General features: G+C 43.5%; 1 protein-coding gene across 1 annotated transcript; it reads right to left on the bottom strand.

Annotated features, from left to right (window-relative positions):
* Positions 1 to 14,403: 14,403 nt before the first annotated feature.
* Positions 14,404 to 53,763, bottom strand: LOC103119169 (zinc finger protein 81-like). The gene is made up of 5 exons (XM_016190953.2): positions 53,647 to 53,763; positions 47,226 to 47,419; positions 33,500 to 33,626; positions 24,513 to 24,608; positions 14,404 to 17,668 (listed from the first exon to the last, which is right to left on the bottom strand). The coding sequence occupies exons 2-5, from the start codon at positions 47,280 to 47,282 to the stop codon at positions 15,969 to 15,971; spliced, it is 1,980 nt and encodes a 659-aa protein (XP_016046439.1). The 5' UTR covers positions 47,283 to 47,419; positions 53,647 to 53,763; the 3' UTR covers positions 14,404 to 15,968.
* Positions 53,764 to 72,089: the final 18,326 nt, after the last annotated feature.

Raw genomic sequence — 72,089 nt, forward strand, 5'->3', positions numbered from 1 at the left:
GGTGGGGAGCCAGGAGCTCGAACCAGGATCCTTACGCCGGTCCTTGCGCCACGTGTACTTAACCTGCTGCGCTACCGCACGACTTCCTATATGATCAATTTTATAAACAAGCTTTTTGGGGCCAGGTGGTGGCACACATGGGTAAGTGCGCCCATTACAATGGACAATGACCCAACTTCAAGCCCCTGATCCTCATCTAAAGAGGGAAGCTTCACAAGTAGTGAAGCAGGGATGCAGGTGTCTCTATCTCCCTCCACTCTCAATTTCTCGATGTATAGATCCAACAATAAATAAATTACACACACACACACACACACACACAAACACACACATTTTGCTACTGTCAATACTGCTCTGGGTTGGCTTTTAGCTTCTCCCACCATCAATGACCTACATTCTCTCTTACCCAGTCAGTGGCCCACAGTTCCGAACTACAACTTAAGTCTCTTAGTTCTGCCAATACCAGCACTTCTCTGGGCTGCCCTTCAATTTGACCTTTGTTCATTTTTCCTCTGTCAATGCCCCAGTGATGGCTGGTGTGTGTGTGTGTGTGTGTGTGTGTGTGTGTGTGTGTGTGTGTGTGTAATTGACTGGGCCATGGTGCACACACTTATTTGAGTAAACATTATTCTGGGTGCATCTGGAGGGCTTTTCAGCACAACATTAACATTTGAATTCCTGGGTCCCATCCCATCTGTGGAAGACCTGGACAGGACTTCAGTGATGGAGGACTCACTCTCTTAAGCTGATGATTTTTAAAATATTTTTTAATATTTATTTCTTCATCTCTCCCCTTTTGTTGCCCTTGTTTTTTTATTGTTGTAGTTATTATTGTTGTTGTTATTGATGTCATCATTGTTGGATAGGTCAGAGAGAAATGGAGAGAGGAGGGGAAGACAGAGGGGGGGAGAGAAAGATAAGACACCTGCAGTCCTGCTTCACCTCTTGTGACGTGACTCCTTGCAGGTGGGGAGCCAGGGGCTTGAACCGGGATCCTTACGCCAGTCCTTGCGCTTTGTGCCACCTGTGCTTAACCGCTGTGCTACTGCCCGGCTCCCAGGCTGATGATCTTTGAGATGGGATGTTAGTCTCCTTTGTGTTTGGGCTGGAATGAATTCCAGTGACTCTCGTGGGTCTACAGCTTGTCAATTGTAGATCAAGGGGGCTACTCAGTCTCCACATTGTCATGAGACAATGACTTCATAATAAATCTCCTTATGGGGGTGGGAGAGTGGCAGCTCACCTGGTAGAGTGCACATGTTACCATGTGTGAGGACTGGGGTTCAAGCTCTCAGTTCCCACCTGCAGAGGTGAAGTTTCATAAGCTTCACACTCTGTCGCTCACCTTCTACTAAAAGAAAGATTGCCTTGGGGCCAGGTGGTGTTGCACTGGGCTGAGTGACCTACTGCCATATGTAAGGACCCGGGTTTGAGACTCCACTTCCCATTTGGGGGGGGGGAAGCTTCATGAGTAGTGAAGAAAGTCTTCAGGCATCTCTCTATCTCCCCACCCCCTCTCAATTTCTCTCTGTTCTAACAAATAAAGGGGGGGAGTGAATGGCCACAGGGAGTAGTGGATTCATTGTGCAGACACGGAGCCCCAATGATAACTCTGGTGACAATTAAAGGAAAAAAAAGACTCAGTGCAGCACACCTGGGCTTCCCAAGCCCTGTACATTCCAGATGTCTTCAGGGCTGGCCCTTCACTAATCCATGGGAGATAACCTCTGAGTCTTTGCAGTCTCTAGCCTGATAAGACCATCTCTATATACCTGAACACTTGACTCATACAGGGTAGGTAACACTAGTAATCTGATGGCTTGGGGTCTAGGCTTGGGAGTGCTGGAGCCTAATTAGGAAAGGTGAGTCACACAGGTGCTCCATGTCAATGTGACAGACGCCGTCCATCATTTGTTTGTCAGTGGGTTTTCAGCAGAGCACTGGTCTTATAGAGGCTGGGTGGAGAACAGGAAGCAGTGGATTTTTCCAGGTGGCTTACATTCATGTGTGTGTGTGTGTGTGTGTGTGTGTGTGTGTGTGTGTGTGTGTGTGTGTAGACTTACAGTGGACAAAGTGAAACAGCACAGTGGTTCTACAAAACACTTTCCTGCCTGAAGCTCTGAGGTCCCAGGTTCAATGCCCAGCATCACTAGGATCCAGAGCTGAATAGTGCTCTGGTAAAATTAAATAAATTCTTTAAGAGAAAACCATCTCTGACTGAAGAGAGTGAGACCAAACCACCTGCTGTATTTCTGATAGTGATAGCAGGTTTGAACACACATGAGATCCCCTGCCTCCTCGTCGTCATGTTTGAGTTTTCACTAATGTCAAATGGGAAGTGGCTAGTACTGGTTAACAACATAAAAAGTGGATTGGTGGAGATGGGGGCTTGAACCCAGGTCCTTGTGCATTGAAACCTGTACACGCAACCAGGTATGCCACAACCCAACCCCTATCGCACCAAAGTAAAAGACTCTGGGGTGGGTGGGTGGGTGGGGAAAATACAGGTCCAAGAAGGATTCAGAGGACCTAGTGGGGGTTGTATTGTTATATGGGAAACTGGGGAATGTTATGCATCTACAAACCATTGTACTTACTGTTGAATGTAAAACATTAATTCCCCAATAAAAAAAAAAGAAGTTGAAAAACAAGATCAGAATGAAAACACAAGTAGAGCCTGAACTGGAATTGGTGTATTGCACCAACAGATCCAGAAGGATGACAGAGGTCCTAGTGGGGGTTGTATTGTTATATGGAAAACTGGTAAATGTTATGCATGTACAACTATTGTATTTACTGTAGAATGTAAAACATTAATTCCCCAATAAATAAATAAAAAACAAAGTAAATAAAAAGTGGATTGTTTTTGTTTGTTTGTTTTAATTTTGTAACATATTCATTTATTCCCCCTTTTTTGCCCTTGTTGTTTTATTGTTGTAGTTATTATTGTTGTCGTTCTTGATGTTGTTGTTGTTGGATAGGACAGAGAGAAATGGAGAGAGATGGGGAAGATAGAGAAGGGGAGAGAAAGATAAGACACCTGCAGACCTGCTTCACTGCCTGTGAAGCGACTGATTCCCCTGCAAGTGGGGAGCCCGGGGGCTCAAACCAGGATCCTTACACCGGTCCTTGAGCTTCACGCCACCTCCCCATAACCTGCTGCACTACCCAAAAGTGGATTGTTAAAGGGAGTCCCTTGTGGAGCACAGCCCAAGCAATAGAAATCACTAGGTGGGTGGGGGTACGGGGAGGGGTGGTGTGGTAAACTAAGGCATGTTCAAACCCACTGGAAAACCTCCTTTCCAAGAGCCAAGGAACTAACAGATGCTGTCTTGGTGTGCTCACTTAAAGAATTCATCCATGCGGGAGCCAGGCGGTGGCACACCTGTCAGAATGCACACCTAATAATGCACAAGGACCTGGGTCCAAGCCCCTGGTCTCCACCTGCAGGGGGGGAGCTTCATGAGTGGTGGAGCAGTGCTTCCGGTGTCTCTCTGTCTTCCTCCCTCCCTATCTCCCCCTTACCTTTCAATTTCCCCGTTTCTATGAACAAAAGGAACAAAGAAATAATAATAATAATAAAATAATTCATCCATGATGCCCAGGAGGGAGTAAAACATTGCATTCTCAAGCCTGAGATCTCAAGTTTGATTCTCAGCATCAAATGTTCCACACAAATCTGTGACAAAAAACGGACATGGGGAAGCCAAAGTGATTCTGAAAGGAGCTGGTCACTGGCGTGTCTCTCTAGCACCCCCTGAGACGTGGAATGTCTCCGAATGGTCCTGTCTGACAGCAAGAGCAGCAGAGACTGAAGGTCACTATTGGGCAGACTATCCTGTCCCCACCTGTCACTGCCAGGTAACCTATGATGGACCACTTCTGATAGTTCCTGAAGGTTCTGAGTGGACCTGTGGCTTTTTTTTTATTGCCTCCAGGGTTATTACAGGGGCTCAGTACTGGCTCTAGGAGTCCACCGCTTCCAACAGCCTGCCTGCCTGCCTGCCTTTCTTTCTTCCATCCATCCATCCATCCATCCATCCATCCATCCATCCATCCATCCTTCCTTCCTTCCTTCCTTTCTTTTTTAAAAAATATTTATTTATTCCCTTTTGTTGCCCTTGTTGTTTTTTATTGTTGTAGTTATTGTTGTTGTTGTTGTTGTTGTTGGATAGGACAGAGAGAAATGGAGAGAGAAGGGGAAGACAGAGAGGGAGAGAGAAAGATAGACACCTGCAGACCTGCTTCACTGCTTGTGAAGCGACTCCCCTGCAGGTGGGGAGCCGGGGGCTTGAACCGGGATCCTTCTACCGGTCACTGTGCTTTGCGCCACCTGCGCTTAACCGGGCTGTGCTACCGCCCGGCTCCCTCTTTCTTTCTTTCCTTCCTTCTTTCTTTCTTTCTTTCTTTCTTTCTTTCTTTCTTTCTTTCTTTCTTTCTTTCTTTCTTTGCTTATTTTCTTCTTCATTGGGGCATTAATGGTTTATAGTTGATGGTAAAATACAGTAGTTTGTACATGTGTAACATTTCTCAATTTTCCAAATAACAATTCAACCCCCTCTAGGTCCTCCTCTGCCATCATGTTCCAGGACCTGAGCACTCCCCCCACCTCAGTCTTGCACTTTGGTGCAATATACCAACTCCATTCTAAGGTCTCCTTAGTGTTTTCTCTTCCGTTTTCCTTTTGTCTCCCTTTCTACTTTCTTTGATAGGACAGAGAGAAATTGAGAGAGGAAGGGAAGATAGAGAGGGAGAGAGAAAGACAGACACCTGTAGACCTGTTTCACATCTCATGAAATGTCCCTACTGCAGGTAGGGAGTGGGGGCTCAAACCTGGGTCCTTGTACACTCATTGTACTAGGTGTGCCACTGCCTGGCCAGTGGTCTGTGTTTGCCTTTTTCCTTTGTATTTATGTATGTGTGTGTGAGAGGTAGAGAGAGGCAACTAGTGGTCCACACAGTGGATAAAGCATTGGACTTTCAAACATGAGGCCCTGAGTTTGATCCCCAGCAGTACATGTACCAGAGTGATGTCTAGCTCTTTCTCTCTCTCCTCCTACCTTTCTAATAAATAAACAAAATGAGAGAGAGAGAGAGAGAGAGAGAGAGAGAGAGGGAGAGGGAGAGAAATTACTAGCTCATACCGTGGAACATGTGATGCCAGGGATTGAACTTGGGATTTCATACTTTCAAGTCCAACTTTTTTTTTTTTTTTTTTTTTTACATTTCATCACTTCCCAGACCATGGGTCTTTTTATATTTATTTATTTACTTATTTTCTTTCTTTCTTTTTTTGCCTCCAGGGTAATCACTGGGGCTCGGTGCCTGCACTATGAATACACTGCTCCTGGCAGTCACCTCCCCCCCCCCATTTTTTTGGCTAGGACAGAGAGAATTTGAGAGAGGAGGGGGAGATAAAGAGGAGAAAGACAGACACCTGCTTCACCGCTTGTGAAGTGTTCCCCCTGCAGGTGGGGAGCCAGGGGCTCAAAACGGGATCCTTGTGCAGGTCCTTGCACTTTATACTATGTGTACTTAACCTGGTGCACCACCGCCTGGCCCCTATTTACTTATTTTCAATAGCCTCCGGGACTATCACTGGGGCCCAGTGCCTGCATAACAAATCCACCACTCCTGATGGCCACTTTTTCCTTTAAAAAAATTTAGCAGGTAAACAACAAAGGCAACAAAAGGGAAAAAAATAGCCTCCAGGAGCAGTGGATTCGTAGTGCAGGCTCGGTAGCCCCAGCGATAATCCTGTAGGGAAAAAAAAATTAGCAGGACAGAGAGAATTTAAGAAAGGAATGGAATCCATCGACGACGACTTCAACAACAAGGACGACCATAAAGCAACAAGGGAAACAAAAGGGAAAATAAATAAATAAATATTTTAAAAAGGAAGAAAGAAAGAAAGAAAGAAAGAAAGGAAAAGGAATGGAAGAGGGAGAAAGACAGAGACACCTATAGCACTTGCTTCACAACTTATGATGCTTCCCCCTTGCACCTGAGGAGTGGGGACTCGAACCTGGGTCCTTATACATAGTAAAGTGTGCCACTGTCCACCCCCTCTGTCTTTTTCCCCCTGTCTTTTTAAGTGATGTATAATTGGCTGGCAAGGGGTAGGGAGGCAGAATAGCAGTTCTGCTAAGAGGCTTTCCTGCCTGAGGCTCTGAGGTCCCAGTTTCAATCACCAGCACCATCAGAAGGCAGAACTGAACAGTGGTCTGGGGGGAAAAATAATTGAACGACATTAGGTAAGTCAGGGGACCAAGGTGTCAACTCAAAGCAGCTGCCTGTTGCAGTGTGGCTCATCCTTTCAAACAGATGACAACTTTTTCATCTCAGCAGTGTTCTTTCCTCTTTGATTCTCTAGTCCTGGGCTTAGGGCTGTAACTGCAGGTACCAGGAGCAGGGATGGGGCTGTCTCTACATGAAAAACTGCCTTTTTTCTCTTGCTTCCTTTCTCCTCCTCCTCCTCCTCCCTCTTCTTCTTCTCCTTCTCCTTCTTCTTCTTCTTCTTCCTCTCCTCCTCCTCCTCCTCCCCCTCCCCCTCCTCCTCCTCTTCTTCCCCCAGGGTTATGGCTGGGGCTCGGTGCTGGCATTATGAATTCACTGCTCTCAACAGTGACCTTTTTAAATTTTTTCTCTCTTCCTCCTGCTCCTTTTTCTTCATCATCATCATCTTTTTTTTTATTTGCTAGGAGAGACAGAAATTTAGAGGGGAGGTGGGAGACAGAGTGGGAGAGAAACAGACACCTGCAGACCTGATTCACCACTTGTGAAGCATCCCTGTTGCAGATGGGGAGTGGGGGCTCAAACCTGAGTCCTTCCTCTGCCCCTTCACATGGTAATAGGTGCACTTAACTGGGTGTATCACCACCCGCCCCCCTGAAACTGAGCCTTTCAGTCCTTGTGCTAGAATTCCCAAAGATCTAATAGGGTAGACTGTGCCATCATCTGGTATATAAAAGGATCAAAGATGACCTCTGGGGGAGTTGGGCGGTAGCACAGCGGGTTGAGCGCATGTGGCGCAAAGCGCAAGGACCGTTGGAAGGCTCCCGGTTCGAGCTCCTGGCTCCCCACCTGCAGGGGAGTCGCTTCACAGGCGGTGAAGTAGGTCTGCAGGTGTCTATCTTTATCTCCCCTTCTTTGTCTTCTCTTCATCTCTCCATTTCTCTCTGTCCTATCCAACAACAACAACATCAGTAACAACAACAATAATAACTACAACAATAAAACAACAAGGGCAACAAAAGGGAATAAATAAATAAATACAAAACAATTAAAGATGACCTCTGGTGTGCACTGACCCCTAAGGGTTTTTTCCTTACTACAGATTAAGATTCAGCAACTCAAAAGCTCATAGTACCTAATTTTAAAAGATAAATATTATTTTTTAAAATATTTATTTTATTTATTTATTCCCTTTTGTTGCCCTTGTTGTTTTATTGTTGTAGTTATTATTGTTGTTGTTGTTGTTGGATAGGACAGAGAGAAATGGAGAGAGGAGGGGAAGACAGAGAGGAGGAGAGAAAGATAGACACCTGCAGACCTGCTTCACCGCCTGTGAAGCGACTCCCCTGCAGGTGGGGAGCCGGGCTTCGAACCGGGATCCCTGGTCCTTGTGCTTTGCGCCACCTGCGCTTAACCCGCTGCGCTACAGCCTGACTCCCCAAAAGATAATTATTTTTTTTAAAAACTTTTTATTCTATTTTAATTAATTAATTATTTATTTGTTTATTTGTTACTGGATATAGACAGAGAGAAATTGAGAGAGAAGGGGGATTTAGAGAGGAAGAGAGACAGACACCCGCAGACCTGCTTCACTGCCTGTGAAGCGACTCCCATATAGGTGGGGAACTGGAGGCTTGAACTGGGATCCTTCTGCCGGTCCTTGTGCTTGGTCCCCACCTGCAGGGGGAAAGCATCATTCTTCTGTCTCCGTCTTTGTCTTCCTCGTCCCTCTTGATTTCTGTCTGTCTCTGTCGAAGAAATAAACACATAAAATATTTTTGGAAAAAAATTACATAAGAGAGATAAGAGTTTCACATGAGAAGCACAGAGAGAAGGAATCTAAGGTGTCATCTTGCCACAAGTGTGGCTGGGGACTGAACTTGGAGCTTCAAGCATATAAATCCAATGCTGATACTGTGTGCAGGGGAGAGGCTGTGTGCAGAGGGAAGGCTGCAAAGCAGGGGAGCTATGTGCAGGGGAGAGGCTGCATGCAGAGAGAAGGCTGCGTGCAGGGGAGCTTTGTGCAGGGGGAGGCTGTGTGCAGGGGGGAGACAGTGTATAGAGTGGAGTCCGTTCGGGGCAAGGCTAAGGTGTGTGGAGAGCCGGGCTATATGCAGGAGAGGCCATGTGCAGGGGAGGCTGTTTGCAGAGGAAAGGCTGTGTGTAAGGGGGAGGTTGTATGCTGGGGTGCCTGTGTACAGAGGAGCTGTTTGCAGGGGGTGGATGTTGTGTGTGCAGGGTAGGCTCTGTGTGTGTGTGTGTGTGTGTGTGTGTGTGTGTGTGTGTGTGTGTGTGAAGAGGGGAAGCTAATTGCAGGGGGTAAGGTTGTGTGGGAGTTACAAGTTGGGGAAGTTTGTGTAGGGGAAGGCTGTTTTCTGGTGGGGCCTAGATGATCTCTATATGCACAGCACCCTCAGAATCGGGGCATTGGTGTCCGGAGCTGGGGGTGGGTGGCACTAAACTTCTATTGGGGTGTGTGGCCACTAAGTCCTAGAAGGGCCACTAACCCCCCCCCCTTAATTATGCAGTAGCAGGAAGGCGGCAAGTAGGGCCTGAATCCTGCCACTGGGAACAAATGTCCACTGGGGTGAGGCACAGATCCACCCAAAGGACTCATAGAAACAGTCTCCCCCCCCGCCCCCCGCTGAGGGAGTTCTAGATGAAATACAGGATCAAATCTCAGTGACTTGGCGGGGGTGGGGGGCAAAGTTGTTCACTGGACAATGCGCTGCTTTGTCACGCTCTCAACTGAGTTCCAGTCTGGCCCCCACTGCATTAGAGGAAGCTGCAGCGCTGTGGTATCTCCCCCCCCCCCAGCACACCTCTTTCTCTCTGGACTAGAAAACATAAATGACTTATTAAGAGTTAAATCAGCATCAAATTTCTGCAAAAGACTTGCATGTCTGAAGCTCTGATGTCTCAGGTTCGATCCCCAGCACTATCATAAGCTATAACTGAGCAGTGCTATGGTCTCAGCCTTAATCTCTCTCTCTCAAATAAATATATATTTTAAGTTTAATACTTTTTTCTCTTTTGTTATTTATTTTTTAAAAAATATTGTAATGAAACACAGAGAGAAAAATACAGAGGGAGAGACCAAAGCACTGCTCACCTCGGGCTTACAGTGGTGCTGGGGATTGAACCTGGGACCTCTGAGCCTCAGGCATGGAAGTCTTTTGCAGAACCATTGTTCTGCAGAACCATTGCTATCCCCTCAGGCCTCTTCTTTTATTTAAATGAAAATGTAAACCTGGAAGAAAACCATATATATATATATATATATATATATATATATATATATATATACATATACATATACATATACATATACACACACACAGACACACACACATATCCAACTAAGGACATATATCAAGGATATATTGACAATAGAAAATCTCTTATAACTCAGTGAGACAAAGAACCCTGTTTTCATGTGGGTAAAATGTTTTCAAAGGGGAGTTGGGATGTAGCACAGCAGGTTAAGCGCACATGGCACAAAGCATAAGGCCCAGCGTAAGGATCCCAGTTCGAGCCCCTGGTTCCCCACTTGCAGGGGAGTCGGTTCACAGGCGGTGAAGCAGGTCTGCAGGTGTCTGTCTTTCTCTCCCCCTCTGTCTTCCCCTCCTCTCTCCATTTCTCTCTTTCCTATTCAACAACAATGAAATTAACAACAGCAATAGTAACTACAACAATAAAAAAACAAGGGCAACGAAAGGGAAAATAAATAAATAAATATAAAAGTAAAATAAAAATGTTCTCAAAGATCTATTAACCAAGATGGCAAATAAGCACAAGATGTTAACAGCACTGGTTATTAGGAATGTATAAATTAAAGCCCCAGTAATCTAAGGGGTCAGAGAGATAGCTCAGTTTGTTAGAGCACCAAGTGTACGTCTGAGAACGCAGAGGTCCCAGGTTCAATCCCTGGCAGGCATCAACTTAAGCCAGGGCTGAGAATCGAAATGTTTCTATGCTGTAAGTGGGAATGTAAAAACAGCAGCCCACTTGGAAAACAGTTTGGCATTTTCTTAAATAGCTTAACATATACCCATACTCACCATATGATCACACCCAAGAAAAAGAAAAGCTTCATCCATACAAGGACTGGTATACAAAGGTTCACATCAGTTTTATTTGTAACAGTCCTAAACTGGTAAATAACACTGATTTTTCCACCAACACCTACATGGATCAACAAATGTCATGTTTCCGTAAGTGAAACGCCATTTAGCAATAAAAATGAACACAGGAACATTTAACAATGCAAATGAATCACGAAACAAGTATATCCAAGAAAGGAAAAAAAAACAAACAAACAAGATCTTTAACTTCCAACATCAATAAGAAATATACATCAAGAAATGACAAAGAAGAAGAGAACCAAGTAGGCAAAGATTTCTCAGTGGATTTTAGAAGATATTTCAGCCAAAGAATGTGTAACTCTAACAGAGTTCAATCAGGAAAGAATAAGTTCTGTGTGTGTGTGTGTGTGTGTGTGTGTGTGTGTGTGTGTGTGTGTGTGTGTGTGTGTGATACCTGCAGATCTGCTTCACCGCCTGTGAAGCGACTTCCATGCAGGTGGGGAGCTGGGGACTCGAACCGGCATCCTTACGCCAGTCCTTGTGCTTAGCGCCACGTGCACTAAACCACTGTGCTACCGCCTGACTCCCAGGAAAGAATATGTTTTATACTACAGAATGAGGGATTTAAAAATATCAGTTAGGTCATACACAACTGTGAAGGTAGCTGGGGGAGAGGCAAGGTATGTCATAGGAGTTGGAAGATTGGTGGAATCACTAAACTATTGCTACACTGGCATTGGGCAGACCTAAGTGAGAGTCTGCCAGGAAGTCTGGGAGGCCAGGCACAGTCAGTTGCTGAGGTAAGACTGTGACTGAGAAGCAGACAGACAAGTGGCTGAAAACAGGTTGCCTGTGTAGATCTACAATCAAGTATCTGTGGGGAGGCCTGGGACCACTGTTACTCAACACTGTTGGAGATGCAACTAAATGCTGAATATAACACGGCAGTACTAGGAAGAGGCAACATTTTTCAGGTAAGTATCTCTCATTTTTGCCAGCAGGATTATCACTGGGGCTCTGTGCCTGTATGACACCACTGATCATAGTGGCCATATTTTCTTTTCATTTTTTTTTAAGATGTGAAAAATGGAGAGAGGGAGATACAGAAAGAGAAAAAAGGAGATACTTCTGTAACACTGCTTCATCATTTGTGAAGTGCCCCCCCCCCAACACTGCCAGCCAGGGGCTGGGGATTTGAACTCAGGTTTGCACGCATGGAAACACGTACGTTTTACCATGCGAGCCAACAATAGGCTCCTGTGTCTCTCTTTTGCTGGACTTTGAGAGTAATGGAGGCCCCTTCACTTTGGTCTCTCAAATTTCATACAAGTTCTACTTCTTGGCCAACTCTGTCCCAGAGTCAATTAGGATTCTTGAAAATGCATCTCAGTATAATCCAAACAATAACAATAAAACCAGACATTGAATTACACACACACACACACACACACACACACACACACACACACACACGTTTCCTATTAGAAAAAAGTCTATTTCCTATTAGAAAAAAGTCTGCCCCACTTCAGAAATTCCTTCAGTATTGTCAAGTTGACTTCAGGTTGAATTCACTTCCAAAACAATACTCATCAAAGGTAATGGTTACAAAATTCGAGTCTGGTTTCCAGCCATGTATGGCATGACTTCCAGTCTGAATTATATTTCTCTTGTGCGCCTTCCCACTACCTTCTAGAGATAGAAGTCAAGTCTTCTTGACCTCATCCTCAAATGGTGGTGGCACAAGTCTTGGTCCTAGATCTGCGTTCCCTACTATTCCACTCATTTCCTTCAGGTAGTTGAATGAAGTGAAGATACCACGAACAAACTCCCAGGTTTCATCGAAGCACAAAGGGGTTCTATGTAGACACATTAAGTGAGGGCTATCTAACCTTCATTAAGATTCCCCCCCGTGCATCATTCTAAGTGTTCTCCATAATTACACAGATTAACATCTTCTTATGTGTTGAATGAAAGTCACACCGAGTTATATAGGAAGTCCTAACAACTCCTGGTGCCTCAGAATGTGAATATACTTGGAAATAGTCTGAACAAAACTAAACAAATAGAAACGGGGTCATTTGGTTGGGCCTAACTCAACATGTCTACTATCATTACCAGAAGGGGATTTTAGGCAGACAAACATACAGATAGACAGATATACAATATGAAGACACAGAAGAAAAGATGACTATGTCTGCAGTGATACATCTACAAACCAAGGGAAAGCAAGCTACTGTCAAGAGACAAAGCAATCAACAGGCCCAGACTCAGTTGACCCAGTTTCTTGAACCATCAGACAGGGAATTGAAAATAACACTGATACATACAAGGGCATAATGGAAAATGGCAACAATGGACATGAGCAAATGGGGAGTTTCTGTAGAAACATGAAAAACATGAAAACAAGTGGAAATATTAGACATAAGTAAAATGAAACAATTGAGATGAAGAATGCCTACAATAGGCTTAGTGGTAGACCTGACAGAGGCAGGAGAATCTACCAAGTTGATGCTGAGTTAGAGAAACTATTGAAAAAGGACAAGAAAAAATTGTAGCACCTTTCTATCTAGCACAGTTTGTCTTCTGGTCATAAATTATTTACACTGACATGCCATGCAAAATATATTGTCCCCCAATTCCGAGACTTCCAAATGTCTCATTCCAAATTATGCCTTCAAGTTCACATTCAGGAAGTCTTCTGTATCAAGTACACATATGCCTGAAGCTCCCTCGGTGCGGTTTCTCAGTTTCCTAGTCCTAAGACCTGTGAGCTGAATGAACACACACACTGTCATAGTTCTATTTGGGAATGGCTCCCTTGTCCATTTTACTCTTTAGGCCTTCTGAGATGTTTTTCTTCTCTCTAAGAAATGGTCCATGGTGGTCGACCCATACTGGGAGTATGGATCGACCAGTCAACACCCATGTTCAGTGGAGAAGCAATTAAAGAAACCAGACCTTCCACCTTCTGCATCCCACAATGACCTTGGGTCCATACTCCCAGAGGGATAAAGAATAGGAAAGCTATCAGGGGAGGGGATGGGATACAGAGTTCTGGTGGTGGGAATTGTGTGGAAATGTACCCCTCTTATCCTATGGTTTTGTTAATGTTTCCTTTATTAAATAAATTAAAAAAAGAAAAAAAAAAGAAAAGAAATGGTCCATGTTGGCAGCTAAGCAATTTCCTCAGCTGGGTTCATCGAAGTTCAAGAGGGGAGTCCAACGGCCATTTTCATCTTGAAGTATTTCAGTCCCATCATGTGAGTAGTTTCACTCATGAAACTCTTATAAAAGAAACTTTACACATTTCCTATGACTCTGGTTTAGAGCTACCCATAGACCCCTTCTACTTTGAGCAATATTGTTAGACTGCAGGAACAATGTTATAAAGTCTTTTAGAAGCCAAACAGCTTAACTGAGAGGTTCTGTCAAGCACCATCTTAAACAAAAGATCTGAAAGCCATACCCCTCATTTGTTCTTTACCCTGACCATACTTTTTCACCTTGAAACTATTTTGACAGCTAGAGAGACTGGAATTGTGATACAGTTATTTACCATCTTTGCAAGTCCTGGTATCCTACTAACAAATGGACCAGTTATTATTTTACCTCTTGCCTCTGTTTCCTATGCTTTAAAATATTTTTTTTTTATTTATTGAGAAAGATAGGAGAAAGAACCAGACATCACTCTGGTACATGTACTGCTGAGGATTGGACTCAGGACCTCATGCCTTAGCCACTGCACTACCTCCCAGAGCACTGTTTCCTATGCTTTATCATATACAGCTAGAAGGATCAAACATTCTTCTGGCATTCTCCTTAGTGACAGCCATATGTGCATTTTCTATAGTCTCTATCTTCCTCGGGGCATGGTAGTAGTTTTGGCTGTTTTCCTCCTTACTAAGTAATAGTATCTGCTATCATTCCCAGCCTTTCTTTAGAGTTTTCTAGGTGGAGACCTGTCACCCAGGTCAAATGTCACATGTCTTTTATTATTTTCGTACAGTACCCTCACCCATTCACTTTTAGATATCACTTTGACCTTGTATAACAAACGAATACCCCCACACACACACTTAGCAGCTTAAAACGATAAGCATTTTATTTATCTCACAATTCTACCCTGGCTGGGGTAACGGATATGGCTCTTCTTGTCTGGCCAGTTTGACTAGTGCCAGAAGTTAAGGAGGGCCCCAACCCTATGTGTGGAGTTGGTCTAAGGGCCTCAGCTGGGATGGCTCACCTCTGCTCCATGATAGTGTCTCATCTCTCAGCTGGGTAATCTGATCCTTTTCATCTGAAGACCTTAGCATCCCAAAGAACAGTACGAAAAGGGTCAGCTTCATAGAAAGATTTTCATACTTCCCATAGCCTCTTCCAGAGCCTTTGTGCTAATGTACATTGGCTAAAGGAAGTTACAAAGCCAAACTTAGAGTCAGAACAGAGACTTGACTCTACATCTTAACAAGAGAAACAACAGAGTAACATGACTGCAAAGGAGTATACACAAAACAGTGTGGAGAACCTGTGGCTATTTTGCAATGTGCCACAAAGAAAAAATAGAAAAAAAAAAAAAAGAAAAAGAAAAAGGAACATGACATTATTGAAACCAGGAATATAACATCATTGAAATCAAAAGGAATGATAGAATTATACCCACGTGTTTGTGTAAAACTAGTGCAGAAGTACATACATAAAAAACAACAATGACTTCAAAATGATGGGTTCAGGGAGCCGGGTGGTAGTGCAGCGGGTTAAGTGCATATGGCGTGAAGCTCAAGGACCGGCGGAAGGATCCCGGTTTGAGCCCCCGGCTCCCCACCTGCTGCGGAGTCACTTCACAGGTGGTGAAGCAGGTCTGCAGGTGTCTGTCTTTCTCTCTCCCCTTCTCTGTCTTCCCCTCCTCTCTCCATTTCTCTCTGTCCCATCCAACAACGACGACATCAAGAACAACAACAATAATAACCACAACAATAAACCAACAGGGGCAACAAAAGGGAATGAATAAAACAATTAAAAAGAAAGTGATGGGTTCAGGGCCAAGGAGATAGCTTACCTTGCTAGAGCATAGGTTTGTATGCCTGAGGCCCCAAAGGTTCCAGATTCAATTCCTGGCCCCAACATAAAGCAAAACCAAGCCATGCTCTGGCCTGCCCCTGCCCCCCCCAAAAAAAAAAATAAATAAATCTTAAAAATTAAACTATAGATTCAGCTGAGGAAAGGAGAAATAGTTAACATGAAAAACTGATAGACACAGTTACATCGCATCCATAAAACAACAACGACCACAAACCCATTTCAATTATACTCTTCCTACGGTTGTGCATTTAGCTCTGCCACAAACACTCTATGGAGCCAAGAACAGGTCTACACATCAAGGACATCATTTTGCCGGCAATTTAAATTACTTAGTGTAGTTGCAAACATGTCTACCAATGACACAATTTTGCACACTCCATTCTATAAGGAAATTGGTCACATTATGCCTTCTAATAAGTGTGATGCCAGTCAGGTGATATAGCCTGATAAATGTTTCTTCTATGACACTGTGTTCATCTAGAATCTAACTTGGATGGGTTTTAGAATCTATACTGAGCCCTAAGTCCTATGACAGGACCTTCTTGTTGTCAAGAAACAACCAGCTTATTTTCATGTGTGAATGTTGCGATGCATACTGAGAACTGATTTCTGAGTGAAACCCTTTCCACAGTCACTGCATTTATAGGGCTTATCTCCGGTATGAATTGTCTGGTGCTTATTGAAATTTGACCTATCAGTGAAGGCTTTTCCACATTCTGCACAGATATAGGGTTTTTCTCCTGTGTGGATTCGCTGATGTACTTTGAGATGTGGTTTCTTGGAGAAGGATTTTTCACAGTCAGAACACTTGTAAGGCTTCTCTGTGGTATGAATTCTTTGATGCGTAATTAACTCTGACTTGTGGATGAAGGCCCTCCCACAATCAGCACAAACGTATGGTTTCTCTCCAGTGTGAATTGTCTGGTGTTTATTGAAATTTGACCTGTCAGTGAAGGCCTTCCCACATTCAGCACATATGTAAGACTTCTCTCCAGTATGAGATTTCTGATGAGTATTGAGATTTGACCTATTGGTGAAGGCCTTCCCACATTCAGTGCACATATAGGGTTTCTCTCCTGTGTGAATTCGCTTATGCATCTGGAGTTGTGACTTAGAAGGGAAAGACTTCCCACAGTCACTGCATTCATAAGGCTTCTCACCAGTATGAATTCTTTGATGTGCGATCAAGTGTGCTTTCTGGATGAAGGCCTGTCCACATGCAGTGCAAATATAGGATCTCTCTCCACTGTGAATTCTCTGATGCATCCTGAGTGTTGATTTTTGGGTAAAAGCTTTCCCACACTCACTGCATTTGTGCTGTCGCTCACCAGTGTGAATTTTCTGATGGATGTTGAGGGCTGAATTCAGAGAGAACCCTTTTCCACATTCACTGCATTCGTAGAGTTTTTCTCCAGTATGAATTGTCTGATGCCTAAGTAGTGAGGACACCTGGAAAAATGATTTCTCACACTCACTGCATTTGTAGGGCTTCTCTCGAGTATGAATTTTCTCATGTGTCGTTAAGTCTGAATTCTGGAGGAATGCTTTCCCACATTCAGTGCAAACATAGAGCTTTTCATTCTGATGAACTCTCACATATATACTGAGTAGTGGCTTCTGTGTAAAAACACATTTGCTAAGTTCGTGAGGTTTTCCTGTTGTGTGCATTCGCTGAGGTGCGAAGAGGCGTGGCTTCTGGGTGAACAGCTTCCCGAATTTGTCACATGTATTTGTTGTCTTCCCAACAGGAAATGTTAGATTAGGACTCAGTGTGTTTGGGAGGTTGAGGATTTTTTCATATTGATTACTTCCATGGAATTTCACTCGTGTGTGTGGATTTTCATGGTTCATATGAGATGATTTCTGGGTGAAAACATGGTCACAGCCAAGAATGTCATCGAAGGTTTCTGGTGCATTATTTTTATTGGGGATATGAAAGTGAAAACTGACATTCTTTCCAAATGAGTCTTGTTGCTGGGGTCTTTTCTGTGAAGGAACTGGACTTGAGCTTGGGTAAGCACATTTCCCTCTGTTTCTATTTTCACCAACCCATCCTGGAGTCAGAGTTTTCTTATTGACAGAAACACCAGGGCTCAGAGGCTTGTTCGGTTCTTTCTGATATCTGATCTGTTCAGCATCTTGCCACAGTTCTTTTAAGATGGAATGCAATGAGTCATCATTCCTTCTTGTATCTTTACCCTCCATTTCACTATGCAGTGTAGCTGTTCCAGAAATTATTTTCTGGGTTGTCTTAAACTCAAATTTCTCATCTGAATGGAAAGAAGAAAGGAAAATTGACACAAAGAATTGATCACAGAAGATTAAAAAGTATACATGTATGCTGATGCCCTCTAAATTCAATACTAATAACACATTTTGTTTACATGAAATTAAATCATTATAAAAAGGAGAAAAAAGTGTGTGTGTTTGTGTGCACACACGAGTGTCCACGTAGCTCTTTTAGTCACTATCAAAGATCTCATGCCATCCCACCAACCGAAATCTTCCTATTCCTTTCTCTATCCTCTCCTCACAATTCTCTTTAATAACCACCAAAGTTTTCATAGAGTCATATGCTAGTTTTTTTTTCTTAAATATTTATTTTATTTATTTATTCCCTTTTGTTGCCCTTGTTGTTTTTTTAATTGTTGTAGTTATTGTTGTTGTCGTTGTTGGATAAGACAGAGAGAAATGGAGAGAGGAGGGGAAGACAGAGAGGGGGAGAGAAAGATAGACACCTGCAGACCTGCTTCACCACCTGTGAAGCGACTCCCCTGCAGGTGGGGAGCCGGGGTTCGAACCGGGATCCTTATGCCGGTCCTTGTGCTTTGCGCCACCTGCGCTTAACCCGCTGCGCTTCAGCCTGACTCCCCATATGCTAGTTTTTAAAAAATCTTTATTTATTTATTTATTGGATAGAGACAGCCAGAAATCAAGAGGGAAGGGAGTGATAGAGAGGGAGACTGAGAGACACCTGCAGCCCTACTTCAATACTTGCAAAGCTTTCCTCATGCAGATGGGGCCTGGGGGCTTGAACCCGGGTCCTTGCTCATTGCAACATGTGCGCTCAATCAGGTGCACCACCACCTGGTCCATAAGCTACTTTTTTAATAGGGGCAGATCTGGATTGGTTGCCCTCACCATAATTGAATAATAACTGAATAATCATAAAACCTATGTGTTTTTTGATAGAGACACCGAGGCAGAGAGAGCAACACCAAATTTTCCTTCACTGCAGTGGAGGCCAGGCTTGAACCTGGGTCACACGCATGGCAAAGAAGCATACTATCCAAGTGAGCTACTTTAATGGCCCATAAAACCTACATTTTAAGACAAATATATACAGAACAGAGTCCAAACAGAGGTTCACAGGCATAGGGTCAGTTGATTTTAATAAATATACTTAGAAAATTCAATTGGGGGGCTGGGTGGTGGCGCACTTGGTTGAGCACACATGTTACAATGTGCAAGGACCCAGGTTCAAGCCCCCAGTCCCCACCTGCAGGGGGAAAGCTTCACAAGTGGTGAAGCAGTGCTGCAGGTGTCTCTCTGTCTCTCCCCCTCTCAATTTCTCCCTTCCCTCTCGATTTCTGTCTGTATCCAATAAATAAATAAAGATAAGGAAAAAAAAGTTTAAAAAATAATAAAATTCAGTTTGCAAGAGGGTCCCATCAATAAATGATTCTAAAACAACTAGGTATCATATTAGAAAAAAATAAATATCAATTCTTATATATAAAAAAACACACAAAGTGAATTTTAGCCCTAACCTTATAAAACTTATAGAAGAAAGTATGAGCAATTTTTTTATGATCATGAGGTAGGCAAACGTTTCTTAAACAGATCAAAAAAGGTGTGAAATGTTTTAAAAGATGATAAATTAAAATACATCACAAGTAGATTTTCTGATAGGGTATCAGGAAGAAAATAAGTTTATATGAGACCCAGATTCAAGAACAGCCTAGAGACACTGAAGGAAGCTTCAGAGCTATTGTTTCCCACCTCACCCCTCTGTCTATTATTATTATTATTATTTTGGTCTTCAGGGTTATCGCTGGGGCTTGAGGCTGGCACTACAAATCCACTGATCCCGGTGCCCATTTTTCATTTTTTACTGGATAGGACAGAGAGAAATTGAGAGGCGAGGGGATGTCGAGAGGAAGAGAGACACCTGCAGACCTGCTTCACTGCTTATGAAGCCCTCGGCTCCCCACTTGCTGAGCGGGTAGCTTGACAAGCGGTGAAGCAGGTCTGCAGGGTATATACTTTCTTGCCCCTTCTCTATCTTCCTCTCCTCTCTCTATTTCTCTCTGCCCTATCCATCAACAACAACGGGGATGGCAACAACAAGAACAGCAACAACAATGGAAAAAAAGATGGCCTCTAGGAGCAGTGGATTCATATTGTAGGCACTGAGCCCCAGAGATAACACTGGAGGCAAAAAAAAAAAGTCAGAAGAGGAAACAGTGGGACCCTGGGTTAAGCACAGACAGTACAAAGTGCAAGGAGCCACGCAAGGATCCGAGTTGAAGCCCCCACTCCCCACCTGCAGGGTGGATGCTTCACAAGTGGTGAAGCCGGTCTGCAGGTGTCTCTCTGTCTCTCCCTCGCTATCTCCTCTCCTCTTTCAATTTCTCTCTGACAGATCCAATAAAAGCAAAAAAAAAAAAAAAGTCAGAGATGATGGGAGGTGAGAAAGGAATGAGGGCCCTGCCGACAATATGTAGAGAGACAGCCGGCAGTGAAAAGATCTATAACTCCAGCACTGTAACTCCACCACTCCTGGAGGCGACCTTCCCCCCCTCCCTTCTATTTTATTTGATAGGACAGAGGTTAACGTGGGTGGGGCCATGCAATAGACTTTTTTTAAATAAAGTTTTTAATATTTATTTATCTATTCCCTTTTGTTTCCCTTGTTGTTTTATTGTTGTAGTTATTACTGTTGTTGTTATTGAAGTCATTGTTGTTGTATAGGACAGAGAGAAATGGAGAGAGGAGGGGACAACAGAGAGGGGCAGAGAAAGATAGACACCTGCAGACCTGCTTCACCGCTTGTGAAGTGACTCCCCTGCAGGTGGGGAGCCAGGGGCCCAAACCAGGATCCTTATGCCAGTCCTTGTGCTTTACGCCACCTACACTTAACCCGCTGCGCTACTGCCTGGCTCCCGCAATAGACTTTTATGCCTGAGACCACAGAGCTCCCTGGTTTAACCCCTGGCACCATCGTATACCAGAGATGAGCAGTGCTTTGGTAAGCCTTGATTGGATTTTTGAGTTTGTCCTAAACCACTGCGCTATTGAGTAAATTTTAAAATCCTATTTCTTTTATTTTTGTAAATATTTATTTATTTATTTATTCACTCATTTGCCAGAGCACTGCTCAGATCTGGTGTATGGTGGTGTAAAGGACTGAACCTGGGACTTTGGACACTCAGTTAAAATTGTAGTTCACTGGGGCCGGGGGCAGTAGCATAGTAGGTTAAGTGCACATGGCACAAAGTGTAAGGACTGGCTCAAGGATCCTGGTTCGAGCCCCCGGCTCCCCATCTGCAGAGGGCTCACTTCACAGGCAGTGAAGCAGGTTTGCAGGTGTCTATCTTTCTCTCCCCCTCTCTGTCTTCCCTTTCTCTCTCAATTTATCTCTGTTCTATCCAACAACAACAACAAAAACAAAGATAACAATAACAACAACTAGGGCAACAAAAATGAGAAAAAGGGCCTCCAAGAGCAGTGGATTCGTAGTGCAGGCACCAAGTCCCAACGAGTACTTTGGAGGCAAAAATAATAATTCCAGTTCACATACTTGTATATATATAAGAAAAACCGTAATGGAGGGAGAAAGTACATAGAGTATAGGAAGAACAGCTATTCTGAAGGAAAGCTAGCAAAGGAGATAGTTGATAACAGGAAGGGAAATAAAATCTCACTTGTCATTAATGATGTGGGAATGAAAACCATAATGTGATACCAACTCACACTTGTGAGAACGACCCATAGCAACAAAACAGGTGACAACAGGTGTTGACGAGGATGTGTGGAAAAAAATAATAATAAAGAAGAATTCTAGTCTACTGCTGGTGGGAATGCAAACTGGTGCAGCACCTTTGGAAGACTGTCTGGAGAGTCCTTAAAAATAAAAATGAGGTGGGGGGGGTATGGTGGTAGCGCAGTGGGTTAAACGCACATGGCGTGAAGCTCAACGACTGGCATTGAGATCCTGGTTCAAGGCCATGGCTCCCCACCTGCAGGGGTGTTGCTTTGCAAGTGGTGAAGCAGGTCTACAGGTGTCTTTCTTTCCCCTCTCTGTCTCCCCCTCCTCTTCTCTCGATTTCTCTGTCCTATCCAGCAATGACAGCAATAACAACAACCATAATAATAACTACAACAATAAAACAACAAGGGCAACAAAAGGGAAGAAATAGCCTCCAGGAGCAGTGAATTCATAGTGCAGGCACTGAGCCCCAGTGATAACCCTGGAGGCAAAAAATAAAATAAAATAAAATAGGGAGCCAGGCAGTGATGCGCTTGGTTCAGTGCATATATTACAGTGTGCAAGGACCCAGGTTCAAGTCCTCACATGCCAGGGGGAAAAGCTTCACAAGTGGTGAAGCTGTCTCTTTCCTTCTCTATCTCCCTCTCTGCTCTCAGTTTCTCTGTTTCTATCCATAGATAATAAATAAAATATTAATATATATAAATAAAAATAAAAATAGAAATATCTATGTTCCAGCAATACTACTCTTAGGCATTTCTCCATAGAACATAAAAACACTAATTCAAAGGGTCATGTGCACCCCTGTGTTCATAGCTGCCTCATTCAAAATAGGCAAAGGGTTGAAGCAGCCTAAATGCCCACGGAGAGATGACTGACTCAAGAAGTTATTGGATATATACTCCATGGAATACAGTTTTGCAGTAAAAATGATATTATGGGGATGCAGAGGCCACATAGGCTCCTAAGCTGAATAATGTGCCCCAGATGAGATCAAATCAATGGGGTTTACAGTCAACAGTATTTATACACCTTTCCCATATTTGGGAGCTACTCTCTTCCCTGAGCCAGATTTCTGGTCCTTTTTCCAGCCATGACATCATCTCCCCAGACAATAAATTGGATCCACCTGCATATCAAATGTCAGGCTCAAAAAAAGAAAAAAAAAACCCAAAAAACTAGTATAGTCATGGGCCCTTTGGAATATAACTAAAAATAGACCTACTAACTATCTACAAAACAGAGACCCTTAAATCTCTTTTTTAAAATATTTATTTATTTATTCCCTTTTTTGTTGCCCTTGGTTTTTGTTTTTTTTTTTTTACTGTTGTAGTCATTGATATCATTGTTGTTGGATAGGACAGAAAGAAATGGAGAGAGGAAGGGAAGACAGAGAGGGGGAGAGAAAGACACCTGCAGACCTGTTTCACCATCTGTGAAGCGACTCCCCTGCAGGTGGGGAGCCGGGGGCTCCAACCAGGATCCTTCTGCTGGTCCTTGCGCTTTGCCCCTTGTGCCACTGTGCGCTTAACCTGCTGCGCTACTGCCTGACTCCCTGACCCCCAAATCTTCATCTGCAATATTCTAGCCTTTAGGTTCATGATTAGTCAATGATTTGTTTTGGCTTTATATGTTAACTCTTCTTTCAGCCACCAGGTTCCAGATACTACTATGATACCAACCGGACTTCCCTGGGCAGACGAACCCACCAATATGTCCTGGAACTCCGCTTCCCCAGAACCCTGCCCCACTAGGGAAAGAGAGAGAGAGGCTGGGAGTATGGATCGAACTGTCAATGCCCATGTATAGTGAGGAAGCAATTACAGAAGCCCAGTCCTTCCACCTTCTGCATCCCATAATGACCTTGGGTCCATACTCCCAGAGGGTCAAAGAATAGGAAAGCTATCAGGGGAGGGGATGGGATACGGAGTTCTGGTGGTGGGAATTGTGTAGACTTGTACCCCTCTTATCCTATGGTTTTTGTCAGTGTTTCCCTTTTATAAATAAAAATTTTTAAAAATGATATTATGTCCTCTGGGACAAAATGGAACTGGAGGTGATGATGTTTAGTGAAAAAAATAAGAGATGAAGGACAATTACATGATGGTTTCACTCATATGTGGAATCTAGAAAAAATAGGAACTTGAGAAAAAAAAACAGAAGCAAGGAAACTGTTTCTAAGATTTGTGAGAACTACACTAGTTATCTTTTTTATCTTTATTTATTGGATAGAGACAGCCAGAAATTGAGGGGTTATAGAGAAGGAGAGAGACAGAGAGACACCCGTAACACTGCTTCACCAGTTGAGAAGCTTTCCCACTGCAGGTGGGGACTGGGGGCTCAAATCTAGGTCCTTAAGTATTGTAACACAACTCTGGTGGTGAGTGTTTTGTGGAACTATACACTTACAACCTTGTAACCTACTCTTACTTCCAAATTCAGAAAAAATTAAGGAATGTGAAAGCCACCTACCAGATGGGTTTCACTCGTGTAGAATCTAGAGAACTGAAACACAGGAACTTGGGGGGGTGGGAACCAGAAGAAAAAAACCAGCTTTCTATAAGACTTTGGGAGAACTATGGTCATTATCAGGGCACGTCAGGTGGATGGGAAGAAAACAAGTTTGATGGTAGATGAGCGTGTGGCACTCTATCCCTTTAACCTCATAAGCCTGTAAGTCATTATTATGAAATCATGAATTCAAAATAGGCCAGAGGGGGGTCAGGCGGTAGCACAGCGGGTTAAGGTCTGCAGGTGTCTGTCTTTCTCTCCCCCTTTCTGTCTTCCCCTCCTCTCTCCATTTCTCTCTGTCCTATCTAACAACGACGACATCAATAACAATGATAAAACAACAAGGGAAACAAAAGGGGAAAAATAGCCTCCAGGAGCAGTGGATTCATGGTGCAGGCACTGAAGACCCAGCAACAACCCTGAAGGCAAAAAAAAAAAAAAAAAAAAAAAAAGCCAGAGAGAGAAAGGGGAAAGCTAATGTTATTTTCAAGCCATTTATTTCCCCCAAGTGTAGAACCTTCAAGAAGGGTACCAAGAATAGTGTTTGAAAGCTGTCTCTCTTAAGGGGAAAAAGCGACTCTACATCTTGTGCTTGAATCAGGCCCACTCACCTGAATAGCTCTGATGTGGGGCTTCCTCCTCCAACACCCACGGCTCCTCTCCTTTCTCCAACTTGCAGACGATCTCTGGTTTGGGACTGGTATAACCTATTAACGGGACAGAAAAGAGAGTTGAATCCAACTAGTTGCTTTCTTTTCTTGCTTCTTGTTTGTTTGTTTATGCCTCCAGGTTTATCGCTGGGGCTCAGCACTGGTACTACAAATCTACTGTTCCTGGTGCCATTTTTTTGTTATTGATCAGTCATTGTTGTTGGATAGGACAGACAGAAATGGAGAGAGGAGGGGAAGACAGAGGGGGGAGAGAAAGACACCTGCAGACCTGCTTCACCGCCTGTGAAGCAACTCCCCTTCAGGTGGGGGGGGGGGGACTTGAACCGGGATCCTTACGCGGGTCCTTGCACTTAGCGCCATGTGTGCTTAACCCGTTGCGCTACCGCCCCATCCCCATTTTTCTTCTTCTTCTTCTTCTTCTTCTTCTTCTTCTTCTTCTTCTTCTTTTTTTTTTTTTACTGGATAGGACAGAGAGAAATTGAGAGGGTTGGGGAATATAAAGAGGGGGGGAGAGAGAAAGACACCTGCAGACCTGCTTCACCGCTTGTGAAGAGACCCCCCCCCTCAGCGAGTGGGGAGCAGGGACTTGAACCAGGATCCTTGAGCAGGTTCTTGTGCTTCGTACAATGTGTGCTTGACTCAGCGCGCCAGCCCCCCACCCAACTAGTTGCTTTCCATTTATTCTTGGAGAAAGTAAGTGCCTTCCAGAAATGAGAAGGCACTGGTGAATCCCAGTTCTGTCAAGAATGCCACCACCACCATAAACTTCTTACATTCCTCATGTGCCAAATGCACGAACCCCATCCCAATATCCCCCAACAAACATCTTGATGATTTCAGTATCAATTCTGAAGTCCCAAATCTAATCGACTAATGAAAGTCTTAAATGTCATCATCTAAACTACCCAAATCAGTTAGAGGCAAGACTCCAGTGTAAGATCTCCTGGGGAAAATAATCTTCCCTTTGTGGATCAGTGAAAACATATAAGGGGCCAGGGAGACAGCATAGTGGTTTTGCAAAAGATGTTCATGCCTGAAGCTCTAAGGTTCCAGGTTCAATACTCTGCACCACCATATGTCAGAGGTGAGCAGTGCTCTTATCTCTCATTAAAACAAGCTTTTTTTTAAAAAAAATTGCCATCAGGATTATCAGTGGGGCTCAATACCTGCAAAACAAATCCACTGACCCTGGAGGTCATTTTTTCCTTTTTCCCCCATTTAGATAGGACAGAGAGAGAAATTGAGAGGGGAGAGAGAGAGACAGAGAGGGAAAGACAAACAGAGACACTTGCAGACCTGCTTCACTGCTTGTGAAGGTTTTCCCCCTGCAGGTGGGGAGTGGGGGGTTCAAACCTTGGTCCTTATGCACAGTAATGTGTGCACTCACCTGGGTGTGCCACCGCCCAGCCCCCCCAAATAAAATATTTGTAAAAAAAAAAAAAGAAAAAAGAAAAGAAAAAAAATAAGAAGAGAGGCATAGGCTAGATGTTCCTATTCCAAAAGGGGGGAGGCCTTGGGGGGGTGCAGAAGGGATCTGCAAGTCCCAAATAAGTGTGAAAGTTTCCTGGGAAAATTCCATTGGATTTTATAATTTGGGAATAATCCTCACTGGCTCCAGGCTCTGTCCCACAGACTCAATGGAATGGCCACTTTCTAGGCCCTATGACAGGAATGGCACTGTGCACTATGCCCCCTAGTGGTAAACCCGTAAAATTGCAGCTCCATATTCCTATGCTCTCTACAGGCCTATCTATTCATCTTGTTTCCTTGTTTCCAAAGAGGAAGTGCTCCCACTAGGAGGAACCACAAATTGGAAGTCAAGTTAGCCACTTGGACACTCTGGGCTCCTCATGTCTCTGAATCAACAGGCAGAACTAGAGCTACTGCTGCGGCAGCCGTGGTGGATTCTGACTTCTAAAGAAAAACCTGACTGCTGCATTACACTGCAGGGGAGGAAGAGTCTGTCTAGAATACTTACGGTAAGGGCAAGGCCGACTGCGGACACCAGGGTTAGGGTCCATGGGGAGCTCTAGTGATCCAATCCATACAAGACCACTGACAGCCCAGACCCTTCAGAAAGGAAGGGTTGGGTTCCCTCACCAGGTAAAGAACCACAACCAGACAGTCCAGGAGGTAGCACAATGGATAAAACACTGGACTCGGGCATGAGGTTGTGAATTTGATCCCTGCCACTGCAATGTGCCAGAGTGATGCTCTGGTTCTCTCTTTCTTATAAAGGAATAAATATATATTTAAGTGTTTTTCTTTCTTTTTACTACTTATTTATTTTGGTGAGATAGAAGAGAGGAGAGAGAAAGAGAGAGAGAGAGAGAGAGAGAGAAGCACCAGAGCACTGCTCAGGTCTGGCTTATGGTGGTGCTGGGGCTTAAACCTGGGACCTCAGCACTCTGGTAAAAGTGAGAGAGAGGGGGAGGAGAGAGAGAGAGAGAGAGAGAGAGGGATGGAAACTTGTCTAATGGGACGAGGGAAGTGTGTCACCTGGTAGATCACATATGTTACCATGTATGAGGACCTGGGTTTGAGCCCCTGGCTACCACATGGGAACACCTAGCAAGGGGTGAAACATCATCAGTGATAGAGCAGTAGTGTAATGTCTTTCTTTCTCCCTCTGTCTCCTTCTCTCTCTCTCTGTTCCTCACCCTTTATCTAGCAGAAAGAGCTACTGGGAACAGTGCAGTGGTACAGGTTCCTAGCCCCAGCGATGACCCTGGTGGTGGGAGACAAAAAACAAAACAAGGGGGTTGGGCGGTAGCGCAGTGGGTTAAGCGCAGGTGGCTCAAAGCACAAAGACCAGAGTAAGGATCCCGGTTCGAGCCCTTGGCTTCCCACCTGCAGGGGAGTCGCTTCACAGGTGGTGAAGCAGGTCTGCAGGTGTCTATCTTTCTCTGCCCTGTTCTTTCTTCCCCATCTCTCTCCATTTCTCTCTGTCCTATCCAACAATGACAACAATAATAACTACAACAATTAAACAATAAGGACAACAAAAGGGAAAATAAATAAATATAAAAACAAAACAAACAAACAAAAAACACCAGAAAACTTGTCTCAGTTCTCAGCCTGCTGGTGTGGCCTACCCTGTCCTGGAAAATCTTTTTTTTTATTTTTTTATTTTATTTATAAAAAGGAAACACTGACAAAACCATAGGATAAGAGGGGTACAATTCCACACAGTTCCTACCACCAGAACTCCGTATCCCATCCCCTCCCCTGATAGCCTTCCTATTCTTTAACCCTCTGGGAGTATGGACCCAATGTCATTGTGGGATGCAGAAGGTGGAAGGTCTGGCTTCTGTAATTGCTTCCCCGCTGAACATGGGCGTTGACAGGTCAATCCATACTCCCAGCCTGCCAATCTGCCCTATAATTTTTTTAAAAAGTTTGTTTGTTTATTTATTGCCACTGGAATTATCACTGGAGTTTGGTCCACTACTCACTATGGCAATTTTTTTTTCTTTCATTTGATAGGACAGAAAAAAATTGAAAGGGGAGGAGGGTTGGGGAGAAAGAGAGAGAGTGAGAGAGAGAACAACTGAGACTCCTGAAGTACTGCTGCATCACTCATGAATCATACCCCCCTGCAGCTGGGGACCAGGGACTTGAACCCAGGTCCTTGCACATGGTAACAGGTGAACTCAACCAGGTGGACCACTGCCCACACCCCCTCATCCATCATAAATTTGACTCTATGGTCCTCACAGCTGGTGTGCCAATTTTTAACAGTAACCCCCACAGTGTAACTATATAATCACATAAAATATATGTATATTGGGAGTTGGGCGGTAGTGCAGTGGGTTAAGCGCACGTGACACAAAGAGCAAGGACCAGCATAAGGACCCTGGTTCGAGCCCCTGGCTCCTCACCTGCAGGGGAGTCGCTTCACAGGCGGTGAAGCAGGTCTGCAGGTGTCTCTCTTTCTCTCCCCCTCTCTGTCTTCCCCTCCTCTCTCCATTTCTCTCTGTCCTATCTAAGAACGATGACGTTAATAACAACAACAATAATAACTACAACAATAAAACAAGGGCAACAAAAGGGAATATTTTTAAATATATATATATGTATATTCACATTTATATGTCCATATATGTGTACATACATGCACATAAGATACATACCCTACTGACCACCTTTTTTTTTGCCTCCTGGGTTACTGCTGGGGCTTGGAGCCTGCACTACTAATCTACTGCTCCTGGAAGCCATTTCCCGCCCCCATTGTTGCTGTTGTTATTGGATAGGACAGAGAGAAATGGAGAGAGAATGGGAAGACAGAGAGAGAGGGGAGAGAAAGACAGATAACTGCAGACCTGCTTCACTGCTTGTGAGACAACCCCCCTGCAGGTGGGGAGCTGGGGGCTCGAACCGGGATTCTTGTACTGGCCTTGAGCCTTGCGCTATGTATGCTTAACCTGGTATGCTACCACCTGACCTCCTTGATTCTTTTTTTTTTTTCTTTTCTGAAGAATCAGTCAGCATGTGGCACTGAGAGTAGCTCTAACTCAGGAGTGGGGTACATCCATTGGCCATAAAAATATTCGGTCTGGTCATGGCAAGGCAGCCAGAGTTTTCTTTTTTTTAATTATTATTTTATAGCAACTCCCAAGTGCTAATTTATAAGTTGATTATTTTTAAAAATATTTATTTTATTTGTTTATTCCCTTTTGTTGCTCTTGTTGTTTTATTGTTGTTGTTGTTATTGATGTCGTCGTTGTTGGATAGGACAGAGATAAATGAAGAGAGGAGGGGAAGACAGAGAGGGGGAGAGAAAGAGAGACACCTGCAGACCTGCTTCACCACCTGTGAAGCGACTCCCCTGTAGGTGGGGAGCCAGGGGCTCAAACTGGGATCCTCATGCCTTGCGCTTTGCGCCACCTGCGCTTAACCCACTGTGCTACCGCCCGACTCCCTATAAGTTGATGATTTTGTATGGCCCCTGAATTGATGTTATAAAGATCTAAGTGAACCTTGTGTGTGGTGAGGAAATTTCCCACCCCCTGACCTAGAGGAATAGACTCTTCGAGGTGAGCAGTCTGACTTGGTTATGATTGGTTATCAGGTCTCTGGAATCAGTTCCCCATTATCATTCGATTTGAAGACATTAATAACTATTACTTCCAACAGTAGAGGGGGCACTGAGGCACCAACAACCCCTGGCAAGGTGTGGCAATGGAAATATTAAAATGTCACTACTTCATTCCATTTTTTTTTAAGTTAGAGATGTGAAAGAGAGAGATGGAGAGACAGAGAGAGAGAGAGAGTCAGCTATTACTACACTGAAACTTTCTTCAATAAGGCGGTGCCAGGCTCAAATCTGGGTCGTGCACATGGCAAAGGAGCACATTACTCAAGTGAGCTCTTTTGCCAGCTCCCCACTGAAACTTCCTTTTGAAACGTTCATGGGAGGTGAAGTGGATGAGGCTCAGGGCAAGGAACATAGCATAATGGTTGTGCAAACAGACTCCCATGGCTGAGACACCAAGGTCGTCCCAAGTTCTATTCCCCGGCACCACCACAAGCCAGAGGTGACCAGTGCTTTGGTAAAAAAGTAAATGCATTCAGGGGCTTGAGTTTCCTCTCTTAATCCCTCTCTATCCATTCCTTTACTCCTTCCTTGCTTTTCTAATATTTAAATTTTTAAAAAATTATTATTATTTTCCCTTTTGGGGCCCTTGTTTTTTATTGTTGTTGTAATTATTATTGTTGTTGTTGATGAGGCGGTCATTGTTGGACAAGACAGAGAGAAGTGGAGAGAGGAGGGGAAGACAGAGGAGGGGAGAGAAAGATAGACACCTGCAGACCTGCTTCACCATCTGTGAAGGGACTCCCCTGAAAGTGGGGAGCCAGGGGCTCGAAACGGAATCCTTACTCTGGTTCTTGCACTTGGCACCATGTGCGCTTAACCCACTGCACTACTGCCCGACCCCCTTTTTAAAATTTTTTATGGAGGGGAATTAATGGTTTACAGTCAATAGTATATACAGTTGTTGGTACGTGTGCAAAATTTCTCTGTTTTCTGCAAAATACTCTCACCCCCAACCAAGGCCCTCCTCCAAAATTGTGTACCAGGACATGAAAGCATCCCCCTCCCCACCACCACAAGAGTCCTTTTACTTTGGTACAATACACCAAACCTATTCCAAGTTCTGCTTTGTGTTTCCCCTCTGTTATTTTTTTTTCTTTAATTATCTTTTATTTATTGGTTAGAGATAGCCAGAAGTCGAGAGGGAAGAGGATGATAGAGAGGAAGAGAGACACCTGCAACACTGCTTCACCACTTGTAGAGCTTTCCCCCTGCAGGTGGGCACTGGGGGCTCGAACCTGGGTTCATGTGCATTGTAACCTGTGTGCTCCACAAGGTGTGCTGCCACCACCTGCCCACCCCCCCCCCGTTCTTATGTCTCAATTTTTATCTATGAGTGGGAATGTCAATTGGTCCCACCCCTGTGAGAGCAATCTGGAAAACTCTCAAAAGGCTAGAAGTGGACCTACTCTACGACCCTGCAACTCCTCTCCTGGGGATATATCCTAAGGAACCCGACACACTCATCCCCAAAGATCTGCATATACCTATGTTCATAGCAGCACCATTTCTTTAAAGTTGTTTTTTAATTTATTTACCCTTTTGTTGCCCTTGTTGTTTTTCATTGTTGTTGTAGTTATTGTTGTTGTTAGATAGGACAGAGAGAAATGGAGAGAGGAGGGGAACATAACGGGAGAGAAAGACAGACACCTGTAGACCTGCTTCACCGCTTGGGAAGTGACTCCCCTGCAGGTGGGGAGCCAGGGGGCTCGAATCAGGATCCTCACGCCGGTCCTTGCGCTTTGAGCCACGTGCACTTAACCCGCTGCGCTACCACCCAACTCCCAGCAGCACAATTTCTAATATTGCTCTTTGTTTTGCTACCAGGGTTATTACTGGGGCTCAGTGCTTATATGCCTCCTGTATTCCTAGTGGCTATTATTTTTATAGATGCCTGGAGACAGAGAGACATTGTAGGGGTGGGGGAGAAAAGAGAGAGAGAGAGAGATACCTGCAGCATTTCACTACTCAGGAATCTTTCTCACTGGCATGTGACAACCTGGAGCTTGAACCCAGGTCACATACATGGTAATGTGTGTGGTTCTACCAGGCCCGCCACCAGCCAGCCCCAGAATTTGACTTTCTAGCTTGAGCATGGCACCCATGGCCTGAACATGTTTATATCTACCATGAAAGAAACTCTTAAGTCCTGTAGCTGCTAATCTGTATGGGAACAAAGCACCACACTATTGGCTGATCCAAACAACTGGCTGGTCCCAGCGCTGGGGCTCAGAAGTCTGCTATGAGGTGTCAACTGTGTAGGGAACTGCGAGGCTGAGGTTGAACGTGGTGTGGCCGCCAATGACAAATGGGTGCTTGAAAGTCCAGCCACCTCATCAGTCTCCCCCACCTCAGGATCGAGCAGAGGAGGGCCTTGACTTTCCGTGTTCAGTCCCCCTATCAGTCTCCCCCGCCCCACAAGGGCTCCACATTCTCTAAGCACAAAGGTTCACTTCCTTGTTCCTTGTTCTCAAACTGGTTAGTCTGCTTACTCAGCTACTAGAAGCCCCCTCACCTCTTCCCTGTCTTCCGTTCTTCTGACCATATATGGTTCAATTCCCCATACCCACACAAAAACCCTCCCCTGTCTCTCTCTCTCTCTCCCTGTGTGCCTGCTGATAATCTTACTTCCTCATCCCCTGAACCGGCTAGACCACCTGCCCAGCGGTTACTGGAAAAACCCTCACCCTTTCTTAACCTTCTGGTGCCTTAACCATATTAGGTATAAACAAACTGCTTTCCCCTACCACCCTTTAAAAACTCTGCGCTGCTGCTCAATAAACAGACAATTTGCCGCCATAGTCTCCTGAGGTGATCTTTGGTCTCGTCTCTTGCCGCCGGTCACAAACCCAGTGTACCCGCCCCTGCTGCCTCGGGCCAGATTCTCGCTGGTGCCCGTCTCTGGTGGCCAATGGAATGGTCACACTTAGAGGTCTGGACCTGAGAGAGGCCCCCCACGAGAGCCCGAAACAGCTGGTTTTTTGTTGTTTTTTTTTTGACTGAACTATGAAAAGGGTTCTTTCTTGTCTCTCTCTTAGCTTCCAGTGGCCTGGGCATTCTCTCTGTCTACATGTCTCCTATTTATAAGAACACAGGTCACATTGGATGAGAAAACCCCCCCTCCCAATGACTTCATTTTAACCTGACCACTTCTGTAAAGAAGGGGGCAGGGTGGTGGCTCAGCTGGCTAAGCACACATGTTATGATACACAAGGACCCGGGTTCAAGACCCTGTTCCCCACCTGCAGGGGGGAAAGCTTTACAAGTGGAGAAGCAGTGCTGCAGGTGTCTCTGTCTCTCTCCCTCTCTATTCCCCCCTCATCTCTTGATTTCTGGCTATCTCCAGCCAATAAATAAATAAAGTTTTTTTTTTTAAAAAAAAGGTCCTATTTCAGGGCTGGATGGTGGTGCACCTGGTTGAGCGCATATGTTACTACAATGTGCAAGGACCCGAGTTCAATCCTCCAGCCTCCACCTGCAGGGGGAAAGCTTTGCAAGTGGTGAAGCAGCATCATAGGTGTCTGTCTCTCCCTCTCTATCACCCCCATCCCTCTCAATTTCTGACTGTCTCTATCCAGTAAATAAATAATGATAAAAAAGACCCTATGGTTTTGTTAATTTTTCCTTTCTTAAATAAAAAAAAGAAAGACATAGAAAAATACAAAAGGACTTTTCCAACAACAACAACAAAAAAGACCCTATTTCCAAATAAGGCCATGTTTTGCAGTATTAGGGGTTATGACTTCGACATATTTGATTTAGGGGTTGGGACACACACACATAATTTTACCCTGAATAGGCCCCTGGTGATGTGCAATGTGGCAGTGCTCACCCAGAGAAAGGAGGTGGCCATAGTTCTCCAGTGTCACCTCCCGGTACAGACGCCTCTGGGAAGAGTCCAAGCACTGCCACTCCTCGATGCTGAAGTCCATGGTCACATCCTTGAAGGAGATGGATCCCTACAAAAAGACAGGCCCATTCAAGGGGATGCCATCAGCACTGGGGATGGGGAGTAGGGGACAGAGAGATAGGCAACAGTTTGTTTTTTTAATGATTAGCTTTATCACAAAAACACATGGGCTGCTTACTGAATACGCTATACAGATGTTGTACAGAATATAAGGGCCTAAATCACGGATTTTTGCTCTCCATTGCATATGGCATCCAGTCTGTTTTCCATTTATAGTTAAGTTTGTTTTTGTTTTTAAAGATTTCATTAAGGGCTGGGTGGTGGTGCGCCTGGTGGAGCGCACGCAGGTGTTACAATGCGCAAGGATAAGGGTTCAAGCCCTCAGTTCCCACCTACAAGGGGAAAGCTTCATGAGTGGTGAAGCAGTGCTGCAACTCTCTCTCTCATTTATTCATCTCCCCCTTCCTCTCAATTTCTGGCTGCCTCTATCTAATAATAAATAAAGATAATTTTTAAAAATTAAAAAGTTAAAGATTTCACTTATTTAGAAGAGAAAGAGAACCAGGTCGAACCCGTACTTTTTAAAAAATAATTATTTTTTAAATATTTATTTATTCCCTTTTGTTGCCCTTGTTGTTTTATTGTTGTAGTTGTTTTTGTTGTCATCGTCAGATAGGACAGAGAGAAATGGAGAGAGGAGGGGAAGACAGAGAGGAGGAGAGAAAGAGAGACACCTGCAGACCTGCTTCACCGCCTGTGAAGCGACTCCCCTGCAGGTGGGGAGCCGGTGCTGGAACCGGGATCCTTAGGCTGGCCCTTGCGCCAGCCCTTGCGCTTTGCACCATGTGCGCTTAACCCGCGCTACCACCTGACTCCCCCGAACCAGGGACTTTATGCTTGAGAGTTCAATGCTGTATCCACTGCCTTAAACTCCCAGAACACAGTTGTCTATGTGTTAAGAGAAAGCATACATTACTATAATCACTTGTGAAGTTAAAAACGGGCAGATTCTGCTGAAGGGGGTCATACAAAAAAAACAAAGAGCCATCTCATTTAAAATCCTATCATCTATAGCACCACACACTAAAATGAACTCAAAATGGATCAAGAACTTGGAGAGAGTGACCCAAAACTATAAGAGAAGGGTGTCGGGCAGTAGCGCAGCGGGATAAGTGCAGGTGGTGCAAAACGCAAGGACCGGCATAAGGATCCCGGTTTGAGCCCCCGGCTCCCCACCTGCAGGGGAGTCCTTCACAGGCGGTGAAGCAGGTCTGTGGTCTCTCTCTTTCTCTCCCCCTCTCTGTCTTCCCCTCCTCTCTCCATTTCTCTCTGTCCTATCCAACAATGACAACAACAACAACTATAACAATTAAAAATGGGCAACAAAAGGGAATAAATATATATGAATATATATATATATATTTTTTTCCTCCAGGGTTATTGCTGGGCTCGGTGCCTGCACCATGAATCCACTGCTCCTGGAATCCATTTTTTCCCCTTTTTGTTGCCCTTGTTGTTGTAGCCTCGTTGTGGTTATTACTATTACCATTGTTGATGTTGTTCGTTGTTGGATAGGACAGAGAGAAATGGAGACAGGAGGGGAAGACAGAGAGGGGGGAGAGAAAGATAGACACCTGCAGACCTGCTTCACCGCCTGTGAAGCGACTCCCCTGCAGGTGGGGAGCCGGCGGCTGGAACCCGGATCCTTACGCCGGTCCTTGCGCTTTGTGCCACGTGCGCTTAACCCATTGCGCCACCGCCCGACCCCCGGGAGTAAATATTTTTTAAAAAGTTAGAAAAAAGCTATAGAGGAGAAAACATAGATGCGATACTTCAAGACCTTAACATCAAAGTGGTATTTGGGGGCCAGGTGAGGGCGCATCCAGTTGAGTGAACTTACTACCATGGGTTAAGCCCCCAGTCCCCACCTGAAGGGGGACAGCATCACAATCGGTGAAGTCGTGCTGTAAGTGTCTCTCTCTTTCTCTCTCTCTACCCCTCCTTCTCGTTGTCCTACCAAATTAAAAAAATAATAATAATGAATGAATACATATTAAAACAAAGAGACAAACAGGTATTTGGAGCCTCGAGCACTTTTGGTAGGGGAAAGTAAAGAAAGAGTAAACAAATAGGACTATGTATGTTTGAGAGAGAGAGCTGCACACCTGCTTCACTGCTGGTGAACCCCCCCCAATCCCCTGCAGGTGGGGACTGGTTGCTTGAACCTAGGTTCCTTGCAAATGAGAATGCGTACACCACCGCCCAGCCTCTTTTTTTTTTTTGACAAGGAAGAAGAATTTATCTACTTTTTATTGTTGTTGCATTATTGTTGTTGTTGTTATTGATGTCATTGTTGTTGGATAGGACAGAGAGAAATGGAGAGAGAAGGGGAAGACAGAGAGGGAGAGGGTAAGATAGACACCTGCAGACCTGCTTCACTGCCTGTGAAGCGACTCCCCTGCAGGTGGCTCGAACCAGGATCCTTATGCCAGTCCTTGCACTTTGCGCCACGTACACTTAACCTGCTGCACTACCGCCCGACTCTCTTATCTATTTATTAATGTCTCTCTATCCTATGAACCTTTACCATCATGCCATTTTAACACCAGAAATGTCCTCTATAGACAAAATAGCAAATATATTTATTTTTAATATTTTATTTATTTTTATGAAAACTACAGAGAGAGACCAGAGCACAACTTAGTTCTGGCTTATGGTGATGCTGGGTGGGGACTGAACCTGGAACCTTGGAGCCTCTGGCAGGAAAATCTGGCAGCATAACCATTATGCTGTCTCCCCAGGCCTATATATGCTTATTTTAAGACTTGCTGTAGCTTGATATTGGGGTGTTCCTACTCATTACCACAGAATGTAAGCTCAGATCTACAGGGATGCAGAGGTCACATAGGCTCCTAAGCTGAATATGGGCCCCAGATCAGATCAGATTGATGGGGTTTACAGTCAACAATATTTATACCCCTTTCCCATATTAGGGAGCTACTCATTGTTGTGACCCCAACAGGAATTTGGGACTATTAGCATACACATGACCTCTACCTGAGGAGGTGCTTCAGAGAAGGGAATGTATAAAAGCACGGGACTTTGAGCACGCCGCTTTTGGGGGCTGCTGCTTCTTCTCCTGGTCAGAAGCATCTCGGCGGAGGTGTGTCATGGTTACTTCTCCTGGGAACTGCACGCGTGTGACTCTGCCAGCCGCTAAACTTTTAGACCCCTCTCCAGCCATGAGCAACCTTTACCAGAGGTGATAATTGTTTATCTTATGGGACTAAACTTTTGATAACTATACTCAGACTTTATGGACCTATCGTATACTTATCCCTTAATGATAAGTGTTTATTTTGCCTCTTACCTGTTTCACCCTAATAAACCTTGTATTGTTTAAACCAGTTCCCAGCCCCTGCTGTGAATCCATTCACAGACCTCAGCAGCCCCCGACCAACCCCTTTTTAAGTTAAATAACAACACTCTCTTCCCTGATCCAGCTTTCTGGACCTTTTTCCAGCCATGATGTCATCTCCCCAGACAATAACTTGGATCCACATGCATATTGGACTTCAGGCTCAGGGGGGAAATGAAAAAGAAAAAAAAACTAGTATAGCCACAGGCCCTTTAGAATATAACTAAAATACACCTACTAGTTATCTACAAAACGGAAACACCACCCCAACCCCCACCCCCCGCTCCCAACTCTTCATCTGCACTATTCCAGCCTTTAGGCTCATGACTGGTCAACAATTTGTTTGGCTTTATATGTCAACTCTCTTTTCAACCACCAGGTTCCAGATGGTAGCATGATGCCAACCAGACTTCCCTGGACAGACAGCCCCACCAATGTGTCCTGGAGCTCCACTTCCCCAGAACCCAGCCTCTTAAGTGCTGATTTTCAAGTTATTTATTTACTTATTTATTTGCCACCAGGGTTATCAATGAGATTTTGAAATGGCCATACCCTCAGCTCAGTACCAGAGGCTGTGTTAGCTTCCTTTTATGACACAGAGCAAAGTAGCCTACAATTCTGTGAGTGACAATGAACGCCAGTATGGCTGACCTGGGCCTCTCACTCAGGATCTGTCATAAAATCTCAACCAAGTTATTGTCTGGGGGGGGGTAGTATTTCTTACAAAGACTATCTGGTGGGAAGACCCACTTGTAAGCTCAGTTGAGTGACTGTGTTGTAAGGCACCACTGCCCGAGATGTGTTGTACTGAGTGACTCTGGCCGTCACTACCAGTCTGCAGCATGGCAGAGTATTTCTTCAGAGCAAGAGACAGGAGCAAGAGAGGAAGTGTCAGCAAAGCCATCCTATCGTTCTGTCCAGATTCTACTGATCAGAAGCAAGTCACCCACCAGTTTCAACTCACACACAAAGGGAATCAGATGATGACACAAGGGTATGTGTGACTAACCAAAAAGTGGGAAGTCAGTGAAAGCCATCTGATAGCAGTTAGGGAGGTGGTGTAAAGGGTAAGGTATTGGACAAAGAGGTCCCTAGTTCAATCCCTGGCATTGCATGTGAGAAAGGAATGTTCTAGTTCTCTCTCTCCCTCCCTCCCTCCCCCCATTTCTGCCTCTCTCTTTCCTTCTGTATCTTATTAAAACAAATTATATTTTATTTATTTATTAATGAGAAAGATAGGAGAGAGAGAGATTACACCAGACACCACTCTGGCACATGTGTTGCCAGGGATTGAACTCAGGATCTCATGCTTGAGAGTCCAATGCTTTATTACCTGTGCCACCTCCCGAACCTTTTTTTTTTTTTTTTAACCAGAGCACTGCTCAGTTCTGGTTTGTGGTGGTGCAGGGGATTGAACCTGGGAGTTTGGAGCCTCAGACATGAGAATCTCTTGCATAACCATTATGCTATCTGCTCCCACAAAATATTTTATTGCAGGTAAAGTCTAAAGTTAATGGCCTAGAACCAGTGAGATAACTCACCTGTATACCAAGGCTGCCTTGACATGTGTGCAACCAGTGAACATTCCTTTCAGCACTGTAATATAAGGCAAGCATACATTTGCTGACAAAAATGGATCCTTTGCAGTATTCCAGCTAAAGAATGATAATAAAAGCAAGGGCAAAGTTCTGGGCAGTGTTGCACCCAGTTGAGCACACCTGTCACCATGTATATGCCCCGCTGTTGCAACCACAAGCTGTGAAGCAGTGCTGCAGGTTATTTCTCTTTCTTTCTCACTATCTCTCCCCTCTGAATTTCTCTCTGTTATAATAAATAAAAAGAAAAAAAAAGGCCTCTGAGATAGGTGGATTTGTTGTGCAGGTACAGAGTCCCAGTGATAACCCTGCTGGCAATAAAAAAAAACATGATAAATTGTGGTCCGGGAGGTGGCACACTGGGTAGTGCATTGGACTCTCAAGCGTGAGGTCCTGAGTTCAATCCCCAGCAGCACATGTACCAGAGTGATGTCTGGTTCTCTCTCTCCCTCTCTCTCTCTCCTATCATTTCTCATGAATAAATAAATAAAATAGGAAACCAAACACATGATAAATAAATAAACACCAAAAAGTAAAAGCAGAGCCAGGCGGTGGCACGCCTGGTAAAACATATATGCTATAATCTTCAAGGACCTGGGTTCAAGCCCCAGATGAAGCTGTTCTGCAGTTCTCTCTCCCGCTCTATTTTAAATTACCTTTATTTATTTATTGGATAAAGACAGCCAGAAATCAAGAATGAGAGAGACAGAGAGGCAACTGCAACACTGCTTCACCACTTGCAAAGCTTTCCCCTGAGGGTTGGGACCTGGGACTCCACCCCAGATCCTTGTGCACTGTAACATATGTGCTCAACCAGGTGCGCCACCACCTGGCCCCCTCTCTCCCTCTCTATCACCTTCTTCCCTCTTCATTTCTGTCTCTGTCCAGTAAATAAATAAATAAGTAAAATTAAAACAAACAACAGGGGGCCGGGTGGCAGCGCACTGGGCTAAGTGCACATAGTACAAAGCCAAGGACTGGCACATAGATACTGGTTTAGACCCCTCAGCTCCCCATCTGCAGGGGGGTCACTTCACAAGTGGTGAAGCAGGTCTGCAGGTGTCTATCTTTCTCTCCTCCCTCTCTGTCTTCCCTTCCTCCCTCAATTTCTCTCTTTCCTATCCAACAACGATGACAGCAATAAGAACAACAATGATAAACAACAAGGGCAACAAAAAAGAAAAAACAGCCTCCAGGAGCAGTGAGTTGGTGGTGCAGGCACCCAGCGCCAGCGATAACCCCGGAGGCAAAAAAAAAAAATCCATAAAGGTAATAATAAATAAAAGTAAGTATAACCTGCAATCAGTGACTGACTGAAGAGGTCGTGTACTGCAATGTATCAGATTGACAAGCCCCAAACACACTGAGAGAAACCAGACATGAAACACTTTCCTGGAGTGGGGGACTTAGCATGCACTCAACACCACCTAGAAACAGTCTTGCTCAAATATTGACTCCTAGGTGATCAAGCCTCTAGGATCTATCAGTTCACATCACATCAAGATGGGGATATGGGAACTATCAGAGCACACCATGAGAAATGTTTTAGCAAATGCCAAAAATGTCAGACAGAATGTAGACCAAAGGGTCTAGTTGTCTTCGACAAGTAAACAGCAGGGGGAAAAAATGACAGGGAGGAGAATCTGTAAGATCTGTCAGAGATGAAAAGGGTCTTGAAAAACTAAAGGGGGACAGGTCACTTTATCTCGTATTTCTGTACATCTTGCAAGGAGGCTCTGCTTATTTTTTCCCAACCCCTGTTTTTGTTTGTTTGTTTGTTTGTTTGTTTTTCACTGCAGGTGGGAAGCAGGGGCTTGAACCTCGGTCCTAGGGTACTATAAAGTGTGCACTTAAACTGGCATGCCACCGCCTGGCACCACAATATACTTTCCTACCCGAGGTTCCAAGGTCCCAGGTTCAATCCCTAGCATCACCATCAGCAAGAGCTGAGTAGTACTCTGGGGGGTGGGGTGGGGGGGAGGCACGACGGAATCGTTTGGTAGACTAGAAAAAATAAATAAAGGACCAATAAAAATACAGAAATTATGGGAGTTGGGCGGTGGCACAGCGGGTTAAGCGCACGTAGCGCAAAGCGCAAGGACCGGCGGAAGGATCCCGGTTCCAACACCCAACTCCCCACCTGCAGGGGAGTGGCTTCACAGGCAGTGAAGCAGGTCTGCAGGTGTCTATCTTTCTCTCCCCCTCTCTGTCTTCCCCTCCTCTATTTCTCTCTGTCTTATCCAGCAACAACAATGATGACTACAACAATAAAAAACAAAAGAGAATAAATAAATAAGTAAATATTTTTTAAAATACAGAAATTAATATCTTTGATAGTTCCTACCAAAAACAGTAGGGGGTAAAGAGAAGAATGGCCATAAATAAACTAAAGTGAAAAATGAACAAGAATTTGAAAATAGGAACAGAAAAAAATTAAAAAATATGGAGGGGGTCAGGTAGTAGCACACCCAGTTAAGGGCATATAGCACAAAAGCACAAGGACCTGTGCAAGAATCCAGGTTCAAGCTCCCAGTTCTCCCCCTATGGGGGTGAGATGGTCACTTAACAAACAGTGAAGCAGGTCTGCAGGTGTCTATCTTTTTCTTTCTTTCTTTTTTATATAATATTTGTATATTTATTTATTTTTTATTCTCTTTTTGTTGCCCTTGTTGTTTTATTGTTGTTGTTATTAATGTTGTTGTTGGATAGGACAGAGAGAAATGGAGCGAGGAGGGGAAGACACAGAGGGGGACAGAAAGATAGACACCTGCAGACTTGCTTTACCGCCTGTGAAGCGACTCCCCTGTAGGTGGGGAGCTGGAACCCGGATCCTTACGCGGGTCCCTGAGCTTTGCGCCACGTGTGCTTAACCTGCTGTGCCACCGCCAACTCCCCCATTTGTCTTTTCTTCCGATGTGTGTTTCTTGAAGACATACAATGGATGGATCCTGTTCTTTAACCCATTTAGCTACTCTGAGTTTTTTGACAGGTGAATTTAGGCCATTCACATTTAGGGTGATTATTGATATATATGGTTTACTTATGTCCATTTTCATTTTTGTTTTGAGTTTATTTTAAATTGTTGAATCTTTGCTGATTTGTTTCTAACCTTTTGTGTGGATGAGTTTCTGTAGTGAATTCCTCACTCATTTGACTTACTTTCTTTCTTTTTTTTTTTTTTTATCTCTAAGAGCTTCTAAAAATTTCCCTAGGTGAATTTTAGAACTTATCTAAATGTATGAACATTTTTTTCTTCTCAGATAATTCACTATGTTCATATGTATTAACAGACATATGAGATGTTCGTGAAATGACCGAGTGCAATCGAGAGTAACACAGGCCATGGCCGGTGCGCCGCTATGTTCCATCGCTGGGGAGCCAGAGACGACCTGAACTGCCCCTGCGGCTACAGACAGACTATGACCCACATAGTCAACGACTGCCACCTCTCCAGATTCAAAGGAGGTCTCGAAACTTTACATCAGGCTCAACCTGACGCTGTTGACTGGCTACGGAAGAAGGGCAAACGCTAGAAGAAGAAGCAGAACAGACATATTATATACTTGTAGGTGATGCCATGTTTGGAATCTTCAATTTTTCTCCTCAGATTTGATGACATAAAGGATCTTTTAGTGTTTTTCTCTGGTATATACAAACCTTGTTTTTAGGTAAATTATACTGATTTACAAAATAAAAAAGAAAAAGAAAAGAAACTCAAATTAAAAAGTCCTCACTAGGGAGTCCGGTGGTAGCACAGCGGGTTAAGCGCTCACGGCGCAAAGCACAAGGAGGGGCGGAAGGATCCGGTTCCAGCCCCGGCTCCCCACCTTCAGGGGAGTCGCTTCACAGGCGGTGAAGCAGGTCTGCAGGTGTCTTTCTCTCCCCCTCTCTGTCTTCCCCTTCTCTCTCCATTTCTCTCTGTCCTATCCAACAATGAAGACAGACAACAATATAACTACAACAATAAAACAAGGGCAACAAAAAGGGAATAAACAAGTATTTTTTTAAAAAGTCATCACTAATATTCTTAGCATCATAAGATGTTACATTTGTAAAGTAAAAATAGCATGGAATAACAGGGATTATTATAGAAACAAAATTATTTTGAGGAGATAGCATGAAAATTTTGCACAAGAGACTCTGAGGTCCTAGGTTCAATCCCCAGCACCACCATAAGCCAGAGTTGGGCAGTGTTCTGATACAAAAACAAACAAACAAAAATGGTTCGAGCCCCCAGCTCCCCACTTGCAGGGGAGTTGCTTCACAACTCTCTCTGTCTTCTCCTCCCCTCTCCATTTCTCTCTGTCCTATTCAACAATGATGACCACAGTAATAATAACTACAACAATAAAAAACAAGGGCAACAAAAGGTAATAAATAAATAAATATTTTTTAAAAAAGATAGTGGAACTCTGGTGGTTAGAATTGTATGGAATTGTACCCCTCTTATCTTATGGTCATGTTGATTATTATTAAATCAATAAAAATAGTTATTTCAAGTAAAAATGCATTTAACAGATTGCATTAATGAGAGACATAAAGGAAGATTTGTGGGAGTCGGTTGGTAGTGCAGCGGGTTAAGTGCACGCAGGTGGTGCAAAGCACAGAGACGGGCATAAGGATCCCAGTTTGAGCCCCCTGCTCCCCACCTCCAGGGGAGTCGCTTCACAGGTGGTGAAACAGGTCTACAGGTGTCTATCTTTCTCTCTCCCTCTCTGTCTTCCCCTCCTCTCTACATTTCTCTGTCCTATCCAATAATGATGAAGCAGCACAACAACAACAACAAAAATCTCAATGAGGGGGTCGGGCAGCGGCACAACAGATTTAAGTGTAAATAATACAAAGCACAAGAACTGGCGCAAGGATCCCAGTTCGAGCCCCTGGCTCTCCACCTACAAGGGAGTCCTTTCACAAGCAGTGAAGCATGTCTGCAGGTATCTATGACCCCTTCCCCTCTCAATTTCTCTCTGTCTTATCCAATAAAAATGGGAAAAAATGACCTTCAGGAGCAGTGGATTCATAGAGCCGGCAACGAGCCCCAACAATAATCCTGGAGGCAAAAAAAAAAAAAATCAATTAAAGTTAATGAAAAAAAAGTAGAGTAGAAAGAAGACTTTGGGGGCCGTGTGGTAGAGCACCAAGTTAAGAGCAGTACAAAGCGCAAGGACCTGCACAAGGCCCCAACTCCCCACCTGCAGGGGGTCTCTTTGCAAGTGGTGAAGCAGGTCTGCAGGTGTCCATCTTTCTCTCCCCCTCTGTCTTCCCCTTCTCTCTCAATTTCTCTCTGATCTATCTAACAACAATACCAAAAACGGCAAAAGATGATCACCAGGAGCTGTGGATTCGCTGTGCAGGCACCTAAAGTAGACTTATTAATTTGTGCACAAAATTACTAAACAAGACTATTTTTAAAAATTTATTTATTTATGTATTCCCTTTTGTCTCCCTTGTTTTATTGTTATAGTTATTATTATTGTTGTTTTTATGTCGTTGTTACTGGATAGGACAGAGATAAATGGAGAGAGGAGGGGTAGATAGAGTGGGGGAGAGAAAGATAGACACCTGCAGACCTGCTTCACCGCCTGTGAAGCGACTCCCCTGCAGGTGGGGAGCCAGGAGCTCGAATTGGGATCCTTACGTCGGTCCCTGGGCTTTGCGCCACAAGCACTTAGTCCACTGCGCTACCGCCCGACTCCCTAAACAAGACTATTTTAAAGGGTATGTATTTGTTATTATGAGAAAGAGAGCGAGAGACACACACACAGAGAGAGAGCAGAGTCCTGGCAGATGGTGGTGCCAGGGACTGAACCTGGAACCTACCGGGCCTTGGGCATACAAGTCTGTTATGCTCTCTCCTTAGCCTTTCAACCAATACTTTTATTTAGCCAAGAAAACAAACTTAGAGCCAGCTAAATAGCTCACCTGAATAGTGTGCTGCTTTGCCATGTGCATGTCCCAGGTGTGAGCCCAGCCCCAACCCCCAGTGCATTGAAGAGAGCTTTGGTGCTTGGTCTCAGTCTCTCTCTCTCATACATAGACACACACACACACACACACACACACACACACCTCTCTCTGCCTATATCATTTTTTTTTAAAGACTAAACCAGAAAGTAGCTAACTTCAAGGAAATAAAAAAAAATTGGGTGGATTTAATTGTGTATCAGTCTCATGTTTGGCCAAACCCTCAGGATTCTCCTTCTGCCTTTTGTCTTATTTCATGGTACTAGAAGAATCTCCTCACAGTTCTCCTGTTTCCTAGATGGGATAGTCAGTTGCCCTTCTTCCTGTGCCCTCTGCGGGAAACTATTTTGCATGGCACATTTCTGCTCTGCCTTGACGGATGATTGGCTTCCCTAAGAAACCTGGAGTCCACCTGTCCTGACCTCTTTCAGTCTGTATTCAGAGCCACTAGCCCAAGAGAAAACTTAGGTGCTCTATAGTTTCTTTTCTGCCAAAGTCCTATTGTACCCCCTCCTCATACCCCTAAATTCTACAAGCTTATGACAGTTTGTATGTGCTCAGCCAATGGGCAGAAAAACCTGGAAAGAATTTCTGGACATTAGCCCACTAGTTTGTCTGGTGTTGAATAACCTGCTGAGAGCTAAGACAGGCACTTGTTACCCTTGTGCCTCCCAGACAGTGTCATGGCGCAGGGTGCCACCATTACTCGATGAATTCGAGCTTTAGGGGTGGGATAGGGGATTACTTTTTTTTTCTTTTTTTGGCCATGGTCTCTTCCCTTCCCCCCTCTTTTTTTAAATAAATGGATCAAAATTAAATAATTCAATCCCTGCCTTCAAAATGAATTTTTTTAGTATTGTTTAGCAAAAATAATAAAACCCCAATTTTTTTAACCATCAAAAAAAAAAAGGTTGGGTGGAAATAATCAACACACTAAGACTGTAAGACTCAACTGTAAACAGTCACGGGAATATACTCTGACAGTGCACTTGATCAAGACAAGGGTATTTATAAGAAATATTAATAATGTGGTCTGGGAGGTGGCGCAATGGATAAAGCATTGGATTCTCAAGTATGAGGTCCCGAGTTCAATCCCCAGCAGCACATGTACCAGAGTGTTATCTGGTTCTTTCTCTCTCTCCTCCTATCTTTATCATTAGTAAATAAATATTTTTTAAAAAAGAAATATCAATAAGACCAAAAGTGTTAGGAGAAGCTGTCTGTACCTTCACAGCTGGAAATCCACAGATAATGCCCCCAAAAGAAAACAAATAGAATATGTTTGAACTCATTCAGCGGGGAAGCAATTACAGAAGCCTGACCTTCCACCTTCTGCACCCCATAATGACCCTCGGTGAATACTCCCAGAGGGTTAAAGAATAGGAAAGCTATCAGGGGGAGGAAATGGGATACGGAGCTCTGGTGGTGGGAATTGTACCCCTCTTATCCTATGGTTATGTCAGCATTTCCATTTTATAAATAAAAATTAAAAAGTAAATTAATCAATTAAACAAAAAAAAGAATATGTTTGAATAATGAAGAGCACCTGCCTCTGTGAGACAGAATCAGGGAGAATTATAAAGCAAGAAAGAGGTTTATTTTTGGGGGTGGTGGTGGGTGTTGATGCACCTAGTTTATTACACATGTTGCAATGCACAAGGACCCAAGTTCAAGTCCCCGGCCCCTACCTGCAGGGGAATGCTTCAAGTGGTGAAGTGGTGTTGCAGGTGTCTTTCTGTATCTCCCCCCCCCACCTTCCCCTTCCTTTCTATTCTGGCTGTCTGTATCCAATAAATAGATATTTTTTTAAATGGTGTTTTTGTTGTTTGTTTGTTTTTCCTCCAGGGTTATCGCTGCAGCTCAATGTTGGCACTATGATTCCATTGCTCCTGGCAAATTTTGGTTCATTTTATTGGACAGGACAGAGAGAAATTGAGAGAGGAAGGGAAGATAAAGAGGGAGAGAGAAAGACAGACACCTGCAGACCTGCTTTGCCTCTAGTGAAGCTTCTCCCCTGCAGGTGGGGAGCCAGGGGCTCAAACCCAGATCTTTGTGCAGGTCCTTGCGCTTAGTACTATGTGTGCATTACTGGGTGTGTTACCAGCTGGCCCCAAAAGAGCTATGTGATGCTTTTTCCCATTTGCACATAAAAGAAAAAAAACCAACTGCTAATTGCCAAGTAGCAAGCGAGAGAGAAAGAGAGAGAAATATATATGACTCACAAATGGGGTGCTGAGCCTAATATTAAACACCTCTTTAAAATTTTATAAGTTAAGGAAAGTAAATAATAAATAAACAAAGTACAGATTGGCAGAATAGCTGACATGGTATATAGTGCACTGCTTGCCATGTGTGTGACCCAGGTTTGAGCCCAACCCCCATCACGTTGAAGGAAACCTCAGTGCTGTGGTCTTTTTCACTTTCTGCCCCCCCCCCAACTCTTTGCCTCTCTGTCTCTATAAAAACACAACAAAAATAGGCAAGAGAAAGGAATTTATACAGTGAAAATTAGTGATCAATAAAAGTAGGGGAAAGGGGATTATCCTATCATGGAGATTAAATAAAAATAAGCAAACCAAAAAAAAAAAAAAGAGGGGGGATTGAAATAATGAGGTACAAGCTTTCACTAGGGATGAATATCTTCTCCAGGTCATCACTTCCTTCCCCTTACCTCTGAGGGGCTGTCATAACGCCCCAAGTCCCCAGAAGAACTCTGGTTAGCTGGCATGCCTTCAGTGATCCTTAGCCCTTAGGCTCTCTTGCTGCTGACTCTGCTCTTCCCAGAGCTGCAAGACAGCTGGGGTCAAGTCCTGTCACCTTCAGTCTGGAGTCTAGCCCAGGGCCATCACAGAAGTGCCAAGAAACCTAAAAGGACAACATCCACAGGGTCAGTCACTCCACATTCAACCCACAGACATTGCCTGGGGCGGGTGGGCACTGAAGTACAGTTCGCAGCCTGAGAAGCTGTAGGGGAGGCAAAACCCACACAATGACCGTTTGGTTATTTGTCAACATAGAATATGAGTGGAGGCTGGGTGGTGATTCACACAGCCAGTTCAAGATGTCAGCATGAGTGAGGACTCAGGCTCATGATCTTGGCCCCCACAGGAGAGCACCTGTAGAAAGGGAAGCTTCACGTGGTCCGGGAGGTGGCGAAGTGGATAAAGCATTGGATTCTCACGAGGTCCCGAGTTCAATCCCCAGCAGCACATGTACCAGAGTGATGTCTGGTTCTTTCTCTCCTCCTATCTTTCTCATAAGTAAATAAATTCTCTAAAAAAAAAAAAAAAAAAAGGGAGGCTTCACTAATGATGAAGTTGTACTGTGGGTGTCTCTCTGTCTCTCCTCTATCTCTCTCTCCGTCTCTCACCCTCTATCAAAAGAAAGAAAAGGGAAACAAAATGGCATGGTGGGACCATGCAAGGTTAGAGTCTCAGTGATAATTCTGGTGATCAAAAACAGCACGGGGAGGTGGGGGTGGTGGTGGCGGCATACTCAGTCAAGTGCACATGTGCACACTGCACAAAGACCCAGGTTCAAAGCCAGGATCCCCACTCACAGGGGCAAAGCTTCACAAGTGGTGAAACAGGTCTGCAGGTGTCTCATTCTTGCTACCTATCTCCTCCTCTCCTCTCAATTTCTCTCTATCCTATCAAATATAATAAAAATAAAATATTAAATAAATAACATTAATGGAGCTTGAAGGAACCACGTTAAGGAGATAAGCCAGAAAGAGAAGGATGGGAGTCGGGCGGTAGCGCAGCAGGTTAAGCGAACATGGCGTAAAACACAAGGACCGACATATGGATCCCGGTTCGAGCCCCCGGCTCCCCACCTGCAGGGGAGATGCTTCACATGTGGTGAAGCAGGTCTACAGGTGTCTTTCTTTCTCTCCTCCCTCTGTCTTCCCCAGCTCTCTCCATTCTCTCTTTCCTATCCAACAACAACGACATCAATAACAACAACAATAAAGACTACAGCAATAAAAAAACCAGGGCAACAAAAGGGAATAAATAAATATTAAAAAAAAAAGAAAGAAAGAAAGAGAAGGATGGATATGGGATGATCTCACTCATAGACAGAATTTAAAAAATAAGAACAGGGGGAATCAGGCGGTAGCGCAGCGGGTTAAGCGCACTAGGCGCAAAGCGTTAATGGGCGGGTGTAAGGATCCCTGCTCTAGCCCCGGCTCCCCACTTGCAGGGGAGTCACTTCCCAGGCGGTGAAGCAGGCCTGCACGTGTCTGTCTTTCTCTCCCCCTCTCTGTCTTCCCCTCCTCTCTCCATTTCTCTCTGTCCTATCCAACAACGACGACATCAATAACAACAACAATAATAACTACAACAATAAAACAACAAGGGCAACAAAAGGGAATGAATAAATAAAATAAATATTTAAAACAATAATAACAGGAGGGCAAACACAAAGCAGAACTTGAAATGGATTTGTGTCTTCCACCAAAGTAAATGACTCTGGGGTGGGAGTAGGTGGGGAGTGTTCAGGTCCTTAGAACATGATGGAAGAGAACGGTCTAGGTGGGGGGTTATATTGTTATATAAAAAACTAAGAAATGTTACACATGTACCAACTACTATATTTTACTGTTGACTGTGAGGCATTAATTGCCCAATAAAGGGAAAAAAATACCATTAATGTCGTTTTCGACGGGTTAGGTTGTTTTCACCGGGCTAGCTTCATGGGCGGGTAACAGACGACCAGGGACTCATGGCTGGGTTGTACGCAGTATCTCTTTATTCATGCAGGACGCAGCACAATCTAAGACGAGCTAAACTAAACTCAAGGTACAGTACTGTAAAACTCACAATGCTGTCTTTATATATACTTGCCAAGTAAGGTGGAAACAGGATGTGACATAGAGAGGGTGGAGAGAAAAGTGACTGGTGAAAATCAGAGTGTGACAAAGAGGGGGCAGATTAGGCGAGAATCCTATCACTGAACCACAAATGCCCTGGAGGGAGGATGGAAGTTGTTAACAGTGGTTATGTAAATAGAATGAAGTGGTTATGTAAATAGAATAGTGTTAAGCAGGGGGGATTTAAACCAAATGAAACAGAAGGGGTCTCATGCATACCAACACATTAATAAAAGAAAAACCAGAAAATTTAAAGATAAAACTAAAAAAGAGTGATCTGGGAGGTGGCGCAGTGGATAAAGCATCAGACTCTCAAGCATGAGGTCCTGAGTTCAATCCCTGGCAGCACATGTACCAGAGTGATGTCTGGTTCCTTCTCTCTCTCTCCTCCTATCTTTCTCATTAATAAATAAATACAATTTTAAAAAAACTGAAAAAGAAAAGAAAATAGAACACATTCAAGCTCTTCAGAGTAAACCAATGAACTAAAATGAATAAATGTGTAAATGTCAGCTCAGCCAACTATATGAGAATAGAAAAACATTTCTTCATATTTTTTCCAGGCTTTATTTAAAAAATATTCTATGTATTTTATACTAATGAGAGAGATAGAGGAAGAGAGAGAGAGTGCACATAGCACTGCTGTGCTTAGCTCTGGCTTATGATGGTGATGGGGATTGAATCTATGACGTCATAACCTCAGACATAAGTCAATTACAGAACTATTATGCTGTTTCCCCAGCCCTTTTAAAAATTATATTTATTTCTTTTCCTTTTTGTTGACCTTATCTTTTTATTGTTGTTGTAGTTATTGTTGTTATTGATGTCATCTTTGTTGGATAGGACAGAGAGAAATGGAGAGAGGAGGGGAAGACAGAGAGTGGAGAGAAAGGTAGACATCTGCAGACCTGCTTCACCGCCTGTGAAGCGACTCCCCTGCAGGTGGAGAGCCGGGGACTCGAACCGGGATCCTTACGCCGGTCCTTGTGCTTCGTGCCACATGCGCTTAACCCGCTGCGCTACCGCCAGACTCCCTCCCCAGCCCCTTTATTAAAAAATATTTACTTATTCACTCCATTTTGTTGGCCTTTATTTAATTGCTGTAGTTATTATTGTTGTTATTGATGTTGTCGTTGTTAGGACAGAGAAAAATGGAGAGAGGAGGGGAAGACAGAGAGGGGGAGAGAAAGATAGACACTTCTAGACCTGCTTCACCGCATGTGAAGCGACTCCCCTGCAGGTGGGTAGGTGGGGGCTCGAACAGGGATCCTTACCGGTCCTTGCGCTTTGCGCCACGTGTGCTTAACCCACTGCGCTACTACCGCCTGACCCCCCAGGTCTTTTTAAATGAGATAATTTCACTCAAGTGGTTGCAAAAATCAAATGAAATGAAGCCTGTAAGACACAGAGCACCAGCGAAACATTTCAGTCATTTTTCTGGTATTGTTATCAGAAGGAGCCACATACTGTGTACAAACAGGTACCACATTTAAAATTTTTAATAAGTAAAACTTGTTTATTTTTTTTATTTATGATATTTATTTATTTATTTCCAGCTAGAGACAGAGAAATTGAGAGGGGAAGGAAGGAAGAGAGGGAGAGAGACAGAGAGACACCTGCAGCCCTGCTTCACCACCCATGAAGCTTTCCCCCTGCAGGTGGATACCAGAGGTTTGGATCTGAGTCCTTTCACCATAATGTGTGTGCGCTTAAACAGATGCACTACCGCCTGGCTACCCCACACTGAATTTGTATGGCCACCCCAGCACTTTCTATTGCTAGAATGTTGGTTATTTCATGCTATGAGCACGTATATGGGCTTTTGGTAATGTTCAGTCAAACCCAGTCTACCCACAACTACAAAGAGGAAGATCCTGGAAGTTAGAAAGGAAAGGTGGCAAGCCACAGAGTTCAGGATTTGAGGCACAATATAGTGCTGAGTTGTTCTGGGTTTCATTCTGCTGCCCACAGAGCACAAACAGGGCACAGAAGAAGGTTACAACTCAAGCGTCAACAGGTACAGAGACAGGTCTGAGGAGACAGCATAATGGTTCTAAAAAAGGTTCTCATGCTTGAGGCTCCAGGGTCCCAGGTTCAATTTTTCTAGCACCACACATAAGCCAGAAGTAATCTGGTTTTAAAACACAAACAAAAGGAAGTCGGGCAGCAGACCAGTGGGTTAAGTGCACGTGGTGCAAAGTGTATGGACTGGCATAAGGATCCCGGTTCGAGCCCCCGGTTCCCCACCTGTAGGGGAGTCTCTTCACAGGCCTGAGGCAGGTCTGCAGGTGTCTATCTTTCTCTCCTCCTCTCTGTCTTCCTCTCCTCTTTCCATTTCTCTGTATCCTATCCAACAACGACATCAATAATAACTATAACAATAAAATAACCAGGGCAACGAAAGGGAACAAATAAATATTAAAACAAAAAACAAACAAACAAAAAAGGAATTTATTTCACGTTTCCAAAAGGAAATTTTTTCCAAGTTCATAATGGTTGCACTGAAGAATTCTACCAACCCCCATTAAAGACAAATCAGCATCATTCTACACAAGCCTTAAACAAAAAAAAAAAGGGAGTCGGGTGGTAGGGCAGCGGGTTAAGCGCACGTGGTGAAGCGCAAGGACCGGCATAAGGATCCCGGTTCCAGCCCCTGACTCCCCACCTGCAGGGGAGTCGCTTCACAGATGGTGAAGCAGGTCTGCAGGTGTCTATCTTTCTCTCTCCCTCTCTGTCTTCCCCTCCTCTCTCCATTTCTCTCTGTCCTATCCAACAAAGACGACATCAATAACAACAATAATAACTACAACAATAAAACAACAAGGGCAACAAAAGGGACTACAGAGAAGACAACTTCAGACCAATATCTCTCACAAATTCAGACACAAAATTGCTGTAGAAAATCCATCAGGTAGCCAACACTGTCCTATCTAACAACGACATCAACAACAACAACAATAATAATAACAACTACAACAACAATAAAAACCAATAAGGGCCGGAGTCCGGCGGCAGCGCAGTGGGTTAAGCGCACATGGCTCGAAGTGCAAAGAACCGAAGTGCAAGGACCCATGGAAGGATCCCGCCCACCTGCACAGGAGTCGCTTCACAGGCGGTGAAGCAGGTCTGCAGGTGTCTATCTTTCTCTCCCCCTCTCTGTCTTCCCCTCCTCTCTCCATTTCTCTCTGTCCTATCCAACGACAGCAGCAACAACAACAATAATAATAACCACAACAATGATGGAACAAGAAGGGCAACAAAGGGGGAAAAAATGGTCTCCAGGAGCAGTGGATTCGTGGTGCAGGCACCAAACCCCGGCAATAACCCTGGGGACAAAAAAAAAATGTGTCAAAAAACAGGGCAACAAAAGAGGGGAAAATAAATAAATATTTAAAAATAATTATAAAAAACAGAGAATCTACAAAAGGTTTACACGAGTACATTATAACTGTTTTCTTTCTTTCCTTTCCTTTCCTTTTCTTTTCTTTTGCCATCGATGGGACTTCACCGTGGTGAGTGCCGGGATAGAACCTAGGTCGCACAGAAATCAAAGTAGTAAGTATACTGTCCAAGTGAGCTCTCTTGAGGGCCATACCACTGATTTTTTTTTTTTACAAAGCTACAGAACAAGTCAATAAAGGATAACCTTTTCTATAAAAAGGTGCTTTAATAATTGGATATCCAAAGAAAAGAATCTCTAATAGGTCCAAGTCTCGTATTTTATGCAAAAGTTAACTCAAAAACGGAACGTGAACCATCCTATAATAGCAGCAGAATAATAATAATAAAGGCAGATTTGGGATGATACCCCTGACAACTACTCAAATGCCATTTCTGAGTTATCACTGAAACATTTATAATAATCCTCCCACTGACCAGGCCAGGAGCCCCTCATGTTTCACGGCTCGTGCTTCATGCAGACATCTGAGCATAGAGACCTCCCTGAAAAAGATCAACTTTCTGAAAGTGGAAAATGCACTTCTCAATGAGTCCCGGGCAAAACAGGGACTCTCAGAAAACACTCGGAGCTCGAGGCACCAGCCCTAGTGGGTCCTGGAGGGAACTTGAAGACCCCAACGTCGACAGGAGAAAAGAGGCAAGCCTGAAAAATCACGAGGGACTCATCCAACAGCAACCTAGTTCCATAACAGATTCCGACCCAGAGCGCTGACACACACCCCCTCGCCCCCCCCCCCCCCCCCCCCCCGGCAACACTCACCCTCCCGCGGTCCCCAACAGGTCCACATCCCTGGACACTGATCCTGAAGATCCTCCAGGCAACAACTATAAAGCGACCGCTGGGTTCAGGCAGCCGTTTCCGGTCACCACCCGTAGCTCCGCCCCTATCGGGATGGGCGGGAGGGAGACTCAAGGCGGAGGGGCGGGGCGGGGCGGGCGCAGTCCGGTGCACGCGCGCCACCACATTGGAAGCCGCGGTCAGCCCAGAGTCAAGATGGAGAGGTTACGGACTCTTTCTTTTGGAGTATTCGGGGCCTCTGGAACGGCGCTGTCTGGCGACGAACATGGCCGCGCCCAGGCTAAGCTTCTGAAAGGGGGCGCCATGTTGGAGGGCAGTCCGTTCCGTTCGGTGAATGAGGATGTTTCTAAGCTCATGGGGGTAGAGCGGGCTTCCAGGGGGAGCGCTCTTCAAGGAGAAAGATCTCTTCTCTCTTATTCAATGAATCCATAGAATAGTATTCAGGGACGTTGAGGGGCCTCCGGAAGTGCCAGTGATCGTCAGCTCCCGTCAGATCCCAAAGGATGAAGAGGGGGGAGAAGTCAGCGGGCTCATACCACGAGGGAAGCAGGGAAAGAAACAGAATGTGCAGGCTCTCCTACGATATAGCTCTAGGGGTGGCGGAGAAGTCAGTGTGTAGATTCCATTGGGCTGTGCTTATCCGGGTTGGCTGTGGGGTTCAGTATATGATTTTTGTTATTTATTCCAAGGCACTGCTCAACTCTGGCATATGGTAGGACTGGGGATTGAACTTGGAACTTTTGGTGCCTCAGGCATGAAAGTCCTTTTGCATCGTTATAATGCTATCTCATAACCCCTGCTGTAGGGTTTGAGTGTTGCTATAATCTGTGTTGCCTATCATCCCAGCAACTCCAGTTCAAATAAGTCTGCACCAATAATACTGTGTGCGGTTTCCCTTAATCCACTGCAGTATGTAAACGAAAGCATCTTTAGGAAGCTTTATGATTTTCATTTTCTCATATGATAAAGGTAGCCTGTTGGTAGTTCACTTACCTGGAAAATGTGACTTTGAGACTGATTCGAGCTTTCAACCACGTTGTGACCTCTTTTCACACCCCTCCTCCCCAATACATTGGTATTATGGGGCTGCCCCTGGATCTTCTGGGAGATGGCACCCTATAGAGCATCAGGGAAAGACATTGCCTCCCTTCACCTGGAGGTGTCGCTTTTTCCTTCCAAGTTTGCGTAGATCCTCCAGAGAATCCTTTCGCCACAGTATATGACTGTGCTCCCCTTAGAGATCTTTCGGAACCCTCAGATGACAATGGATTTTTGAAGGAATCTGGCCAGGTTTCAGGTGTAAATTTGCTGTATCGTCACAGTCCAACTACACCCGCACTGGGTCTCAGTTGAACAATCTGGAGTCTGGGGATTGTTCTATCCCAATCAACCTAAAAACCTCCAGGACAAATTGTAGGCAGGCAAATCCGTCAGTACACAGGGGAACTACATGCCAGATTGGCTCACTAAACAAACAAAAGGGTAGAGTTAGAGAATTCTAATGAATGGTGGGTGTTTTTCAGGCAAAATGTAGAGGAAGCAGTGTTTTTCTAAAATCAAAGCAAAGCACAGCTGCCTGGGGACTGCAAAATGAATCCAGAGGCCCTGTTTCCTTGGAAACAATAAAATGAAGATAAAAGTAGAATGCTGGGCCCTGGCACTGGGCTTAGAAATCTTAACTGTGAGCTGGGTGTTTGCAAGATTCCATCGTTCCAGGCAGCCATTTCACATATATATATATATATATATATATATGGATAGAGAACGAAATCAAGAGGGAAGGGGGGAGAGAGAGAGAGACGCACACACATGTAACACTGCTTCACTAATTACAAAGCTTCCCCCCTGCATGTGGGGTCCTGGGTCCTTGCATATTGCAATATGTGCTCAGCTAGGTGTGCCACCACCCCACCCCACCCCAGTGATAGCCCTATGGCTGTGTGTGTGTGTGTGCGTGTGTGTGTGTGTGCTTTTAAGAATTGCTGCTGGGGCCGGGGGTAGAACACCTGCTATAGCGACCGCATTACAGTGATTTCAAGTCCACCTGTAGGAGAGAAGCATCATGGTCAGTGAAACAGTGCTGCAGGGCTCACTCGCACTCTTTCTCTATCTCTCCCTCCCACTCCCTCTCAGCTTCTTCCTCTATCCAAAATAAATAAATTTCGTATTTGTGAAAAACATCTTAAAAGAAGAATTTCAGGGGGCCAGGCAGTAGTGTATTGGGTTAAATACACATAATATGAAGCACAAGGACCCACGCAAGGGTCCTGGTTCAAGCCCCCAGCTTCCCACCTGCAGGGAGGTTGCTTTGCAAGTACTGGGGCAGGTCTGCGGGTGTCTATCTTTCTCTTTCCCTCTCTGTCTTCCCCTATTCTCTCAATTTCTCTTTGTCCTATGCAGCAACAACAATAATAGCAATGGAAAAAAGATAACCTCCAGGAGCAGTGCAGCGGTAGTGAAGTCACTGAGCCCCAGCGATAACCCTGAAAGGAAAAAACAAAACCCAAAACAGGTGGGGCTTACAGTTAACAGTATATACACACTTTCCTCATATTTCGGAACCACTCTCTTCCCTGATCCAGCTTTCTAGTCCTTTTTTTCAAATATGACACCATCTTCCCAGACAATAACCTGAGTCCACCTGCATATTAGATGTCAGGCAAAGGCAAAAACTAGTAAAGTCATGGGCCCTCTGAAATATACCTAAAATAGACCTACAAGTTTTTCCAGAATGGAGACCCCAAATCTTCATCTGCCATATTCCAGCCTTTAGGTTCATGATTAATCAACAATGTGTATGGCTTTATATGTTAACTCTTTTTCAGCCACCAGGTTCCAGATGCTAGCTACCATGATGCCAACCAGACTTCCCTAGACAGATGACCTCACCAAGGTGTCCTAGAGCTCCACTTCCTCAGAGCCCTGCCCCACTATGGAAAGAGAGAGAGACAGGCTGGAAGTATGGATCGACTTGTCAATGCCCATGGTCACCGGGGAAGCAATTACAGAAGCCATCTTCTGCACCCCACAAAGACCCTGGGTCCATACTCCCACGGAGCTAAAGAATAGGAAAGCTATCAGGGGAGCGGATGGGATACGGAGTTCTAGTGGTGTGAATTGTACCCCTCTTATCCTATGGTCTTGTCAATATTTCCATTTTATAAATGAAAAAGAAACAAAAAGTTCTATTGAGCTAAATACAAAAAAAAAGAATTGCTGCTATAATTTGGGATTGGCATCATTATTATGATTCTAAATTATAGGATAAAGTATGCAACTAAGATTTCACGTCTGATTTTTAGAAAACAAGGAAAATCACAATTCTCAATAGTATTTTTGTTGCTATGAAAACATTTTCTATTTTCCCCCTCAAATTAGAGGTGCTTTATATTTTTTGTATAAATATAAATATGTAAATTTAGTTTGTCATTATATCCTTTCAAAGTACCCTGTGCATCTCTTCGAGTTAATTTGCTAGTATTTGCGAGATATGTTATTCTTACATTGTAACTGAATATTAGTAAAATTTCCCTATTATGGAGGTCGGGGAGTAGTGCAGCGGGTTAAGTGCACGTGGTACAAGGACCGGCGCAAGGATCCCGGTTCAAGCTCTTGGCTCCCCACCTGTAGGGAAGTCACTTCACAGGCGGTGAAGCAGGTCTGCAGGTGTCTATCTTTTTCTCTCCTTCTCTGTCTTCCCCTCTCTCCATTTCTCTCTGTCCTATCCAACAATGATGACATCAACAACAACAGTAATAACTACAAGAAAACAACAAGGGCAACAAAAGGGAAAATAAATAATAATAATAATTTCCCTATTTTCTTATAAATCATTTTATTTATTCATTTATTAAATCTCAGAGAGAAACTGAGATGGAAGGAGGAGAGAGGAGAGCAAGGGGGGAGAAGGGAGTGAGGGAAGACTCCTGCAGCACTGCTTCAGCACTTGTGAAGCTCTCCACCCCACCACCTGGGCTTGAACTCAGGTCCTTGCACATGGCAATATGTGTGCTCAACCGAGTGCACCACCACCCGCCTCCTATTATTTTGTTATATATACAAACACGGGGCCTGGCCATGGAGCACCAGGTTAAGCTCACACAGTACGAAGAAGCGCAAGGATTCCTGTTGGAGCACTGGCTCCCCACCTGCAGGGTGGTCTCTTCACAAGGGTGAAGCAAGTCTGCAGGTGTCTTTCTCTGCCCCTTTCTGTCTTCTCCTCCCCTCTCAATTTCTCTATGCCCTATCCAGTAAAACAGAAAAAAATGACCACCAGGAGCAATGGATTCATAGTACAAGCACCAAGCCATAAAGATAACCCAGGAGGAAAACAAATAAATACACATTGAATGCTAATTTCTGGTGTGTCTTCTTGGTAGCAACATGCTTCAAAATTAAGAAATTTCAGTATATTTTCTTTTTTTTTTGTTTGTTTGTTTTTTTATTTTAGGAGGGGTACAACTCCACACAATTCCCACCGCCCAATCTCTATATCCCACCCCCTCCCCCAATAGCTTTCCCATTCTCTATCCCTCTGGGAGCATGGACCCAGGGTCATTGAGAGTTACAGAAGGTAGAAGGTCTGGCTTCTGTAATTGCTTCCTCGCTGAACATGGGCGTTGACTGGTCAGTCCATACTCCCAGTCTGCCTCTCTCTTTCCCTAGTAGGATGGGTCTCTAGGGAAGCTGAGCTCCAGGACACATTGGTGGTGTCTTCAATCCAGGGAAGTCTGGCCGGCATCCTGATGACACCTGGAACCTGGTGACTAAAAAGAGAGTTAACATACAAAGCCAAACAAATTGTTGAGCAATCATGGACCCAAAGCTTGGAAAAGTGGAGAGGAAGTATTAGGGAGGTACTCACTGCAAACTCTAGTATACTTCTGCTTTCTTACTTTGGTGCCATACTCCAAACTCAATTTCTGCTTTGCGTTTCTACTTTTTTTTTTTTACATGCATAACATTCCCCAGATTCCCATTTAGCAATACAACCCCCACTATTTCATTCATCATTTTTCATGGACCTGTATTCTCCCCACCCACCCACCCACCCACCCCAGAGTCTTTTACTTTGGTGTAATACTCCAATTCCATTTCAGGTTCGACTTGTGTTTTCTTTTCTAATCTTGTTTTTCAACTTCGGCCTGAGAGTGAGATCATCCCATATTCATCCTTCTGTTTCTGACTTATTTCACTCAACATGATTTTTTCAAGGTCCATCCAAGATCGGCTGAAAACGGTGAAGTCACCATTTTTTACAGCTGAGTAGTATTCCATTGTGTATATATACCACAACTTGCTCAGCCACTCATCTGTTGTTGGACACCTGGGTTGCTTCCAGGTTTTGGCTATTACAAATTGTGCTGCCAAGAACATATGTGTACACAGATCTTTTTGGATGGATGTGTTGGGTTCCTTAGGATATATCCCCAGGAGGGGAATTGCAGGGTCATAGGGTAGGTCCATTTCTAGCCTTCTGAGAGTTCTCCAGACTGTTCTCCACAGAGGCTGGACCAATTGACATTCCCACCAGCAGTGCAGGAGGGTTCCTTTGACCCCACACCCTCTCCAGCATTTGCTGCTGTTACCTTTTCTAATGTGTGACATTCTCACAGGACTGAAGTGATATCTCATTGTTGTCTTGATTTGCATTTCTCTGACAATCAGAGACTTGGAGCATTTTTTCATGTGTTTCTCGGCCTTTTGGATCTCTTCTGTGGTGAATATTCTGTCCAATTCCTCCCCCCATTTTTGGATGGGGTTATTTGTTGTCTTGTTGTTGAGTCTGGTAGCTCTTTATATATATGTTGGTTATTAAACTCTTATCTGATGTATGGCATGTAAAGATCTTCTCCCATTCTGTGAGGGGTCTCTTGATTTGGGTAGTGGTTTCTTTTGCTGTGAAGAAGCTTTTTAATTTGATGTAGTCCCATAGGTTTATACTTGCCTTAGTCTTCCTTGTAATTGGATTCGTTTCATTGAAAATGTCTTTAAAATTTATGCGGAAAAAAGTTCTTCCAATATTTTCCTCTAAGTATCTGATAGTTTCTGGTCTAACATCCAAGTCCTTGATCCACTTGGAATTTACTTTTGTATTTGGTGAAATACAGTGATTCAGCTTCATTCTTCTGCATGTTTCAACCCATTGTTTCCAACACCATTTGTTGAAGAGACTCTGCTTTCCCCATGTAATAGTCTGGGCCCCTTTGTCAAAGATTAGATGTCCATAGGTGTGGGGCCTCATTTCTGGGCTCTCAATTCTATTCCACTGGTCAGTGTGTCTGTTCATGTTCCAGTACCAAGCAGTTTTGATGACAATGGCCCTATAATATAGTTTGAGATCTGGGAGTGTGATGCCTCCGGTTCTGTTCTTTTTTCTCAAGATTGTTTTGGCAATTCTAGGTCTTTTCTGGTTCCAGATAAACATTTGTAGCATTTGTTCTATTCTCCTAAAAAATGTGCTTGGGATCTTGATGGGGATAGCATTAAATTTGTAGATGGCTCTGGGTAATATATTCATTTTGATGATGTTAATTCTTCCAACCCATGAGCATGGAATATCTTTCCATTTTTTTGTGTCTTTTTCAATTTCTTTGAGTAGTGACTCATAATTTTCAGTATACAAGTCTTTCACTTCTTTGGTTAGGTTTATTCCTAGATATTTTATTGTTTTTGTTGCTATAGAAAAAGGAACTGATTTCTGGATTTCAATTTCTTCTAACTTAGTGTTTGCATAGAGGAATGCCACTGACTTTTGAATGTTAATTTTATAACCTGACACATTACTGTATTGCCTGATGATTTCCAAAAGCTTCTTGCTAGATTCCTTAGGTTTTTCCATGTATACTATCATGTCATCTGCAAATAAGGAGAGTTTGACTTCTTCTCTTCCAATCTGTATTCCTTTAATTCCTTGCTCCTGCCTGATTGCTATGGCAAGAACCTCCAACACTATGTTGAATAGTAATGGTGATAGTGGGCAGCCCTGTCTAGTACCTGATCTGAGGGGAAATGATTCCAGTTTTTCACCATTGAGTATGATGTTGGCTGTAGGTTTGCTATATATAGACTCCACTATCGTCAGGAATTTTCCATCTATTCCTATTTTTTGTAGTGTTTTGATCATAAAGGGATGTTGGATTTTGTCAAAGGCTTTCTCTGCATCTATTGATATGACCATGTGGTTTTTGGTCTTGCTTTTGTTGATGTGGTGGATCACATTGATTGATTTACGTATATTAAACCAACCTTGCATGCCTGGGATAAACCCCACTTGGTCATGATGGACAATCTTTTTGATATACTGCTGTATCCGGTTGGCTAGAATTTTGTTCAATATTTTCTCATCTATGTTCATCAGAGATATTGGTCTGTAGTTTTCTTTTTTGGTTGTGTCCCTGTCTGCTTTTGGTATCAGGGTGATGTTGGCTTCATAGAAGCTGGCAGGGAGTATTCCAGTGTCTTCAATCTTCTGGAAGACTTTTAAAAGTAGAGGTATTAGTTCTTCTTTGAAAGTTTTGTAGAATTCATTTGTAAAACCATCTGGTCCAGGACTTTTATTTTTGGGAAGATTTTTGATAACTGTTTCAATTTCATTAGCTGTGATGGGCCTGTTCATGTTATCCACTTCCTCTTTACTTAGTTTTGGAAGTTGGTAGGTATCTAGGAAATCATTCATTTCTTCCAGGTTCTCTAACTTGGTGGCATATAGTTGTTCATAGAAGCCTCGCATGATATGTTGAATTTCTGCAGTGTCTGTTGTGATATCTCCTCTTTCATTTACTATCCAATTTATTTGGGTCTTCTCCCTTTTTTGTTTTGTGAGTCTAGCTAAAGGTTTGTCGATTTTGTTTACTCTTTCGAAGAACCAACATTTACTTTCATTGATCTTTTGTATGGTTTTCCTATGCTCAATGTTATTTATTTCTGCCCTAACTTTAGTAATTTCTGTCCTTCTGGTTGCTTTAGGGTTCCTTTGTTGTTCTTCTTCTAGGTCTTTAAGATGTGCAATCAGGCTGTTTATTTGTGCCTTTTCTTGTTTCCTAATGTGTGCTTGTATAGCTATGAACTTCCCTCTTAGGAATGCTTTAGCTGTGTCCCAAATATTTTGATAGCTTGTGTCTTCATTTTCATTGAACTCTCGAAACATTTTGATTTCTTCCTTGATTTCCTCTTTGACCCAAAAGTTGTTAAGAAGTGTACTGTTGAGCTTCCACATTTTGGCACTGTTACTAATCTTTTGTTGATTGTTAAGTGTTAGTTTAATTCCACTGTGGTCTGAGAAGATGCTTGGGATGATTTCAGTGCTCTTGAATAGGCTGAGCTGTCTTTGTGGCCTAACATATGGTCTATCCTTGAGAATGATCCATGTGGATTTGAGTAAAATGTGTATTCCAGTTTCTTGGGATGAATGACTCTGAAAATGTCCAATAGTTCTAGTTTATCTATCTCTTCATTTAGCTCCCTTATGTCTTTACTGATTTTCTGCCTGGATGATCTGTCAAGTTGAGATAGTGGGGTGTTGAAGTCCCCTACTATGATTGTGTTAGTGTTAATATATTGCTGTAGCTCTTTCAGTAGAAGTTTGATGTATTTAGATGGCTTCTCATTGGGTGCATAGATATTAATAATTGTTAAGTCCTCTTGATTGACTGATCCTCTGAGCATTAAGTAGTGTCCATTCCTATGTTTTTTAATCTTATCTATTTTAAAGTCTATCATGTCAGATATGAGAATAGCTGTTCCTGCCCTTTTTTGTGGGCCATTGGCTTGAATGATAGTTTTCCATCCTTTCACTTTAAGTCTGTGTTTGTCTTGTTGCGTTAGGTGAGTTTCCTGTAGACAACATATTGTTGGGTTGTGTTTTCTGATCCATCTTCCTACTCTGTGTCTTTTAATAGGTGAATTCAGGCCATTCACATTTATTGATATCAAAGATTGAAGATATTTTAACGCCATTCTTGTAGAGTTTTAGAGTGTTTTGATATATGTTCTATTTGTGGTGGTCTGTTTGTTTATAGGAAACCTTTCAGAACTTCTTTCAAGGCAGGCTTGGTGATGGTTGCTTCCTTCAACTGTTGCTTGTCTGAGAAGGTTTTGATGCTTCCATCTAGTCTGAATGACAATCTAGCAGGATATAGTATTCTTGGCTGAAAGCCTTTCTCATTGAGCACTCGATAGATATCTTGCCATTCTCTTCTGGCCTGTAGTGTTTGTATGGAGAAGTCTGCTGCTAATCTTATGGGTTTTCCTTTCTAGGTGACTCTTTGTTTTTCTCTTGCAGCCTTCAGGATCCTTTCTTTATCCTTATTCCTTTCCAATCTAAGTATGACATGTCTTGGTGTCTTTAGGTCTGGGTTAATTCTGTTTGGGACCCTCTGGGCTTCTTGAATCTTTATGTCTTTGGTGTTGTCTAGACTAGAGAAATTTTCAGCTATTATGGCCTGGAGAACGCTTTCTTCCTCCCCTTCTCTTTCTTCCTCTGGTAAGCCAATAATGCGTATATTGTTTCTTTTGAAGTCATCCCATAGGACTCTGTTGTTGTTTTCAGCATCTCTTAATCTCTTTTTAAGATCTCTTACTTCTTTTTTAGTTGTCTCTAATTCATCCTCAATCTTGCTAATTCTGTCTTCAGCCTCATTGATTCTATTCTCTCTGCCCTCTACTGCTTTCTGGAGTTCATCTATTTTGTTGCCCTGCTCTGATACTGTTTTAGCTTGTTCAGCTAGTTGCCTTCTTAGCTCAGCAATTTCAGCTTTCAGCTCTCTAATAACCATGCGATTATTAGAATTTTCTTCCATATTCTCATTTGTTGTTCCTGCAGTTCTGATTACAATTTTTTCAAATTCTTTACTCACTCCTGTTATTATTTCCTTAGCTAATGTTTGGATGTTGAACTCGTTGTTTTGTGCTTCGCCCTCTGGAGGACTTTTAGCTGGACTCTTGTCCTGGTTCGAGTCTCCATTATTTTTTCTTGTTGTTTTAACCATTTTATATAAGTTAACAGTTTTTTCAATCCCTGAGTTGGAGTTCAGTGGTGTAAAAGCCTTTTTTTTTCCCCTGTAGGCTATGGTAGCCTGAGGGCTTTTAAACTATCAATAGGCTTCTTGGCTTAATCAATGACTCCTGACCAAGAGATAAAGCAGGGTGTGGCAGAGATAATCCAGTGGTTATGCAAAGAGACTTTCACAGCCCTTCAGCTATGCCAACGAGGTATAGGTCTTCTCCTGAGTTTCCCGGTTAGATCTCTTTTCCCTGGTGTCCCTCCCTGTTGCTGCTCCAGATTCTGAGGGTAGTAGCAATGGAAACTCAGAGTTGTACTTGGTGAGTCTCTGGGGAGTCCTTTCCTCCCTTCAGCTGTCCCCTTGTTGGTGGAGCAGACTGGAGGTGGTGTCTCCACTGACAAACTGTCGAACTGTTAGCAGTCACTTAATCTCTCCTTAGGCCCCTCTCTCCTCTCTGTCACCAGCCACGCGTGTTTGTACTCACGGGTGATTTACTGGGTTTCTGTGGTCATTCTAGTCCTGTCTTGTTTCGGTCCGGGTGGTCTCCTTTGGTATTCCTAGTTGATCCGGGAGAGGAGAGGAGAGGAGAGAAAGCGATCTGCTGCTCGTAGCTCCGCCTCCGGAAGTCGAATCCTTCAGTATATTTTCTCTTAAGAGTATTTGCTTTAAAATTGATTTTGAGGGGGCCGGGCAGTAGCACAACGGGTTAAGCACACATGGTGCAAAGCACAAGGATCGACATAAGGATCCCACCCTTGGCTCCCCACATGCAAGGGGTAGTCGCTTCACGAACAGTGAAGCAGGTCTGCAGATGTCTTTTTCTCCTCTGTCTCCCCTCCTCTCTCAGTTTCTCTGTCCTATTCAACAACAACAGCAATGGCAACAAGAGTAACAAAATGTGGAAAAAAAATAGCCTTCAGGAGCAGTGGATTGGCAGTGTGGGCACCAAGTCGCAAGGATAACCCTGGAGGCACACACACACAGAAAAGAATAAATTTGATTTTGTTAGAAACAAGTGTTTTTACTTATGAGTTGCTACATTCACTCCTTTTTTAAAAGGTCTTATTTATGTTTTAGGAGAGAGAGAGAAAGAGAATGAGACATCCTTTGGTACATGCACTCGTGAACATCAAACTTAGGAGCTCATGTTTGAGAGTTCAGCACTTCATACACTGTACCACTTCCCAAACTGCCATATTCACTTCTCATCTTCATTATGTTAAAAAAAGGGGGGGGCGGTGGGTAGCGCAGCAGGTTGAGTGCACATGTTGCACAGCTCAAGGAGCGGTGTAAGGGTCCCAGTTCGAATCACGGGTCCCCACCTGCAGGGGGGTCGCTTCACAAGCAGTGAAGCAGGTCTGCAGGTGTCTCTTTCTTTCCCCCTCTGTCTTCCCCTCCTCTCTCAGTTTCTCTCTGTCCTATCCAAAAACAATGACAGCAATAACAACAATAATAATAACAACAACGACGATAAACAACAATGACAACAAAAGAGAAAAATAGCCTCCAGGAGCAGCGGATTAATAGTGTAGGCACCAAGCCCCAGCAATAATCCTTGAGGCAAAATAAATAAATAAATAAATAACCTTTGTGTGTTGAACCCTTGCCTAGAAACCAAAATAGAAAAAAACAGAGCTATGAGCAGCAGATCGCTTTCTCTCCTCTCCTCTCCTCTCCTCTCCTCTCCTCTCCTCTCCTCTCCTCTCCTCTCCCGGATCAACTAGGAATACCAAAGGAGACCACCCGGGACCAAAACAAGACAGGACTAGAATGACCACAGGAACCCAGTAAATCACCGGTGAGTACAAACACGTGTGGCTGGTGACAGAGAGGAGAGAGGAGCCTAAGGAGAGATTAAGTGAGTGCTAACAGTTCAGCAGTTTATCAGTGGAGACACCACCTCCAGTCTGCTCCACCAACAAGGGGACAGCTTAAGGGAGGAGAGGACTCCCCAGAGACTCACCAAGTGCAACTCTGAGTCTCCATTGCTACTACCCTCAGAATCTGGAACAGCAACAGGGAGGGACACCAGGGCACAGAGATCTAACCGGGAAACTCAGGAGAAGACCTATACCTCGGTGACATAGCTGAGGGGTTGTGAAAGTCTCTTTGCATAACCACTGGATTATCTCTGCCACACCCTGCTTTATCTCTTGGTCAGGAGTCAGTGATTAAGCTAAGAAGCCTATTGATAGTTTAAAAGCCCTCAGGCTCCCATAGCCTACAGGGGAGAAAAAAAAGAGGCTTTTAAACCACTGAGTTCCAACTCAGGGATTGAAACAACTGTTAACTTCTACCACTGTGAACCCTTTAATTAACTTACTTAGACACAAGTCAATCCAGGCAATAGTGATCAATAATTTGAAAAGTACTCATAAAGGGAACTCATAACATAATATATAAAATGGTTAAATCAACAAGAAAAAATATTGGAGAATCGAACCAGGACAAGAGTCCAGCTAAAAGTCCTCCAGAGGGTGAAGCACAAAATAACGAGTTCAACATCCAAACATTAGCTAAGGAAATAATAACAGAGGTGAGTAAAGAATCTGAAAAAATTGTAATCAGAAATGCAGGAACAACAAATGAGAATATGGAAGAAAATACTAATTATCTCATGGTTATTAGAGAGCTGAAAGCTGAAATCGCTGAGCTAAGAATGCAACTAGCTGAACAAGCTAAAACAGTATCAGAGCAAGGCAACAAAATAGATGAACTCCAGAAAACAGTAGAGGGAAGAGAGAATAGAATCTATGAGGCTGAAGACAGAATTAGCAAGATCGAGGATAAATTAGAGACAACTAAAAAAGAAGTAAGAGATCTCAAAAAGAGATTAAGAGATGCTGAAAACATCAACAGAGTCTTATGGGATGACTTCAAAAGAAACAATATATGCATTATTGGCATACCAGAGGAAGAAAGAGAATGAGAGGAAGAAAGCATTTTCCAGGCCATAATAGCTGGAAATTTCTCTAGTCTAGACAACATCAAAGACATAAAGATTCAAGAAGCCCAGAGGGTCCCAAACACAATTAACCCAGACCTAAAGACACCAAGACATATCATATTTAGAATGGAAAGGAATAAGGATAAAGAAAGGATCCTGAAGGCTGCAAGAGAAAAACAAAGAGTCACCTAGAAAGGAAAACCCATAAGATTAGCAGCAGACTTCTCCATACAAACACTACAGGCCAGAAGAGAATGGCAAGATATCTATCGAGTGTTCAATGAGAAAGGCTTTCAGCCAAGAATACTATATCCTGCTAGACTGTCATTCAGACTAGAGGGAGGCATCAAAACCTTCTCAGACAAGCAACAGATGAAGGAATCAACCATCACCAAGCCTGCCCTGAAAGAAGTTCTGAAAGGTCTCCTATAAACAACCAGACCACCACAAATAGGACATATATCAAAACACTCTAAAACTCTACAAGAACGGCGTTAAAATATCTTCAAACTTTGATATCAATAAATGTGAATGGCCTGAATTCACCTATTAAAAGACACAGAGTAGGAAGATGGATCAGAAAACACAACCCAACAATATGCTGTCTACATGAAACCCACCTAACTCAACAAGACAAACACAGACTTAAAGTGAAAGGATGGAAAACTATCATACAAGCCAATGGCCTACAAAAAAGGGCAGGAACAGCTATTCTCATATCTGACATGATAGACTTTAAAATAGATAAGATTAAAAAAGATAGGAATGGACACTACTTAATGCTCAGAGGATCAGTCAATCAAGAGGACTTAACAATTATTAACATCTATGCACCCAATGAGAAGCCATCTAAATACATCAAACTTCTACTGAAAGAGATACAACAATATATTAACAGTAACACAATCATAGTAGGGGACTTCAACACCCCACTCTCTCAACTTGACAGATCATCCAGGCAGAAAATCAATAAAGACATAAGGGAGCTAAATGAAGAGATAGATAAACTAGAACTATTGGACATTTTCAGAGTTATTCATCCCAAGAAACTGGAATACACATTTTACTCAAATCCACATGGATTATTCTCAAGGATAGACCATATGTTAGGCCACAAAGACAGCATCACCAAATTCAAGAGCATTGAAATCATCCCAAGCATCTTCTCAGACCACAGTGGAATTAAACTAACACTTACCAATCAACAAAAGATTAGTAACAGTCCCAAAATGTGGAAGCTCAACAGTACACTTCTTAACAACTTTTGGGTCAAAGAGGAAATCAAGGAAGAAATCAAAATGTTTCGAGAGTTCAATGAAAATGAAGACACAAGCTATCAAAATATTTGGGACACAGTTAAAGCAGTCCTAAGAAGGAAGTTCATAGCTATACAAGCACACATTAGGAAACAAGAAAAGGCACAAATAAACAGCCTGATTGCACACCTTAAAGACCTAGAAGAAGAACAACAAAGGAACCCTAAAGCAACGAGAAGGTCAGAAATTACTAAAGTTAGGGCAGAAATAAATAACATTGAGAATAGGAAAACCATACAAAAGATCAACGAAAGTAAATGTTGGTTCTTCGAAAGAGTAAACAAAATCGACAAACCTTTAGCCAGACTCACAAAACAAAAAAGGGAGAAGACCCAAATAAATCGGATAGTAAATGAAAGAGGAGATATCACAACAGACACCGCAGAAATTCAACATATCATGTGAGGCTTCTATGAACAACTATATGCCACCAAGCTAGAGAACCTGGAAGAAATGGACGATTTCCTAGATACCTACCAACTTCCAAAACTAAGTAAAGAGAAAGTGGATAACATGAACAGGCCCATCACAGCTAATGAAATTGAAACAGTTATCAAAAATCTCCCCAAAAATAAAAGTCCTGGACCAGATGGTTTTACAAATGAATTCTACAAAACCTTTGAAGAAGAACTAATACCTCTACTTTTAAAAGTCTTCCAGAAGATTGAAGACACTGGAATACTCCCTGCCAGCTTCTATGAAGCTAACATCACCCTGATACCAAAAGCAGACAGGGACACAACCAAAAAAGAAAACTACAGACCAATATCTCTGATGAACATAGATGAGAAAATATTGAACAAAATTCTAGCTAACCGGATACAGCAGTATATCAAAAAGATTGTCCATCATGACCAAGTGGGGTTTATCCCAGGCATGCAAGGTTGGTTTAATATACTTAAATCAATCAATGTGATCCACCGCATCAACAAAAGCAAGACAAAAAATCACATGGTCATATCAATAGATGCAGAGAAAGCCTTTGACAAAATCCAACATCCCTTTATGATCAAAACACTACAAAAAATGGGAATAGATGGAAAATTCCTGAAGATAGTGGAGTCTATATATAGCAAACCTACAGCCAACATCATACTCAATGGTGAAAAACTGGAAGCATTTCCACTCAGATCAGGTACTAGACAGGGCTGCCCACTATCACCATTACTATTCAACATAGTGTTGGAAGTTCTTGCCATAGCAATCAGGCAGGAGCAAGGAATTAAAGGGATACAGATTGGAAGAGAAGAAGTCAAACTCTCCTTATTTGCAGATGACATGATAGTATACATGGAAAAACCTAAGGAATCCAGCAAGAAGCTTTTGGAAATCATCAGGCAATACAGTAATGTGTCAGGCTACAAAATTAACATTCAAAAGTCAGTGACATTCCTCTATGCAAACACTAAGTTAGAAGAAATTGAAATCCAGAAATCAATTCCTTTTACTATAGCAACACAACCAATAAAATATCTAGGAGTAAATCTAACCAAGGAAGTGAAAGACTTGTATACTGAAAATTATGAGTCACTACTCAAAGAAATTGAAAAAGACACAAAGAAGTGGAAAGATATTCCATGTTCATGGGTTGGAAGAATTAACATCATCAAAATGAATATATTACCCAGAGCCATCTACAAATTTAATGCTATCCCCATCAAGATCCCAAGCACATTTTTTAGGAGAATAGAACAAATGCTACAAATGTTTATCTGGAACCAGAAAAGACCTAGAATTGCCAAAACAATCTTGAGAAAAAAGAACAGAACCGGAGGCATCACACTCCCAGATCTCAAACTGTATAATAGGGCCATTGTCATCAAAACTGCTTGGTACTGGAACATGAATAGACACACTGACCAGTGGAATAGAACTGAGAGCCCAGAAGTGAGCCCCCACACCTATGGACACCTAATCTTTGACAAAGGGGCCCAGACTATTACATGGGGAAAGCAGAGTCTCTTCAACAAATGGTGTTGGAAACAATGGGTTGAAACATGAAGAAGAATGAAACTGAACCACTGTATTTCACCAAATACAAAAGTAAATTCCAAGTGGATCAAGGACTTGGATGTTAGACCACAAACTATCAAATACTTAGAGGAAAATATTGGCAGAACTCTTTTCCGCATAAATTTTAAAGACATTTTTAATGAAATGAATCCAATTACAAAGAAGACTAAAGCAAGTATAAACCTATGGGACTACATCAAATTAAAAAGCTTCTTCACAGCAAAAGAAACCACTACCCAAACCAAGAGACTCCTCACAGAATGGGAGAAGATCTTTACATGCCATACATCACACAGTTTAATAACCAACATATATAAAGAGCTTGCCAGACTCAACAACAAGACAACAAATAACCCCATCCAAAAATGGGGGGGAGGACTTGGACAGAATATTCACCACAGAAGAGATCCAAAAGGCCGAGAAACACATGAAAAAATGCTCCAAGTCTCTGATTGTCAGAGAAATGCAAATGAAGACAACAATGAGATATCACTTCACTCCTGTGAGAATGTCATACATCAGAAAATGTAACAGCAGCAAATGCTGGAGAGTGTGTGGGGTCCATGGAACCCTCCTGCACTGCTGGTGGGAATGTCAATTGGTCCAGCCTCTGTGGAGAACAGTCTGGAGAACTCTCAGAAGGCTAGAAATGGACCTACCCTATGACCCTGCAATTCCTCTCCTGGGGATATATCCTAAGGAGCCCAACATATCCATCCAAAAAGATCTGTGTACACATATGTTCTTGGCAGCACAATTTGTAATAGCCAAAACCTGGAAGCAACCCAGGTGTCCAACAACAGATGAGTGGCTAAGCAAGTTGTGGTATATATACACAATGGAATACTACTCAGCTGTAAAAAATGGTGACTTCACCATTTTCAGCCGATCTTGGATGGACCTTGAAAAAATCATGTTGAGTGAAATAAGTCAGAAACAGAAGGATGAATATGGGATGATCTCACTTTCAGGCAGAAGTTGAAAAACAAGATGAGAAAAGAAAACACAAGTCGAACCTGAAACGGAATTGGCGTATTGCACCAAAGTAAAAGACTCTGGGGTGGGTGGGTGTGGAGAATACAGATCCATGTAGGATGGTAAATGACACAGTGGGAGTTGTATTGTTAAATGGTAAACTGGGGAATCTTATGCATGTACAAACTATTGTATTTACTGTTGGATGTAAAACATTAATTCCTCAATAAAGAATTAAAAAAAAGAAAAAATCAGTATAGTAGGGACTGGGTGGTAGCACACCAGGTTAAGTGCACATAGTACAAAGTGCAAGGACCAGTGCAAGGTTTGAACCCCTGACTCCCCACCTGCCAGGGGGGGGGTCACTTCACAAGCGGTGAAGCAGATCTACAAGTGTCTATCTTTCTCTCACCCTATCTATCTTCCCGTCTTCTCTCAATTTCTGTCCTATCCAATAACAACAAAAATGGTACCAAAAAATGGCCCTCAGGAGCAGTGGACTCGTACCATAGGCACCCAGCCCCAGCAATAACTCTGGAGAAAAAAATAGTATACTAAACCACCACGTACCCACCATTCAGCCCCCCAAATCATCAATTATCAGCATTCTGTCTTTCTTGTTTCCTCTTTTAACTGAGTACTCTAAAGGTAACATCAGACTTCATATAATTTTAACCATACTCCAATATAAATCTCTAACACACATGGCTGCTTCTCTTTTGTCATAATGTCATACTTTCATAGCTACTATTTAGATTTTACTTTCCAAACAGCTGTATCAATAATACAACATACTAGAACATGTTTTGTTGACACTTTAAGTTAGATCACAAAATAAAATTAAGCATACTTATAAAAGATGTATTTCAGGGAGTTAAGCGGTAGCACAGCAGGTTAAGCGCATGTGGCGCAAAGCGCAAAGACAGGCGTAAGGATCCCGGTTCGAGCCCCCCCCCCCCCCCCCCCCCCCGCTCCCCACCTGCAGGGGAGTCGTTTCACAGGCGGTGAAGCAGGTCTGCAGGTGTCTGTCTTTCTCTCCCCCTCTGCCTTCCCTTCCTCTCTCCATTTCTCTATGTCCTATCCAACAACGATGACATCAACAACTACAATGACAATAAGAAAAACAAGGGCAACAAAAGGGAATAAATA

The sequence above is a fragment of the Erinaceus europaeus genome, chromosome X (genome assembly GCF_950295315.1).
Source record: "Erinaceus europaeus chromosome X, mEriEur2.1, whole genome shotgun sequence".
In the NCBI taxonomy this organism is placed as follows: domain Eukaryota; kingdom Metazoa; phylum Chordata; class Mammalia; order Eulipotyphla; family Erinaceidae; genus Erinaceus; species Erinaceus europaeus.

Bases quoted from the DNA above. Each gene is read 5' to 3' on its own strand.
- LOC103119169 (XM_016190953.2), bottom strand. From the start codon at position 47,282: ATGCCAGCTAACCAGAGTTCTTCTGGGGACTTGGGGCGTTATGACAGC. The intron at 24,609-33,499 runs GTGAGCACTGCC...TCCCGTTAATAG, and splicing joins TGGCCACCTCCTTTCTCTGG to GTTATACCAGTCCCAAACCA. The intron at 17,669-24,512 runs GTGAGTGGGCCT...CTTTCCATTCAG, and splicing joins CCCACATCAGAGCTATTCAG to ATGAGAAATTTGAGTTTAAG.